Source organism: Balaenoptera physalus (assembly GCF_965194825.1).
Source record: "Balaenoptera physalus genome assembly, chromosome: 20".
NCBI classification, from domain to species: domain Eukaryota; kingdom Metazoa; phylum Chordata; class Mammalia; order Artiodactyla; family Balaenopteridae; genus Balaenoptera; species Balaenoptera physalus.
Genome location: NC_138901.1, coordinates 38,722,532 through 38,787,282, shown reverse-complemented (window position 1 = coordinate 38,787,282; position 64,751 = coordinate 38,722,532). Strand labels below are relative to the sequence as shown.

The 64,751-nt window shown below is 41.8% G+C and overlaps 2 protein-coding genes and 2 long non-coding RNA genes across 11 annotated transcripts; 2 read left to right on the top strand and 2 right to left on the bottom strand.

The window, feature by feature from the left end:
• Positions 1–12,203: 12,203 nt before the first annotated feature.
• On the bottom strand, positions 12,204–18,343 carry LOC309650105. Of its 3 annotated transcripts, XR_014257412.1 has the most exons (4): positions 18,201–18,343; positions 17,076–17,245; positions 16,658–16,761; positions 12,204–16,312 (listed from the first exon to the last, which is right to left on the bottom strand). It is a non-coding gene; the product is annotated as an uncharacterized lncRNA (long non-coding RNA). The 3 variants fall into 3 exon arrangements; XR_014257413.1 differs by lacking the exon at positions 17,076–17,245 and having other exon boundaries at positions 18,201–18,340; XR_014257414.1 differs by lacking the exons at positions 17,076–17,245; positions 18,201–18,343 and adding an exon at positions 17,806–17,886.
• SRSF1 (serine and arginine rich splicing factor 1) lies at positions 17,995–36,733 on the top strand. Of its 4 annotated transcripts, XR_014257410.1 has the most exons (6): positions 17,995–18,324; positions 18,742–18,926; positions 19,293–19,465; positions 19,665–21,624; positions 32,772–32,950; positions 36,023–36,733. XR_014257410.1 is itself a non-coding variant. In XM_082441004.1 (4 exons), exons 1-4 carry the CDS (start codon positions 18,131–18,133, stop codon positions 20,263–20,265), a joined length of 591 nt encoding a protein of 196 aa, XP_082297130.1. In that variant the 5' UTR covers positions 17,995–18,130; the 3' UTR covers positions 20,266–21,786. The 4 variants fall into 4 exon arrangements, 2 of the variants coding, with proteins under 2 accessions (XP_082297130.1, XP_082297129.1); XR_014257411.1 differs by lacking the exons at positions 32,772–32,950; positions 36,023–36,733 and adding an exon at positions 23,444–23,968; XM_082441004.1 differs by lacking the exons at positions 32,772–32,950; positions 36,023–36,733 and having other exon boundaries at positions 20,227–21,786.
• Positions 36,734–36,852: 119 nt separating this feature from the next.
• Positions 36,853–53,048, top strand: VEZF1 (vascular endothelial zinc finger 1). Of its 3 annotated transcripts, XM_082441002.1 has the most exons (7): positions 36,853–37,704; positions 39,644–39,769; positions 42,457–43,151; positions 43,909–43,972; positions 45,034–45,217; positions 46,476–46,604; positions 49,675–53,048. In XM_082441002.1, the coding sequence occupies exons 3-7, from the start codon at positions 42,892–42,894 to the stop codon at positions 50,100–50,102; spliced, it is 1,065 nt and encodes a 354-aa protein (XP_082297128.1). In that variant the 5' UTR covers positions 36,853–37,704; positions 39,644–39,769; positions 42,457–42,891; the 3' UTR covers positions 50,103–53,048. The 3 variants fall into 3 exon arrangements, with proteins under 3 accessions (XP_082297128.1, XP_082297127.1, XP_082297126.1); XM_082441001.1 differs by lacking the exon at positions 39,644–39,769; XM_082441000.1 differs by lacking the exon at positions 39,644–39,769 and having other exon boundaries at positions 45,016–45,217.
• Positions 50,828–64,273, bottom strand: LOC309650107. Its single transcript, XR_014257416.1, has 2 exons — positions 56,937–64,273; positions 50,828–53,154 (listed from the first exon to the last, which is right to left on the bottom strand). It is a non-coding gene; the product is annotated as an uncharacterized lncRNA (long non-coding RNA).
• Between the last annotated feature and the right edge of the window lie 478 nt (positions 64,274–64,751).

The following is a 64,751-nucleotide window of genomic DNA, read 5'->3' as shown; positions in this document are numbered from 1 at the left end:
GCTGCACCATTATACATTCCTACCAGCAGTATATGAGGGTGCTAATTTCTCCACATCCTTGCCAATACTTGTTACCTGACTTTTTGATTATAGCCACCCTAGCAAGTGTGAAGTGGTATCTCACGGTTTTAATTTGCATTGCCCTGATACTGATAATGTTGAGCATCTTCTCAGGTGCTTATTGGCAATTTGTATATCTTCTTTGGAGAAATGTCTATTCAGATCTTTTGTCCATTTTTAATTAGATTTTGTCGTTTTATTATTGATTTGTAAGAGTTCTTTCTATATTCTAGATACAAGTTCCCTTATCAGAGAAATGATTTGGAAATATTTTCTCCTATCTGTGGGTTTTTTTCACCTTCTTGATGTTATCCTTGGAAGCACAAGATGTTTCTACTTTTCATGAAGTCCAATTTATTTTTTTTCTCTTGTCACTTGAGCTTTTGGTGTCAACATCTAACAAACCATTGCCTAATCCAAGGGCATAAAGATAATTATTTGCTTCTCTGGGTGTTCTGCTGATGTGTGGCAATTTGGGATGAGCTATAAAATAAATATATTTAGTTAATAAATGATTATATCTTTATTCCATAAAACAATTCCAACCATTCCAATGAGAATTGAGCTCCCACCATCAGCCATCCATCTACTTAATTGTTCAATTCCAGTATACACATGTAGTGATTTCAGATTTGTTAAAATAAGAAGCAACTTTATTTTTTAAGATTTATTTATTTTTTTATTTTTATTTATTTATTTTTGGCTGCATTGGGTCTTAGTTGTGGCATGTGGGCTCTTCGTTGTGGCATGCAGGCTTCTCTGCAGTTGTGGCGCGCAGGCTCTAGGGCACGTGGGCTCTGTAGTTCATGGCACACAGCCTCTCTAGTTGAGGCCCGAGAGCTCAGTAGTTGTGGTGCGCAGGCTTAGTTGCCCCGTGGCATGTGGGATCTTAGTTCCCTGACCAGGGATTGAACCTGTGTTCCCTGCATTTGAAGGCAGATTCTTTACCACTGGACCACCAGGGAAGTCCCAGAAGCAACTTGTTTTTTGTTAACTAGTGTACAGTGCTTATGTAAGTTCCTTTTGCCTTTAGTTTTATAGACTCCACTCATTTCCTTTATTCCCCTACCTGCTTCAGAGAGGTTGCTTCATATATTTGCAATATATTTAGATTCTTTTATCACACTTTGTATTTCATGCTGGGTTCCCCAAACCTCCTGAATGATAATTAATACTTGTATACATTAGCACTATTTACAATAGCCAAGACATGGAAACAACCTAAATGTCCATCGACAGATGAATGGACAAAGATGATGTGGTATATATACACAATGGAATACTACTCAGCCATTAAAAAGAATGAAATAATGCCATTTGTAGCAACATGGACGTGACTAGAGATTATTATACTAAGTGAAGTAGGTCCAAAAGAGAAAGACAAATACCATATGATGTCACTTATATGTGGAATCTAAAATATGACACAAATGAATGAAATAGAAATAGACTCACAGACATAGAGAAGAGACTTGTGGTTGCCAAGGGGAAGGGAGGTGCGGGAGGGATGGATTGGGAGTTTGGGATGAGCAGATGAGAACTAGTATATACAGAATGGATAAACAACAAGATCCTGCTGTATAGCACAGGGAACTATATTCAGTATCCTGTGATAAACCGTAATGGAAACGAATACGAAAAAGAATATATATGTATAACAATCACTTTGCTGTATAGCCGAAATTAACACAACATTGTAAATCAACTATACTTCAATAAAATTTTTTAAAAACTTGTACGCATTAAACTTTATACTCTTTGTGCTGTAAAGTTTTACAGGTTTTAGGTCTTGTACTCATAGTATCATACAGAATAGTTTCACCACCCTAAAAAAAAATCCCATTTGTTTCATCTATTCTACTCCCCTCCTCCTGAGCCCCTGACAACCACTAATCTGTTAACCATCTCTATAGTTTTGTCTTTCCCAGAATGTCATATAATTGGAATATATACAGTATGTAATTTTTTCAGACTGGCTTCTTTTACTTAGCAACATGCATTTAAGATTCATCCATGTCTTTTTATAACTTATTTATTTTAATTGTTGAGTAATATTCCATTGTATGGATATACCAACCTCATTTTTTATGTACTTAAATTTCTTTGAACTTGAGTTAAATCTTTCAATACTCCCCAGTATGGAAATGTTTCATTACAAGCTTTAAATGATACATTTTTTCAATGATGTATTTGTTACTTTTTCCCCTGCTAGAGGCACCACACCTGTACTTTTTCATTGGCCAGCTCCAATCTAGAATAGCTGTCCTCTAAAGAAGCTACAGAATTATCCTCCTGGGTCTATCCTTTGACATCATGCTGGAAATTTCCTTTCCCTCTCTATATATAAACCTCTTGTTCCCTGCATCCAATGTCTTCCTTTTTTCTTGGTTTACTTCTTTTTTTTTTTTTAACATCTTTATTGTAGTATAATTGCTTTACAATGGTGTGTTAGTTTCTGCTTTACAACAAAGTGAATCAGTTATACATATACATATGTTCCCATATCTCTTCCCTCTTGCGTCTCCCTCCCTCCCACTCTCCCTATCCCACCGCTCTAGGTGGTCACAAACCACCAAGCTGATCTCCCTGTGCTATGCGGTTGCTTCCCACTAGCTATCTATTTTATGTTTGGTAGTGTATATATGTCCATGCCACTCTCTCACTTTGTCACAGCTTACCCTTCCCCCTCCCCATATCCTCAAGTCCATTCTCTAGTAGATCTGTGTCTTCATTCCTGTGTTACCCCTAGGTTCTTCATGACCTTTTTGTTACTTTTAAAAACTTTTTTCTTAATAATTATTTTTTATTTTAATAACTTTATTTTATCTTACTTTATTTTATTTTATCCTCTTTCTTTCCTGCTTTCTTTTTTTTTTCCCTTTTATTCTGAGCCGTGTGGATGAAAGGCCCTTGGTACTCCAGCCAGGAGTCAGTGCTGTGCCTCTGAGGTGGGAGAACCAACTTAAGGACACTGGTCCACAAGAGACCTCCCAGCTCCATGTAATATCAAATGGCAAAAATCTCCCAGATATCTCCATCTCAACACCAAGACCCAGCTTCACTCAACAACCAGCAAGCTACAGTGCTGGACATCCTATGCCAAACAACTAGCAAGACAGGAACACAGCCCCATCCATTAGCAGAGAGGCTGCCTAAAATCATAATAAGGCCACAGACACCCCAAAACACACCACCAGGCGTGGACCTGCCCACCAGAAAGACAAGATCCAGCCTCATCCACCAGAACACAGGCACTAGTCCCCTCCACCAGGAAGCCTACACAACCCACTGAACCAACCTTAGCCACTGGGCACAGACACCAAAAACAACGGGAACTACGAACCTGCAACCTGTGAAAAGGAGACCCCAAACACAGTAAGATAAGCAAAATGAGAAGACAGAAAAACACACAGCAGATGAAGGAGCAAGGTAAAAACCCACCAGACCTAACAAATGAAGAGGAAATAGGCAGTCTACCTGAAAAATAATTCAGAGTAATAATAGTAAAGATGATCCAAAATCTTGGAAATAGAATAGAGAAAATGCAAGAAACATTTAACAAGGACCTAGAAGAACTAAAGAGGAAACAAGCAATGGTGAACAACACAATAAATGAAATTGGTTTACTTCTTTCTTCTAGTTCCCCAGCAGCATCCTGAGAAATAGTGAATGGAAGATAACATCACTGAAAATTTTGGCTTCATTCATGATTGAGAGTTTGGCTCAGTATAGGGTTGAACACTGAAAATAAATTTTCACTCAGAAAATGTCAAGGGATTTGCTCCATTATTGTTATTGTTGTTGTTTTAGCTTCCAGTTTTGTTACTAAGAAATCTAACGATATTCTGATTTCGGGGGTGGGGGGGGGAGGTTTGTATATGATCTATTTTTTTTCTTTAGAAGCTCTTAGAATACTTTATCTACGGTATTCTAAATTTTTACAGTGATGTAATTTGGCGAGGGTATTCTTTTTGTTCATGGTGTTGGGCATTTTGGTGGTCTCTATCAATTTGAAGATTCATATCCTTTAGTTCTGGGAAATATGTCTCTTTGATGATATTCTTCTTACCATTCTGCCTTTTTGGAATGCTCACCAGTAGTTTTTAAACTTCTTGAATTAATCCTCTAATTTTCTTATCCTTTCTCTCCTTATTGTCATCTATTTGTTTTTCTGTTCTAATTTCTGAGAGGTCTCATTTATTTATTTATTTATTTATTTATGTTTTGAGGTCTCCTTGATTTTATCTTTTTACTCCTCTGTTTAGTTTTTTCTTTAATTTTTACTATCATATCTTGAATTTTCAAGAGTACGTCTTTCTTATTCCATGATTATTTTATATATACACCACGTGTACATGTCCAATCTCTTTTTCCTATTTATTCACTTAGAAGTCTCTCTCTCTTGTTAGATATTTTCTTTAAATGTCTGGCAGCCCTTGACTGGCCATTCATATACAGGAGTAAGGCACTAAAAACTTTTTATTTATTTATTTATTTATTTTTTTGGCTGTGTTGGGTCTTCGTTGCTGCATGCGGGCTTTCTCTAGTTGTGTTGAGCGGGGGCTGCTCTTCGTTGCAGTGCGTGGGCTTCTCAGTGTGGTGACTTCCCTTGTTGCAGAGCACGTGCTCTAGGCGTGCAGGCTTCAGTAGTTGTGGCGCAGGGGCTTAGTTGCTCCGTGGCATGTGGGATCTTCCCGGACCAGGGCTTGAACCCGTGTCCCCTGCATTGGCAGGCGGATTCTTAACCACTGCACCACCAGGGAAGCCCCAGCACTAAAAACTTAATTGGAAGCACCATTTATGGGCAGGACTTCACTGTAGGGAGAGCTGGCTACAATTCTTTTGCTTTTGGTCAAATTGAACTTTTCCAGAGAGTCTGTCTCCTGTGTCAGTCTCACCCACCCAGATACCTGGAACCCCTGTTTCTGAGCTTTTCATGGGTTTTGTGAGAATTCAGCTTATTGCTTAGGGTGTCCAGTTTTGCCCTTCTGTAACTCTGCCAATCTGCCAAGTCACCCATGTACTTTCTACTTCCACTTTCTACTTTCCTGTATGATTTAAGGCCTCAGATGTCTTCTAGTTTCGTCAAAGACTGGGTTTGCATTTCTGATTTCTGTACTTGTATTTTTTCAGTTGAGAATGGGACAGAAATGTCTATACTCTGCCATCTTAAAATAAGAAGTCTTCTAGAATCATGATTTGTTTGAAAAGTTTTGATTCATATTTGTGATTTTAATCTGAAAGTTGAAGAGAATTTGGTTAATTTTCTAAATAGAATTTTATAATTTAAAAAAATATTTATTTATTTATTTGGCTGCGCCAGGTCTTTAGTTGCAGCGTGCGGGATCTAGTTCCCTGACCAGGGATCGAGCCTGGGCCCCCTGCATTGGGAGCACGGAGTCTTAACTGCTGGACCACTAGGGAAATCCCAAATTTTATAATCATTGGGTTGGCTAGTAGTGTTACATTAGGAAATTTTTCTTTATATTAGATTCGCATGATGGCCATGAGTGTTATATACGGGTACCATTCCCAACATGTTTGTACAGTTAGGGCTCTGGGTATAAATGAAGTTAGATGTACTGGTGCCCTAATATAACAAACTATAAAACTTTCTTTTGTAGACAACCACTACGAAACATCTATTACCAGCAGATATGTTTTGGGGGGGGGGGTATTTATTTATTTGTTTGTTTATTTATTTTTAACATCTTTATTGGAGTATAATTGCTTTACAATGTTGTGTTAGTTTCTGCTGTATAACAAAGTGAATCAGCTATATGTATACATATATCCCCATATCCCCTCCGTCTTGTGTCTCCCTCCCACCCTCCCTATCTCACCCCTCTAGATGGTCACAAAGCACCAAGCTGATCTCCCTGAGCTATGCAGCTGTTAACCACTAACGATTTTACATTTGGTAGTGTATATATGTCAATGCTACTCTCTCACTTTATCTCAGCTTCCCCTTCCCCTTCCCCGTGTTCATCAGCAGATGTTTTTAACCACATAATAATGTCTACAATGGATGTCTCTGACCAATTGCCAATGGAAGTGATCCAGTTCTTCAACAGTACTTACTGTGCATGCTCAGTTGCTTATGGTTGGCACACTGGAAGTTGATCTGAAGGAGATGGGGGATTAGAATAATCAATCAAAACCAAGGCATCAAAATGACAGTATCAAATATCTTGAGTACTGAATACTCAAGCATCGATGTATGTTTACTGAACAAACTCTGTGTGCCTGTGCTACAGGCTGAAAAATAAAAAGAAATCATGACACCTTTCCTCATGGAGGTTTCAATTCACTTAGAGGAATCACATTATACACATGAGTAACAATGATCAAATAAGTCAGAAGATAGGAGTGTGGCAAGGTCCATCTTCCTGACACTTTGCTGTGCGTAGTGCTGGTAAAATTTGGAGTTGCCAGTGTCCAGTCCCCAGCCTCTTGGGTGTTGAGAAGCAATTGCAGCAGTGGCAGAAAGCACAATTCAGTGACGAGGCAATTGTGGTAGTGGCTACTGCAGCTCTGTGACCCCTGAATAGCGTTTTAGGCAGTGTGCCAATATATATATATATTTTTTTTTTGGTTCAACTGTTCAGGTTCTGGCCTCCTGATCTCCACTTTCCTGATTGTGGCAGAGGAAGCAGCATTCTTGAGAGGTCAGTTCTGCAATGTTCAGGGAGTCACACCTAGAGGTACGCCTTGAGCCCACTCCTCCATTTCTTCCAACAATTTTGTAAGTACCTAATCTCCTGTATTTAATCCCTTTCTGCTTAAAACACCTAGAGTGTTTCTGTTTCCTGCATTGAACCCTGACTAATGTAGAACTAATGTTAAGAATTCGAAGTGTTTGAGAGAATCAGATATATTAAATGTGTACTTCAAATGTTTAATAAAATTTGATGAACTACTTATATAATATGCTAAATGTTTGAGGATTTAATCTTTTAAATGTAGGTATTAATTGAATATTAATCATAGAATAAGTAAAAATAATGGATCTTACCTTTATACAACATATGATTAGATTAATAATTATCAAGATTTTTAAGTTTAAGAAAAACTAGATTTTAAAACTTAAGAATTTTAATATACAATTATCCCTCAGTATCTGCAGGGGATTGTTTCCAGGATTCCCTGTGGATACCAAAATCTGTGGATGCTCAATTCCTTATATAAAATGGCATAGTATTTGCATATAATCTAAACACATCCTCCCATATACTTTAAATCATCTCTGGATTGCTTATGTCAACAAAAAATTAATCAATAGTCAATCTAAGAGAGAAATGGAAAATTTTATTCAAGCCACCTGAGGATTATAACCTGGGAGACAGTCTTTCTGAAAGCTCTGAGGACTGTTCCACTTGTTGGAGGTCAAGGCACAGTTATATAAGTTTTTGAGACAAAGGGTTGTACATCAAAGTAACATATTGACAGTTTGCATAGTCCAACAAGGTGAGTAGTGGGTTATTGTGACACCTTACAGGGTTGAGACAGGAATGTTATCTCCTAAGTAGTTACCTTGAGGGCACCAGGAGGAAATTGCTTTTTTTGGTGAGTAGGCGTCTTCTAAGGGGATCTAGTTAATGTATAATGAAGATGCACAATGCATGCTAAAGGGGAGTGGGATAGTGGCTCAAACAGGCAGAGAGAGAATTTTATGTTTAATTTTTCTTGTACTGCCTTAAAATAATCTTATTCCCTCACTTATAATACCTAATACAATGTAAATACTATGTAAATAGTTGTAAACCCAATGTAAATGCTATGTAACTAGTTGTTAGCATACAGCAAATTCAAGTTTTGCTTTTTGAAACTTTCTGGGAATTTTTTTTTTCAAGTATTTTCAATCCACTGTTGGTTGAATGCGCAGATATGGAACCTGCAGATACAGAAGGCCAGCTGCATTGAATATCAATTAAAACATAAGTAAGTATAATAGTATCCCCCCCAATGGAAGTTTCCCCTTAGTAAAAAACACAATGGACAGTTAACACTCTATCTCCAGTCCCTCAGACAGAATCTAGCACTGGAGAGTGTTCAATGAAATTTGTCAAGTGAATGAATGAGCAACAATACCATGAAACAGATTTCATCATCACAATTTTAATGATGAGGAAAGTGAAGTTCAGATAAGCTTACCACTAGGCCAGTAGCCCCTAAAATTGGGTGTATGCACCCAGGTGGTATGTGATACAATACTATACATTTTAAAATCAAATGTCTTTTTATGTGCACGATTGTGTAGAAGTCACATACACAATACATTAAAATGTACATATATGAAGGGCTTGTGCTCAAAAATGTTTTATTGATGGTGTGAGTGGTCAGGAAAGTTTGTAGGCTACTGGGGTAGACCAAGGGCAAATTGTCCTCGGCAGGTGTCACGTGGCTTTATGTTTGTACCCGTGGCATAGTGAGAGTGCTCGAGAAACGTTCTGAATGAGAATGAATACACAAATAGACGAATCAGTGAATAAAAGAAGATGCCCCAGATAATACAACTAGTAAGTGGAGGTGTCCCAGATAACACAACTAGTAAGTAGAGATGTCAGGATTCAAATTCAGATCTGTTTAGCTCCAAAGTCTGTACTTTTCCAAGAACAAGCTCCTGCTCAGCACACCAGATTAGCAAGGGGGAACCTGAGATGTATTTCCAACTAGTTGGTTAAAAAAAGAACACATAGATAAACCCTGAGCAACAAAAAAAAGCATTACATTGATCAGGAGGTTTTTAATCATCCAGTCAGCTTTTCCACAAGGGAGACATCCTTCAGAAACATAGAAAGACAAAAGAGCTACATCACATTTCCTCTAGTTACATATTTGGATAGCACTAGAGGCTGCATCCTGTGTGGCCAGGGGCACTTTTGTTTCTCTATGTAATGCATGGAGAGGATTTCTCAACTTCTTTTCAGCATAGGTCATATCTTCCCTTTCAAAAACAAAAACAAACAAAATCAATTTAGGCAAGCCCTCCAACGTTCTTTTCTACTAAGCTGTCTATCCACAACATCAAATTAGTCACAAGACAGACTCACTTGAGTTTCACTTCTTCCTTCTTCCAAAGAGGAGTAAAGTGGACCAATATCTGAGCCAAAAACATTGAAAATCCAAGCACATAGTTGTTTAGAGCCTGAATAAGAATGACTGTTAATTACTGAAAACCTGTGTGCAGAGCACTCTACCGCCAGTTGATTTCCACGTTATTTCATTTAATCGTCACAACAACCCCAGAAGTATTATTATTATCCCCCATTTTATAGATGAAGAAACAGAGTCTTAAGTAGGTTAAGGGAGTTATGCAAGATCACACAGGTAGTAAATGGTATAGGAGATTTAAACAAAAACCCATCTTGTTCAAAGCACATCTTTCCACCATACCCATACCAGATTTCCGGATTCCAGAATAAGATACGCAGAGAAGTGCCTCTGCCTACCCCTAGTTGCCAATAAGTAACATAAGCAAGCAGTAAACCTTGGCTATTTTGCTAAGCCACTGAGATATGGGGGGTTGTTTTATTACTGAAGCATTACCTAACAGAAGTTTGTTGGTATAGGTGTCTTTAAATACAGTGTCGTAAACTTTGAAAACCACTTTAATAACATGGTACAGTGCAAATCATGCTTAGTGAGAGTCTCTATTACTTTATACCATCCCCGAACAAGTACTTACTTTTATTTAAGACAAAGGCTCAAAAGTGCTTGAAGCTCTGCAGGAAAGACAATGAGTTGGTCAGGGCATGGCTTTGGCATTCAAATAGTTGCATACAAATTGGTGCAAAAACGTCTAAAGAAATATTTTCTATTTTGTTGTTGTTCTTTTTTTAATTGAGAAAATCTTTTAAATCTCCTATTTAAATAATAGTTGAGAAGCTAAAGAATATCAGTTTGAAGGGACACCAAATTACAAGTCATCTTGGGGGGAGGGGGCAAATAGCTTGGTCTAGCCCTACTTATACAGCTCATATCAAAAGGGGGCTATTTTTGGTGGAATTTCAAAGTCACAGAGGTTGAGAGACAGTCTCCTTGACTGGGGAGAGACAATTATATTCTCTTAAGGGCAATTAGAGAACTTTAAGAGTACACTGTCAGGGAGCTTCCCTGGTGGCGCAGTGGTTAAGAATCCACCTGCCAGTGCAGGGGCACGGGTTCAAGCCCTGGTCCGGGAAGATCCCACGTGCCGCGGAGCAACTAAAACCGTGTGCCACAACTACTGGGCATGTACTTTAGAGCCGGTGCTCCGCAACAAGGGAAGTCATCGCAATGAGAGAAACCTGCGCACCGCAACGAAGTGTAGCCCCTGCTCGCCACAACTAGAGAAAGCCCGCGCGCAGCAACGAAGACCCAATGCAGTCAAAAATAAATAAATTAAAAAAAAAAAAAAAAAAGTATATTGTCAGATGGGAACTGTAACTAGAGTCCCAAATATTTATATATTTACTTGCAAACTAAGAATTTATAAGAAACGTTCTAGAATTGTGACTTGATAAAACATTAACAGAAATATCTATAGTTGTTTTTTAAACCTGGATTTAGTTGAAGCTAGGAAAACACATTTTAAGGTGATAAGCAGTTACTGTAGCTATAAAGGTGGAAGATATGAATAATCCTTTACACTGTTTCTTTTCTTCTGTGTTAGGAAGCCTACCTAATGGGGCTCTCCAGTTGCACAAATTTAAAATAACACCCACTTACCTTGGGAAAAATTATAAAGAAAGTTTTCTGACCGCAGATATTTTAGACTGAGAAGCTGAATATATTATCAATACTTGGGCATATAAATCATTGTTTCTGGCAAACACAGGCTATACCACTGCAAAATTATTATGGGGGATTAGGAATGTATAGACAGAAATACTTACCTCTATATGGATGTAGATATGTTTTTGTGGGGATGTGTGTTCCTGTTTAAGCTGTGTCTTGCAGTATATCAGAAACTGAGATCCAGAAGACCACATAAAGGATGTTCAAACTTGTTTTTCATCACTTACTAGAAGAACTGAAACTGGCAAAAAAAAAAATGTACTGGACCATGTTTGGCTGATGAGGTTCAACATTGACTATGCAGTAAGAAGGTCCTACATGTGGTATTAATTGTGAACAATCCAGACTTCGGAAAATATATCAATGTTGGCCCATAAGGAGGCAGAGGGAGAGGTTATATTCCTGCAGAAAAGAGAGGAAATTCCTTTAGAAGCAAATATTCTCATTCTCAATTGTCTTATATAAAGATAGATCCCAAGACAGGAAACGGAGACTCTAAATTAAGGGAAAGAACGTTTCCTCCCCTGGAGTCTGGATTCTACAAAGACTAGAAATTAACTTGGAAGGAATTGCAGCTGGTGAGCTCCTGACCACATGGAGGCAGGTGGGAGCCAGACAAGGAAGGATCCCATGGGCATGGGTCTAGATTGTAGACTACACAGGTACCCACATCTAGTAGTCCTCTGGGGCCAGAGTGGTGGTACTAGCACCAGCCTGAAAGCTGCTGGGCTCCCAGAACTGTGGAACACAATCTGCAAATTTCGGAAATTTATCTACAAATTCCACAGTGAGTGGACATTAACAGATACTTACTTAGAACAGAACCTGTATGGACTCTGCATACGACATTGCGTCAATGCAAGAACAATTACAGAAACCTGCACTCTTACGACGAGCAATTTTGAGTCAACGAGACTACAAAAAAATGCAACCGGTTGGAACAGAGCAGCACCTTCCCTTCTGGGCTGGGCAGGCTGGCAGATTACCTTAGCATTACACTGTAGTAATGGCTGCTGAAGCATGTGTAAGCAAAGTATCACTTGAAGAAGTGTATGACTTATGTTTACAACTATTAACAATATAAGATATTACCCATCAAAAACACCTACTAGAGAAAGAACATGACAAAACTGAATTTATAAATTAGGTTTAGGCAAAAATTACAAAAGCAGGTTTTTCCCTGTTGGCCAGAGGTTGGCAAACTTTTTCTGTAAAGGGCCAGATATTTTAGGCTTGTGGGCCATGTATTCTATGTTGCAACTACTCAACTCCGCAAGCAAATTTGGAAAAGTAATTCTGAGAGTTTTCAGTGAATCTAACTTTTAAAACAATAAAGGGGGAAAAAATCAGTCACACTCTCAAAATTTCAAATAAAAATGTTTTTATTGAAATTATTTCTAACATACTTGACAGCCGCATTAACATATAATACCATTATTACTACTACTACTAACAGGTAACACTTATATAGGACCATAGTATAAGATAAAATTGCCAAAAAAGGTAGCATTTTTAGCAAATAAAGGATATCTGCCATATTTTTATTATAATTCTTTAAACAGCCATTTACTCCAATTAAGAAATGTACAATATGATGATTTGGTGTTTTAATTTTTAAAAGAACTTAAGCAAGAAGAGGGAGAGAGGGAGTAATAATATTAATAGGGAGACATGGAAAAGATACATCTCTTTGTAATAGATCATTTTGAGAGCTGTTTTCTGGCAAAATCATATGTTATTGCTTTCCGTAATGGGACAGTAAAGATGGGCAGAATTAGCCAAAAACAAAACAAGAATCAAAGAATGAGGGAGGCCAGTCCTAAAATAAGATTACCAAGACTATATTATTAGATGATTTACTTGGGCTTGAAAAGTGGCTATCATTATTACACTGTGAAATGAAAAACAATCCTTGTACCCATTGTGTCTATCCACTGACAGAAACATGATACAATTTCCATAGAAACAACATTCTGCTCATCTAAAGTCCCATTATTTTCAAAGAGCACTCAGGAAATAGTCAATAATATTCATTTTAACAGAAAATGTACTGGTAATAAAGGGAGTTACAGCAAAAATCTGTCCTCAACCTAGTTTACTAGGGAAGATGAGACAAATATAAATGAAATAAAAAGATATACTATTAATATTTCTTCCTTTTTCAGAGAATATTAATCACTAAACAGGTGGAACAAGGGAATAGAGAACTATGCAAGTGAACTCTTTCTGGAAGTAACTGCTATTCACGGCTGAATTAAGTACTCCTAATCTTTGTGTCTCTTTACCTAGTAAAACTAACAGTTATCCCCAGAAATGACAGTAGGGATTGATACACAAATACTGAAAACAGAATTTCCAGATTAGGGAAGGCATATTTCAGTGCAAACTACTCTAGAACACCTCCAAGCCTTAATAACACCTTTAGAGGAATGGTACTGGAGAGTGATTTTGCTGATTGGGGAGATATATTTTTCCCCAGTCATTTAAAAACATTTTTATTGAGTTATAATTTACATACCATACAATTCACTTGCTTTACTTGTACAATTCAATGGTTTTTGGTACATTTACAGATTTGTGTAACCATCACCACAGGCATAGATTTAAGTGTTAGGAAAATCACTGAAAAACTGGGTCTTGTGATTTCAACCCTTACGGTAACTATCTCTTTGAATTTCCTTTTTTCCCCAAGTAATTATTTCCAGGGTACAGTATAGTGCTTACACTAGTTTATACTTACTGGATTGAATCGAAAGCATTTAAAGTTTCTTTTGGCGGAAGTAAGTTTACATACACAGCAAGTGTTGAAATAGGCAGCTTCTAAGAATTAAACTGGTAAAATCCATACTTAATGAATTAGCTGGTTGTGAGAGCAATCCATAAAACTGTCTGTGACTGTGTAACTGAGGAGTTTAGAAACACTCTAAAGCCCTAATTAAGATGAGGAGGTAATCTCAGGAGGCAAAACGAAGTGGCTGTAATCTGGTCAGCAAAGATCTAATCAATTGTATAGTACACTGTTCAGAGAAAAGGTTGCATGAAGATTAGCCTACAGAAAGAGAATTGCCAATCTTTACCCAGCACTATTCAGGGAACAGAGATGCAAAATCCAGAGGGTATGAATCTTCTTGTCTTTGAAGAGGTACACTCTGCTGTGGGGCAGGGATCATTTATCAGGTTTCACCAGGATCTGAATGAGACATCTCTCAAAGCAATTCACCTCATTTTGTTTTGATTCCTTATTTACTAAGAAACTGCTTGATTTGTTTTCCAGACCTGACAAAAAGTTTTCTTGGTGTGTACAATTTGAACATCACGGTTATCAAAAACGAATCTGCTTCACCCCCCAACAAATGAACAAATGGTTTGGTTTATTTGCTTTCTTCTTTTTCACTCTTGTGGACTAAAACATGCCAATCTACTCTGGGACACTGATAGTATAAGATCATACCCTTAAATGTAATAATTGCCAAGCTAATGCCACCCAAGGACACATTGATAAACAGCCATCCAGACTTTTCTTGCTACATCCTGACCTTGTCATAGGGAAACAGAGCAGGACCCTATGGTCCTTGCCCCTCCCGCACCCATGTCCTTAGCCTGCCTTTCTAAAAACTATTTATTTATTTATTTATTGGCTGCGTTGGGTCTTCATTGCTGCGTGCGGGCTTTCTCTACTTGCGGCGAGCGGGGGCTACTCTTCGTTGCGGCGCGCAGGTTTCTCTTATTGCGGTGGCTTCTGCTGCAGAGCACAGGCTATAGGCGTGCAGGCTTCAGTAGTTGTGGCATGCGGGCTCAGTAGTTGTGGCTCACAGGCTCTAGAGCACAAGCTCAGTAGTGGTGGCGCACAGGCTTAGTTGCTCCGCGGCATGTGGGATCTTCCCGGACCTGGGCTCAAACCCGTGTCCCCTGCATTGGCAGGCGGATTCTTAACCACTGCACCACCAAGGAAGTCCCAGCCTGCCTTTTGTCTGTGGAAAAACTTTAGCTGAAGGATAAGTTTAATCAGAGAAGTGAGAAAATGAAGAAACAAAGGAAAACAGAGGAGACCAAATAATACTAGTTTAGTCATTAAGCATAGTCAAGGACTTTTAGTTACTCCTTAAGGGCTATAGATAATATTCTGAGCCACATCCTGTGAGCTGTCTTATAGATACTGAAGCCCCCACCAGGTGGAAGAAGTTAACTACATGATGACCAGGCTGTAGCCGTGACATAAGCTTCCACAATTCCGAGAACTGGCCTCAAAGAAATGGAAACAAACCGAAACTGGAACTGAAGATTAACTGTACCTAAAACAATCACGATGACACTGGTAAGACCACTGATGACCAATTTCAAGATGACTGCCAGAGCTGACTGTATTATTTCTGCATGTAGCCCCCTCCCTCTGTCTGTAAAAGCTCTTGCCCCCATTGTCGGGGGGGGGGGGGCGGGGGGGGAGGAGTCGGCCTTTTGGACAGGCGTCTACCCTCCCCCACAGTCACTGGCACCCAAAATAAAGCGAACTTTCCTTTCCACCAAGCTGGCCTCTTTATTGGCTTTTGAGCGGTGAGCAGCCGAACCCCACTTTCGGTCACAAGAGACCCCAGAACCTACAATTTGGTTACACTCAAACACAGTAAAATAGGCCAAGAGAGAAACAAGAATGTCCTATTCACTCTCTATTAAATTTTACCCTGTATTCTTCTGAACTGAACAGAATCAGAAATGACTGCACTAAACTGGACAAGAATAAATCAAAGCAAATTCATGGTTTTCTTATTTTTCTGTAATGAAAATGCCTTGAAATTAAAAGCACCTATGTTTAAACCACCTCAGTTACTACTGACTTAACATTAATCAACAGAAGATGAATCTGAATAATCATAAATGGATGGATAAAGTTAGAGAGAAAATGTGCTCAGTAAATAAATATTGAATGTAAGAACCAATACATGATGTGCCTGGAATTCTTTAAAAACTCTCATTTCTTCTGCTGCTAACCAAGTAGGATAGTGCTAGAAACTGAATAAATCTGTTGAAATAGTGTCCCTTTTGGTCAGCTTCTCATTGAAAAATTATCAGGGTCTTCTCTTTTTTTTTTTCTTTTGGCCGCACCGCGCATGTGGGATTCCCTGACCAGGGATGCAACGATGGAACCCGTGCTCCCTGAAGTGGAAGGAAGAAGTCCTAACCACTGGACCTCCAGGAAATTCCCAGGGTCTTCTCTCTTTAAATTGAAAGCTCAGTTTAAAAATATGTCATTGAAGGATGAGCTAAAGCAGCGGTCCCCAACCTTTTTGGCACCAGGGACCAGTTTCGTGGAAGACAATTTTTCCGCGGACGGCGGGGCGAGTGGGAAGGTTCAGGCGGTAATGCGAGCGATGAGCCGCAGATGAAGCTTTGCTCACTCGCCTGCCGTTCATCTCCTGCTGTGTGGCCGGGCCACGAACAGTATCGGTCCTCAGCCCAGGGGTTGGGGACTCCTGAGCTAAAGGACAGACAAAAAAGTACATGCACATATACTCATAATTTTGGAAACCACCAAAGAGATTTCAAGGACTACCAAAGATCCTCTATGGATCTGTTGAGGAGCAAATTAAATTTGTATTTTGGGATTACTAGAAACATTTGTAAAATACATTCAATCAACTTTCAGAACTGAAAACATGCCCTTCTCCTAAACAATCTATTTTTTAAAATTTCAAAGGCACTTTGGATTTTGAACACACTGTGTTCCCTTCTTTACTGTGACTTTCGGGATGGCCACAGGCAAATTTGCAGTCCATCTCTAGGAACTCACCAAATTATTACTGCAGGCATTTTGTGTACTCACCTTATCGATGCCTTCATTTTAATCCTCCTCCTTTATTCTCCCCATGATTTCTCCATCCAGTTTTAGTAATGTTTTATAGTATCTCTGTAAACTGCCTCACATCCCTGGGGAGAGGGAGTTGCAAATAAATACGTAATACGAAAAAAATCATCCTTACACTTAGGGTGCAGATCTGTTTTAGCATATTTATGACTGCAGGGTTGTTGTTGTTGTTGTTGTTTAATTTGAATTCATCACTAATATTTAAAAACCCCAGCATTTCATATAAAAATCTAGATTTCAGATGTCTCTGAGGAAGAGATGTAAAAAGTTCTTATCTCCCTGGACCAGCATGCTACCACAATCAGTCCTGAGCAGCAACTGTGGTCTCCAGTGGTCACAGGAGTCCTCACACATTCATTGTGCTCATTCATATTACTTGAGAGGCCTGGTAATGACTTCAAAAAAAGGAAGGAACTTCAGGATTCTGCAATACACAGAGGCAGGAGCGCTTTTTCTCGTTCTTTGAAAGCGGTTGGAGAAATAACAGGCACAATTCATTCTGCAACCTTCACTGGACCTTTCCGCTGCGTTGGGCCTAGCGATACGCTGTTGAAGAGAGAAGCAGAGGTCTGGGTCCTGGGTGGCAGGTACCACCAATGACTGGTCAGAGCACGAATCACCGCCACTAGCAGAAGGAGTGTTCAATTGAGCTATATACAAAGCTCGGTTCTGAACCGAAGGTGGTACGGTACTTAGTGTATACTATTTACTAGGGAATCTAAGCTGGGTTCCCCTCCCTGAGACACTTAGGTAAGCAGCCCACGGCCAGTTCGCAGGAGATGGGGCGGTCAGACCAAGTCACGGCTTGGCTCTGCATTGAATCACAGACAACGCAACTCCTGAACTAGGCGCACTCTCCAAGGACGCCCCCGTTTCCGGAGCAACCGCCCGGTCCCGCCCCCTTAGACTCCGCCCCCGTGAGTCTTTCCCGCCAAAGACCGTTAACACCGCAGAGCATGGTGGGACAAAGCTCTCGGCTAGGTTTCACCGAATCCTTTCAGGGCGCCGTTGCTTTAAGAGACCCATTCCTGAGGAAACTGATTATTCTTTAGGACTCGACAGAGATTAATAACCCCTTTTATGAGGGCTCTGTATTTAATCTTTACCACTCAGCCGGTCACTTCATTCGCGAACCTCTCCACAAAATCGGGAACGCGGGAACTTTTTTTCCCTTCGCGCGGAGGGTGACGTCGCGCGTGCGCCAGCGTCCCTTTCGCAGCACCCGTTACGCTTCTGCGCGTGCGTAGTGAGATCGAATAGCTGCTTCCTCTCGCTTCTCTTCCTCCCTCCCCCCCATATCCGTGCGCCGAGCTGATAAAGGCGCCATTTTGGAGGGGCCGCGGGAGACGTGGTGTAGCTGTGGGTTAGCTCTGCTGTTGGCTAGGCTTGGTGGGAAGACCTGTTCTCGAGTCCGCGCCTTTCGTCGCCGCCATGTCGGGAGGTGGTGTGATTCGTGGGCCGGCAGGGAACAACGACTGCCGCATCTACGTGGGGAACTTACCTCCAGACATCCGAACCAAGGACATTGAGGACGTGTTCTACAAATACGGTGCTATCCGCGACATCGATCTGAAGAACCGCCGCGGAGGACCGCCCTTCGCCTTCGTTGAGTTCGAGGACCCGCGGTGAGGCGGTCAGGGTCTTCCTGCCTTGAGGAAATAGGTTGGAGTAGTTGGGGAAGGCTCCAAGGCCTTCACATAGAGAATGGGGAGGTGGGCTCCGAGGTTGGGAGCAAGACGAATCGCCCATGCCGGAGTGGAATGAGGAGCCGAGTCGGCGAGGCTTCTCTGGTGGCTGGGCCCTCCGGACGTCACCGGAGCCGACTCGCAGGCTCGGAGCGGGAAACTGAGGCGCCGAGGGCTGCCGTAGTGGTCGGCAGCCTGGCGTGCTTCTGGGTGGGGGAGGGGCCATTCCTATTATGCAGCGCATGTGGGCTCTTCCACCCCAGGTGCGCATGTGCGGGGGGCCGCTAGCTCTCCGACCGAGTTAGCCGCCCCTCCCGGTCCTTTTCCTTACGTCTTTGCTCTTCTGTGATCACGCAGGGATGCGGAAGACGCGGTGTATGGTCGCGACGGCTATGATTACGATGGATACCGTCTGCGGGTGGAGTTTCCTCGAAGCGGCCGTGGTACAGGCCGAGGCGGCGGCGGGGGTGGAGGTGGCGGGGCTCCTCGAGGCCGCTATGGCCCCCCGTCCAGGCGTTCTGAAAACAGAGTGGTTGTCTCCGGTGAGTTGACCGTTCCGTGCGAGTTGATGAAAGGGGGCAGAAACTATTTTAAAGTTTTCCTTGCATGACCAGTTTGACAAATGCAAGTTTTCATGCCAGGTCTTAAATTATTTTAGCGCCATGGGTGAATTTAGTAAACAAGAATTACTGTATTTGAGATTTACCAAATTAGGTTGCAGTACCTAGAATATGAAGACCCTTACTTTGCAAATAATTTTGGGCTCTTGATTCCAGAATCTTAACAGCTCCTTAACCTAGGATGTTAAAAATAATCGTTAATTTTAAAGTAATCTTTGTTGTAATGTAAATTTTAAGTTTAATGTGAAATTTAGGATAATTGGTATTGAAAAAAAATAACTTTTTCAGGACTGCCTCCAAGTGGAAGCTGGCAGGATTTGAAGGATCACATGCGTGAAGCAGGTGATGTATGTTATGCTGATGTTTACCGAGATGGCACTGGTGTCGTGGAGTTTGTACGGAAAGAAGATATGACCTATGCAGTTCGAAAACTGGATAACACTAAGTTTAGATCTCATGAGGTAGGTTATACACTTATTCTTTTGTTTGGCCAGAATTGGATACAGTGGTCTTAACAGTGGAATTTGAAGGTAAGATTCAGGCAAGGGTGTCCGAGTAAACCCAGTAAAGTGCCTCTGGTTTAAGTTACATTGTATTCAGCATGCCTGAAGACAGGTGAAAGCTTAGATCTTTCAATCGAAAGTTCTGTCTATTCAATAGGGAGAAACTGCCTACATCCGGGTTAAAGTTGATGGGCCCAGAAGTCCAAGTTATGGAAGATCTCGATCTCGAAGCCGTAGTCGTAGCAGAAGCCGTAGCAGAAGCAACAGCAGGAGTCGCAGTTATTCCCCAAGGAGAAGCAGAGGATCACCACGCTATTCTCCCCGTCATAGCAGATCTCGCTCTCGTACATAAGATGATTGGTGACACTTTTTGTAGAACCCATGTTGTATACAGTTTTCCTTTATTCAGTACAATCTTTTCATTTTTTAATTCAAACTGTTTTGTTCAGAATGGGCTAAAGTGTTGAATTGCATTCTTGTGTAATATCCCCTTGCTCCTAACATCTACATTCCCCTCATCTCTGGTAAATTGTATTTTAAGTGATGTCATAGACAGGATTGTTTAAATTTAGTTAACTCTCCATGCTCTTCAGACTGTGATATTATGTAAATGTCTATTCTGCTCTGGTTTGTGTGAACTGGGTTGTTGGGGGTGTTTGTGGTTATCTTACCTGGGGAAGTTCTTATGTTTATCTTGCTTTTCATGTGTCTTTCTGTAGACATATCTGAAGAGATGGATTAAGAATGCTTTGGATTAAGGATTGTGGAGCACATTTCAATCATTTTAGGATTGTCAAAAGGAGGATTGAGGAGGATCAGATCAATAATGGAGGCAATGGTATGACTCCAAGTGCTATTGTCACAGATGAAATTGGCAGTATTGACCTTATACTAAAAGGCAAGGGTTTAAAATGATTATACATCTACCTTAAAACACTTGCAAACATCTTATGCAGTTACCTTTAGCTACAATTGCTTTGCTCTTTAAACCTTGGCAATTGTGGCAAAATTACGTTGCCCATTTTGTAACAATTTATTTTGCTCCCTTCCCTTTTTTTGTTTTAATAGGGACTAATGTGGGAAGAACTGGCTAATTTGTCACAATGCTTAGTTACAACTGTTAATGTGTGACCTGCTGTTGGTGTACATGTGGGTACAGGGTGTCTTTAATTCCAACCGGATAGAGTATAATATCAATACTGCTAAATCTGCATGTCCTCTGTGTGACTGATATAGCGTTGCTACTTCATTTTTTTTAAGACAAAATGAAAGCAAAATATAGAGTTCCAACGTATTGGTGTAGATAATCTAGTTGGGAATACTTTTAAGTCTCACCTTCCCCTTTAAACTAATATTCATAATTGACTCATGTTTAAAACACTTTAATTTACAAATTAAATTACAGATGGGAGCATTAGATTTAGTTTAGACTTAGGTGGGTAGCAATACCAGTAAACTTCTCAACTACATAACTTTTTGCAACCACAAAACCTGTAATACGCTGTACAGTAACAAGTGTTGGCATTATCAGTTGAACTGTAAATATAAAATGCTTCTTCCAATTAGTCTCTATGATAATTAAGTTTCTAAAATTTATCTGAACACCATTCAGAAACTTGTTTTGGGGAATTTGATAGTTATTGATGTACATCTGTTAAACTGATGACAGACATAACTCATCATTCCCCAGAAACCTTTTTTGATTACAGTATCTAACATTTTGCCTCCTCTTTTTTGGTTTTGCTGGTTATAAAGGTTTGGATTGGAGAGGGCTCACTGGATCCCAATCCTTGGAGCTGGATCATTGGATTCAAATCATAATGTGGATAGGATAGGGAGGATGAATTACAAGGATTCATGGAGCGGGATCAGATTACCAGGAACATAGGAGTGGATTCCTGCCCCAACCAAACCGCATTCGTGTGGATTTTTTTTTTTTTTTTTATTCAACTTAATTGGCTATTCCAAAGATTTTTTTTTTTCCTATTTTTGACGATTGGAGCCCTTAAGATGCACGATGGAATTGTGTTTTGCATTTTTTGGTAAAAGGAGCAAAGCGAGGACCTGGAGATATACGCTGGAGCAATCTCCTTGGAAGGATTCAGCACGAGTAGATGGTAAACATTTAAAGGGGAAAGGGGGGGTTTGTTTAAAATAGTAAATCAGTAAGTCACTTCTAAATTTAAAGAAAACAAAATTGGAGTTGAAGACTAAGTAGGTTTCCAATTGGCTATTGCCGTTTTTCTTTGAAAAAAATAAACATTTTTTTAAAAAAACTATGCATGGTTGTCCTTTTTCCTCTTGTAAGATTTTTTACTGGTTGACTAGTCTCAGTTAATACTTTAAATTGATAAGATTCCAATTCTTGTGTTTATGTGTTAGTAAATTAAAGGTTCTTGAAAGGACTTTTCTAATAAATGGTATTAGCCATCTGTTAATTGTTGTAAAAAGTCTTCAGGGGAAGATAAAAAATGAGAATAAGGCAATTGTGTATGTAATATGGTAAGTGAGGGGGTGATCTAGTCTCTGAAGGATAAGCTTCAGAGCTTTGATTTTAAAATGATGAAAAGCTTATAGATGCTGCTTTATTTTTGGTGATCATCTAGAGAGCATAGGGTTTTGTGCAAAATCGGGTGAGGACTAGTAAATTAATGTTGGTGTTAGCCTTTGAGTTTCTCAATAAAAGTAAACTCATCTAAAAAATTGGTAAGTATTAAATTCACAGATTAGGATTTTTAACGTAAATTACATTTTCTGTTTGAAGTGTGAATAGCACACTAGAAGATTAACTGCTTATTTTAGTAAGTCATTGCTAATAAAAAGCTGGGCATTCTTTAGAATTTTGCCTTAGAAGTCTTCTCAACCATAAAGTTATGCTGTATCCAGAACATACCAAAGCAGTGATTACATCTTGTAGTCTACTGGTTTTTGTATCTTTACCTGATAGCCCCTTGGTGCTAAGTTTTCAGTTTAGAGTTGGGGAGGGGTTTTTACTTAGAATTCCTAATCTTCTGATTTCCTGATAGCTAGCCAGAACATCAAACCATTCTTTTTCTACACCCAAAAGATAGCTAAGTCGTAACATTTCCTTTGGGTGTTAATTATACTTGGGAGCAGAATTTAAGATTGCTATTCAGTTGACGTAATTTCAAACCTAGGAAACACTAGAAATAATCTTGGTAGTAGAGAAAATGGGCCCAAAGGGATTTGCATAAGGTCACCCAACCAATACATTTAAATGAACCTTATGGAATGTCAGGAGGAAGAGGAGGGATAGGAAGTTCAAAATTAGGATTCCATTTTAAGTATTTAAGCAAAACACTTGGTATAGATTCATTAAGGGAGTAACTCTAGTTATTATGTGAGAATTCAAAACAACTATTCAAGAGCAGACTTAGGGACGTAAAACAATTAAGTTCTGTTTCATCTGTAGAATATACAATTGGTATTTTTTAATGACTAACTTTGGAAAGATTAATGTGAGCTAGACTTAAGCAAGCCTGGGTTCATTTGTGTTCATTGAATATTTTGGAAACAGGACCAAAATGAAAATTGCCATCGCTCAAAGTTGGCAAAGTTAAGTTGCCATCACTTAAATTGCGTTTAAGCTACGCTGAAAGATGTGTTCTACTAAAAGTAGTTCCAACCCCTGACTGAAGTGAGATAGAAAATATTACTTCCCTAGTACATAGGCTGTTTAAGATTAGAGAGGACTTAACTGTGTATGAAAGGTAGGGGGACGCAGGTTTTCCAGTTCAGTAAGACCAGACAGCTAAATGCTGTAAGGGGAGAGGCAGACTTGCTGTTTTTCAGTCTTAGGAAATGGACCTTAAATCTCTACCTAGATTAGCAGCTATTAGAAGAAAGTCACACCCTTTTGGAACTAAAAAAGCTGTCTTGGATTTTCGCCTTTTCTCCCTATTTATGTCCCCTTAGATATTGTAGGGAGCCTATAATTAGTTTATTATTTTCTAACCAAGGAAAAACTTAAGTCTCTAAGAAGCAATTATTTTTCATAACGTCAGATTGAGTAACCCACCTTGCTGTTCAGCCCACATCCTTCTGGAAACAAAAGGTAAGAAACCCATTTTCTGATTCCTAATTGTTTGGGATCTGAATTTTATTAATTTAAAAAAGATACTCTTTGGAATATGAACAGATTTCCCTTATTTAAAATGTTTTTTCCCCTAAATTTTATAGTTTAATAATATGTTCCATTATTCGTGTATCCACTCGTAGTGCTTAAGTTCCATATGATTCTAGAATTTTAACTTTCTCAGTTTTGTCTTTGAAATATATTTGCTCATTAGGGCTGGTGTTCTTTTTTTCAAGTTTCTGTGAAGATGAATTTCTTGTGTGCCTTTTTGCTTACTTTGTACATGAAGTTGTAATGAAATTGCAAACAAAATAAGTTATATGTCTGTATTTACCATAAATGGTATTAAAAGGAGAGAAACTCTATTAGACTGAAGTTCTGTTATAACCATCCTTTGGTTTAGCTTATTTCTGTCATGGTATGAAGAATGCAGAGGCAGAAAACAGGTTCACAATCTCTTATCCCAAAACTCCAAAAACAAAGTTTTTTGTTGTGGAGCAAATTGAATATAAAATGTGACCGAAATCGATGCCTTTGTTTTGCACTTAACTGTGACTGAATTGTCTTCCTGCAGAAATATTGATGTGTCAGTTGCCATAGGTTTTGCTGAGAGTGTTATGTGATAAAGGGTCTATATATGATACCTTTATAAAGTGCAAAAAGCTCTGAATCTCAAATACATCTGCCCCAAAGAGTTCCGGATAAGGGATTGTAGAACTGTTACAGGATACACAGAGCGAAAGTTTCTGTGTAGTTTTGAGCATGTGAATGAAAACAAACCGGTTACTGTGGATCCTTTATTGATTGAGCTGTAAGTTCCCTGTCTTTTTAGACTGAAGCAGCCACAAGAAAAGGTATGACTCACATTTCTTTATGTTCTGTTGCTATGGTGGACTCTCATCAGTTGTACTCCATTGAAGGAAATATTCTGCCATCCCATCCTATATGGTGGAATACTCTTATTTGGGGGTAATTTTTTCCAGTACTTTTTTTTTTTACAGGAACATTGATCAATATGATCCTATAGGAAAAGGTGGGATTGGCATGAAGTAAAGAGATTATAAGGAAACATCTGTTCATTGTGTCTCTCGTGATTGTCTATTGAATAAATAGTAATCCTGGCAAAAACTTTTGCTTTAAATATAGATCCAAGAAGTTACGGTATACTTAAACCAGCTTATTCTTACGGTTGAGAACTTGGGGGGTGGGGGGCAGTGCTGCTTGCTAACTTTGAAAGCTATACCCAACAACCTTGAATGTGGTTGTGATTTTGTAGGGATAGAAGGAGAGAAGGATTTTTTTTTTATTACAAAAGTCGCTTGGTGCTTCTGTAGTCTCTATCAAATACAAGTTAATTTAGGCAGAAATAATCTCATAATAAACATTTCAAAATAGATGCCTCACTGGGTTATGGGAGAGAAAAATCAAGCATGCCTTTGCATAAGGACGTTCCCGGTTAGGTAGGTATGCAAAACACAAATGAAACAGAATAAACACTTAAGTAGTTAAGTAGATCCTGGGTGTTTCATCTTCATCTCTTAGAAAAAGTTCAAAGGAGTTAACATTCAACCATCAAGTTAAAGTATCTTTAACTCCTTTTACAATTAGTAATAGAATTATCAATGTGAAGATAGTAGAAACAGAGCTTTTCTAGAATGCTATATTCATCCTCACCAAATATACTTTGAACAAACATTAATTTTGTAGGGATGCCAAATGCCTAATGAGTTGTTTGGGTTTTTTTACAATGGTCTATTCCACTCCCTATTTGAGTAAACGCTAGGGAAATTCACTTAGCCACCAGAGGGAGCTATGATACAAAATCAACCAGGAAATACCCTAGAGTAAAGAATCCATACAGCAAGGGGGAAATTATATTAATCCTCTTTATCAGCGCCAAAGTTAAGTGTTTTTGGTCTAAGTTTTTTTCCTGAAACTTTACCTTTGCCTCCCCGTCTGTTGGGCAGAATTCTTTCCCTTTTCATTTAGGTTTTGAATAGTACTTGATGAGTAAATCTGTAAATCAGAAAACTGTCTAGGTTCTGGGACTTAGGAGAAAATGCTAAAGATGTGAATCTGCTTGTTTCTCTGCCTACCTTGTATATCTCCAGGTATGGAATAGTAAGACCAGAGTGTAAGAATTGGGTACAGGAGTAGATGTGTGTGCGCCTACCCCCCCCAATCTAGCCCAAAAATTGGTCATATGATATAAAAATGAAGTATGCTTTCAGAAACCTTTATCATTTGTTTTTATGGTGTGAAACACTTTGGGGAGTGATACCAATCTTTATTTCTTGGCATTACTGAGACTTTCAATGATTGTTAGTGTGCCTTAAAACCCTGTTCATTCATCAGGTTGGTTAGCCTTATTTTTTTGTTCTGCAGGCCTTGTTTCAGTAGGCAGAGTATCTTGTGATCACAGAGTCAGTACAGACGTCTCTTGACATGTTTATTTAATGCCATTTTATTTTAAGAAAGCCAAAAATTATTAGGAACTAACACTTAAGCTTTTGTCATTCCCACCCCCCCCTTCAACTTTACATTGCAAAAATGTAAAGGACACAGGCTTCCTGTTTATTGTCACTAAGAATATTGTATTAAAGTTTTTTAGGCCCACTTGATGATCCAATTTAGTCAGCACCAATATGGGAGCACTTGCCTTAAAACACAAATGTTAGGAACTTGTCTACTTTGAAGAATAAGATGCTAAAAGAGGACAAATAAAGGTATTTTAGAAGAGAAAATAGAATCAAGTTTACAAAGTAGAGATTACTTTGCCTGCTAAACTCACATTTTATGTAGCAAATGAGGCTACAGAAGGTAGTTGCTGCCTAGCAAGCAGCCTTGCTGCAAATTGGATTGAGAGTACTAAAAGTGCACTAGATTATGCCTTTCCTTAATTCTAAAAATGTTAGCTCTGATATCTTCCTAATTTAACTTGTGAAGAGAGACCATAAATCCTAAATTGCTCAAATGAAAATCTAGAATTCTCTTTGTAAAATAAAAAGACTAAACTTGGAGATTGTTTTAAGTGCCAGATGGCATGGCAGAATTGTACCCTGAAGTGCTGGGTATTAGGAGAGCCTTTGTAAGTTTGGGATAAGCTTTCAGGTTGTGGTGTTTATTAAGGTTTAATCCTTAGGAATGGGCTGCTACATCAGTTGAACAAAAGACAACCTACTGCCTTTAACTAGGACTTGGAAGTCCTGGACTGAATCTGAGGCCATTGGTAACCTGGCCTCTGGCCTACCTTTTAGTCTGATCTCTAGCCTTCCCCCTGATATACTCTAACCCAGGACTTGGCATTGTCCAACATTTCTTGTATTTGGTCCTTCTGGTTCTTCCTTCTGCAGTGCCGTCCATCTCTTCTTCATTCGGAGAAGTGCAACGTACCTTGAATAATCTCAAGAGTCACCTCTCTGAAAACTAACATCCATCATACTGTGTTGGCACAGACTTTGTGTATGTCTAGTATAGCATTTATCACCTACCTTGCTTGCTCTATCCACTTATCTACCTCATCTTACTTGATTGATGAGTTTTTACTTTCTAAGGAACCAAGACAGTGTCTGGCACATGATAGTCACTGAATAAACACTATTGGTCCTTCATCATTTTTCCTGAAGAGTATTGTTCTACTGTATCTTAAAACTTAAGCCAATCTGCCTTTATCAGTGAGTTGTTTATATATATCTCCTTTCTAACAGGCCATAACCTCATCCCCTTTCTTCCCAGGTACATAGCACAATGCTGTGCACTGAGGAGACACTCAGTTCAATTGCTTTTGAAGAGAAACCTAGAAATTCACATTACTTTACTTCCCTTTCTGAGTATCTTGAATAAGTAACCAGTTAATAGAGTCTCAGTTTCTTCTATTTCCAAGTTAGAAATAAGTCCTTATTCAGTTGATACTTATAGAAGAAGCTAAGTAGCATTAAGACATTTTCCATCCTTTTACCTCCTGGTATGTTTCTAACAATTTTTGGAGACTTTTTTTCTTAACTTGAATTACAAAATAAGAGTGACGTCCATAGCATAAGACTAGGAATGTAAAATGTTGGTTAGCAGTACAGCAAGCACACTACAAAAAAAATCTAAAATGACTCATTTGTCCTCTAAAACTACGTAGTAAACATGCAGCAAGGTGAGAGTCAAGTTCTGCAACTTAATATAACCAGTTCTCAGCCACAGTACTATTGTATCTACGACTTGAGCTAGATAAAGAGATTCTGTTTACTTGCCAGATAGAGTTATTCAAAATGCTGTTTGGATTTGTGTCCCATCTTCATTTGCCATACTGACATCCTTGTCTGTGCACCCAAATTCATTACTAAAGTAATGAAAAACTAGTTAACTGGTTTTGCCGACCCGTCTCCATCCTGGCGATCAAATCTGATCTTCCTAAAACAGTGTCACTCCCTAGTATGAAACAATGGGTTATAGTCTACAATTTATCACCATTTTCAATCACATCTTCCCCTGCTCTGGCTGATCTGGTAAATATTTTACTGACCATGCTTGTTTTTACTTCTGTATTTTATGTTTTCAGACTTTTCTCCTTCCCTCTTAGCAGTCACCCTGCAGCTTCAAATCCTTATCACTATCAAGTTAAATTTAATTTCTGAAACTATAAAAAAGCAAGCTTCTAAACCCATGTAATAGCTCTCTTCTCTGTGATGCATTTAGTCTTCTCCCCATTTTATCTTATTACTGTTGAAATTTTTGTGTTAACTTTTTCTACCCAGTGGAATTTTTGTCGTATTTGTTTTTCCCAGTGAGCCAAATGTTTACTTGCCAGATGGAGTTCTTCAAAATGCTGTTTGGATTTGTCTCCCACCTCCATTTGGCCAAGTTTAATAAACGTTGATTGACAAGAGAAAGAACTTAGTACTCCTTAAAAGCAAAGTGCTATAGAAACCTATTTTACGAACTGTTGGTTAACTGGGTAGATTACTGAAGAAAGTAATAATCCTAACATTGCATCAAATAATTCCTCAGATGTGAAGCTAGGAAATGCAAATTACTGTTGACCCTTAATGCCAGGGTTAGGGGTGCTGATCCCTCCACGCAGTGTAAAATTTCCAAATAACTACAGTCAGCCCTCTGTATGTGCAGTTACGCATCTGTAGATTCAAACAACCGCGGGTTGTGTAGTACTGTAATATGTACTGAAAAAAACAAACACGTATAAGTGGACCTGTGCAGTTCAAGCCTGTGTTCAAGGGTCAACTGTAACTTAAATGCGAGCCTAAGCCAAGTATAATTGGAAAAGTAAATGTTGCCCCCAAAATCAATCTTGCAAAGTCAAAAAGAAAGTTGTTCTGTTGCAAGATGTGCCACACTTCTCAGTACAGATCTCAAGAATTGATGCCATTGTCTCCTAAAAGAGCAGAGGAGTTCCCTCTCTTGCTGCTTTCTCCTGGGTCTCCTTTTTCCATCTTTCTTACTTAAGCGTGATTCTTAAAGAAGAAGCCTTAAATCCTCTCTGAATTTAGTGGTCCTGTATCAGTGAGAACTTCTACAGATTTCTTGTTGGGATTGAATTATTTTGGTTCTTTTTTATTAGTAGTTATCTATAAAGGCATTCACGTACAGAGTGAAAAAACTGGATAGCATTTCCTTGGTTTGGGAATCTTAACATTACTCCAGGACCCTGACCCTGGTCTTTAGGCTGATCGAGGATCAGCTAGCATAAGCAGTTCTCTCAAAGCCAAGAGACTCAGCAAACATTTAGCAGACACCCACAAGTCTTACAAGCACCCACATTCCTTGTGCCATTAAAAATTCTTCCACCCCTTCATGATCAGCTAAAGACAAAAGCATTCTTGGACTAATTGCATTGTATTTTTGCTTTGCTTTTCTTCAACATGCTAAGTGTCACATAATGCATACACTTGCATGTTGCCATTAAGTTGTTGTCTAGTTGTCTCATGTATGTTTTATTTCCCCCAGCTACATGGTAAACTCTTAGAGAGCGAAGACTATGATTATAACTTTTTGACACTTTTTCCAAGATACTCATTATGTTAGTACATACACACCTTAATAAATGTTTATGGATAAATAAGTACGTTCATGAAATCCTTGGCAGGTGGACTACATAGCTTAGATCTGATATGCAGTGTGGTCCTCCAATCAGATTGGGCTTATTTCCAAAGTAGTGACTTCAAGGGTTCATGCCCTTTCTACCTTCTTAATGGAAAATTTGGAGGGAAAAATGCAAGGACAAAGGACAAATACTTCATCATTCTTAATGGAAGTAGTTGTTTTATGAAGTGCTTTGACTCCTTTTAATTCTCAAATGTTATTAGCCTTATTTTGGGGTTTGAGGAAATAGGCTCAGAGATGTTAAAGTGACAGGCCCAGAAATTGAATCTGTTTTCTAGTGACAAACTCCTGTTTATTTTATTACTACGTTGCTTTTCTTTTTTTTTTAAAAGACAGCCTTTTTCCAGTGGGGAGGTTGTTGGGGGGAAGATAAGGCTTTGACCCAAGTGATCACCACCTGTAATGTCCACCTGATGCCACCAGGGTGTCCCATGGTGCTGTCTTTGATCCATGTTCTTATCCGAGTTGATGGGGGCTGTTTCAAAGCTGGTGTTAATCTTGTCAGAGTGGCCATGGCCCAGAGCCCAGCAGCAAGAAAGTGGGTCTTTCCAGTGTGCAGTGCACAGCTAGCATCAGAGAAACTTTTGACCCTCTCTGGTCAGGCTGGCCCCACAGATGGATAGCAGGTCAGACAGTGGCCAGAGCCTGGCCAGTCACTCTTACTAGGCTGCAGCCCCACAGACAGTAGCATAAAAAGATTCTGAGAATGGGTAAATGTTTATAAACATGCATTTGTTTTGTTAGCTGAGTATACACTTACACAAATTTGTATTAGCAAAATAAATGCGATACACAAAACTGGACTGATTACCAGTTTTAAAAGCCAGTGCATGGTGACTTCCCACTTTCCAGTTAGCAGTAACAGTCTAGATTATACTTAGCCCTGAGCATACAGCCTCTTAAGCATTAGTTTTGATATTCAGCAACCCTAGTTGACAATCTACAGTGTCAAAGCTATCACTTATGTGAGAACCAATGAGGTACAGTCTCATTTAGTATTAGAGCACGTAGCCCCTTTAAAATTTTCCTTCCCAGTGCTCTTATAAGCACTTTGTATAAAAGTCTTAACTGTTCTATAATTATTTCTTTTCAAATTTTGATTTTTCTACTGGAGGAGATTCTTAAAAGTATTCCAGTGACTGACTAGTACAGTTCCTGGCGTTTAATAGATGCTTGATAAATATTTGTTTACCGAAATAGGATAATAGTTATGGCACAGTTCTACTCATGAGCCATTTTTCTAAGGAGAGAATCCATATTAGGAGGTCTTTGTTTTGTCTTCAAATTGATTAGAATCCATTATGAACTAGGAAGTTAGTCCCTGGGGTGTCCCGGCTGGCCTTTCAAAACCTTGAATATGTCATTCTAGGTTGGAATTAGCACAGCCTGAATTTGGGCTGTATCTGCTGATTCTCTTTAGGTATCATCCGTGCAATATCTTTAGGACCAGGTGTTTACCAGGGCTCTTAGAGCCACCAGGAGAGACTAAATTAAACTTTACTGATTGGAGCTCTTGGACTTGGGGGTGCCCTTCTCCCTCTCCCTTCCCTGTTTCCCTAGGTAAGTTTCCATCCCAAAATTCCTGCAGTTTTAAGGTCACTGTGGAACAAATCCCAAACCTACCTCTAGTAGTCAAGGTTTCCTTTCAGTTTTTGCAGCTCTCCTCTGGGGAGATGGCTAAACACAGATTGTAGTACCAACTTGGATCCTTCCATATGCTTTGCTTAAGTGATCAGAGTAACTGATCTTTAGCGAAATGAACTTTTGTATAGGACATATATGGGGGATTCCTAAGGCTTCATGAGTTTTGCTAAAGGTACTATTTAGGTCCTGGACAAATTACTTTAGGAATAAAAGTTGTCAATTCTGATGCAAACAAAAAAAATCCTCTTGTCCCTGAGAAACATAACTAAGTATAACTAGTCATTTAAATAATAAACTAGTTATTTATTTAATAAATTTAGTTTTAATAAATTGGTCTGAAGATATTCTTCCATATGTGAAGAATAAGCATATTATGCCTTTTCCATCTAAAGTGTAAATCACTAAAAGGCAGAGATAGTGTGTATCACAACCCCCAGGATTCCTGTTTCTGGGATTGCCTTGTACCTGATGCTAAGGGAGCATTTTCACCGGTTTGAATTGAGTACTTGCCATCTGCTCTCTGAGCATTTGCTGCTGAATGAAAGGGGAGAGAAAGTGAAATGAGAGGTTGGGTGGGGGGGCAAGGAAGCTGGAAAAATAAGAGGTGGGAGCTGGGGAGTTGGGGGGCACTTATGTAAGGTCAGTAAAACAGAAAGCTAGCAGAGGACAGTGTCAGGCCTTGGGGGTAAAGGGCTAATTCTGTCAACTAATTGAGTAGAGCCATGTGTGCTTTGTTAAAGAGACTAAAATTACTTCAAAGAAAAATCTAAATTCTCTGAATCTGACCCATCTTCCTGTGTACCATAGTAAATTGTTCATCAAGTCAAAATCTAGGAATTGTGGTCCTCTTTCTTCAGGTCTAGCAAAGAGCTTACTGCCACTGCTCAGGCAACCAAGGGTGAAATGCTTCAAGTAGTATTTGTGGATAGCTGGTAAGCTTGATGTTTTATTCCCCAGCTTAAGGAGTAAATGCTGAGTACAGCTGTTGTCCCTGTGTAGAGCTTTAACAACCAGCTTGCCAGGTTCCCTGCACCTGCTTATATGCCTGGATCAGATAAGTGACTGTAGAACTTTAGGCAGCTTCTAGTTCAGAGACTTTGGAGTCAAGAAACATCCTTAAAGAAGCAAATCTCTCTCCTGGAGCCTTAGCCAGATCTTATGCTGTTCTGACCTTGTGTTGCCATCTCTTGGCATTGCTGCCTAGAATGGAGCAGCCTACCTAAAGCTTAGGCTAACTAGTCTCGTGATGTCACATCAGTGTCTTAGGTCACCACTGTTCATGTCCCTCACCCAAGGAACATACTACATAGGTTCCTCAACACTTGTTTCATTATTTCCTGTTTCCTTCACTACAAGGAATGGAGGGATCCTCAGTCGAAGATCATATTGACCCAATGAGGCTTTTTTTTTATCTAGGCCAATGAAAGGGCGAGGAAGGAGCACCAACTCAGAAAGAGGGAGCCATAAGATCTGCATGTATTAATATGGTAACTCTTTGGAGACTTCTGAGAAACAGAATCCTATTTGAACTCTGGACTATCCTCAAGTCTGATAATGAAGAAGAAATTGAAGAGATGTTTCTGTTGGGAGTTTGGGTAAAGAGTATTCACTTGATATATGTATGTTTTTGCCCTGCCCCACTCTTCACAAGAACATTTGGACAGGCATTAACAAGTACTAATTTTTATTTTTTTATTTTTTTTTGCAAATGAATCATTTTTCTGGTAGTGCAGATGGCTACTAGCACAATGCTGTTTAGTGTCATTACATCCCTCTTTTTAACCAGTGGAATATATTTGGGGTGGAGGCTATAACCACTGAAAAGAGCTTTTCCTTTGTACCAAAATAACTGCTTATGTAAGGACTTAATTTATGTTTTTGACTATTAGCATAATGTAACTGAACTAAGCTTTGTAGTTGTTGGTTCAGGCCCATGAAGTTTGCGTGACCTGTTAAGTGGCAACTTTTTTTCAAGCTCAGCCATTACCCTGGACTTGGGGCATCTGAGGGCAGGGAGGAACAGGTGTCCAAAGGAGAAATGTTGGTGCCTGAGAGTATGTTTTCCAGTTGTATTGAATTTCTTACTTGGTGTATTTTTGACCTATCTTAGTTTCTTTCCTTCTTGTGTCCTATGCTGTTTTGCTTGCTATTTGTTAGATGTCCTCTGTCAGCCATTCAGAAGTTGTAAAACGGAAGGTATTTCTACTCAGATGCTTTGTGGAAGAAACTGACAGGTTAAGCATTGATTTCTGGCAGCTTCTTTCAAAAAGAGTTAAGGTGATAAATGTGTTTCCATGGCTTTGGATATGTTTTGGGCATCTTGGGTATATGGCCCTTCTTACAAACAATAGAGTGTTTAAGGACCCTCAACTACCAGTTAAACTAAATGTCTACTAGGAAAATGGGTAGGTTTGTTCCCTGTCCCTTTGTTCTCTGTGACTATGTTCCAGCTGTCAAGGAACTTAAATAGGTATTTAGGAAAAAAAAAATTCTTCGTTGTTTCCCCTTCCTCACCTTACCAGTTAAAACAGAAATAAACTAGTGATGACACTTTAGGTGGTAGAATTGAAACACAAACCCAGCTTCTGACCACATGGGCCACAGGCAAGTGGCTTAAGCCCTTAGTGTGGGGAGGTGGGGTGGGGAGATTACTTCTGCTTTCCTCCCAGAGAGGCTTGTTTTTGTCTCTTTTTTGGGTGGGGGGGGTGGGGGGGTTGTTGCCTTTGGTCTGGTAGAGTGTGTGTCCATTCTCCCCCATTACACTGAGGCTGGTAATACAGGGTAACATTTCTCTCTGGCCAATGTTTTTGGTATTTCTAAATATTGCAGTCTTGCTTTTTACTAGTAGATCTGTTCATTGTCAGTTCCAGCTTTCTTGCATGAAGAGTTTGTTCATTAACTGCCAATTTGAAGCTGCTTCTAACTAGATAGTCTCTATGGACGGTTTTGGATTTGATTTGGTTTTGGTTTGTTGATTAGTCTTTCTTGGGAAGGGTAATTGACAATAGCAGAGATGGTTTCTATGCCTAGGATTCTGAGTCTAATCTTAATACTTAACGTACTCACAGGATTTTAAAATCCTTTCCAAAATGGGAAGGAAATATCCTGTTACTTTCTAATGTTTGCTAAAAGTTGTCCTTGTAAATGCTGATCTTGGTACGTTTCTTCCTTTGTCATGTGTCCTTAGCCTTTTGGCCGTTTACCTTAGGGCTCTTCAAAGGAGAGGGGGATGGGGCATGGGGAAAACCTGTTACTTTGAGAGAAAGTAAGAAGAACTGGCTCAGAGCTCTTATGCAGAGTTCCTAGCCCCAGAATTAATCTAGAACCTGACTTCAATAGCACCAATAAAAACATCTACTTAGCACCTGTTATATTCCAGGAAATGTTCTAAGCTTTTTATACACATTTCTCATTTAATCCACAGTCCTGTCTCTGTGAGAGAGGTATTTATTTTGTCCTCATTCTCCAGATGAGGAAACTGAGGCCCTAAAAGATTTAAGCGACAGGTTATACACACTGGGGCAGGGGAGATGGGAAAGAAGAAACTGAACCGGGTGGGGAGGGAATCTGAATTTTATTTGGATGGATGTAGGCACATACATTTTTTGGGTTAGACACCAGACATTTCAGTTATACATCATATCTGGAGGTAACACCATTGATTCATTCACTGAAAGTTGTTTACAATAATCAATATGAATTTATTGTCTTCAGACATTGCTAGTGTTTTGATTGGACCCCAGTGTAGTCTGTGGAAGCAGGCTTGAGGAGGGGTTCATTTTGTTTGTGGTTAAGGATTTTTTCTGTCCTAAGAATGGAATCTTTGATCTTCCTAATTTCATTGTATTCCTCAAAACAGTTGGAGCTGATTGTTTTTGAGTACTCATTCCAAACTTTTGGATATTTTCTCTGGAAAATATCCTAAGATTTAAAATTTCATCTGAATTTAAAAGGTTGTTAATTTTTCTTTTTAAGGGGAAAGAAAAATCGGAGCAATCAGGAATTCTGGTTTCATCTCATGGATAGAGATAAAAATTAGCCATTTACCTAAGAAAAGTGATACTTCTGAATCCCAGCTCTTCAGTAATGAGAACTGGCCTGTTTTTACTTGACCTCTACTTTGTGGTAGTGGGGAAACCCCTCTCCAGAGGTTGTGAGGAGGATTGCTAGAGAAAGGTTTTCTAGATCCCGGGAAAAGAAGTTCAAGAGAGTGCGGCAATATTGTCAGTAGAAAAATGGTCTTCATCAAGTACTAGTCTTACAATCCTGAAACTTCATTTTCACCACAGTTTGAAAGGCAGCAAAGTAGGAGAGGCTATACAGGGAAGGGGAAAGACTGAGGAGATGTATTACAGAGACCTGGAAGTGAATGCGTTAAAACAGGAAAGAAGCAGAGATGTGCATTCATTGAATGAAAACAAAAGAATACCCGGTGTCCGAGGTCAGAGCAAAAAGGTTTTAGTTTACCTAGTTGATTCCTTAGGTTTACATCTTAGTTCTCTCCTTATCTTGTATGTATATATAAACTTAGGCTTCCTGAACCATTTTATTTCTTTTTCCAAAAGAGACTAATGGACATTTATAGGAGACATAGGGGCCACTGTAGCAGTTTAGCTGAGGAATGTAATCAGAAACTATTCATAATTTTCTGTCCCCTCCTGTCTTAGGCTGACTGGTTCCCTGATGTGTTACCTGCTTCTGCCACTGATCCAAACTGCAGAACTTCTCATTCGTTCCCAAGGCCTCCAGGCAGTGTCCAGTAGGGAATCAACTCTAAAAGGAACCAGACCAACGTTTGCCAGCCCCTTCATTCTGGTGACTGAGGGAAGAAAAGTGTGGGAAGGGGGTATATATGTGTAGTCGATGGAAAGGAAACACAGACTGTCAAATTACTATACCTCTTCAGTTTCTTTTACCAATAGAATTCTTCAACCATATTATTTTTTATTGTGTATGTATGGGGGAAGTTGGAGATGGTGACCTTGATTAGAATGTGATTTAAGAGGAATAAATGGAGGGAATGAGATAAGAGACAGTCGGTTATGAAAGAGGTTGAAGTCTTGAAATAATGTGACCATCTGTGGAATTTTTTAAAGCCAGCGTTTGCAAAAATATCACTGATAGAGGCTGCCTCCTCATTTCCCGCCACAGGAGACTTCTTGGACTGGAGGCACTTGTTTAATAACAGCTTGTCTGTGATAGAAAATGTTCAGGGCATCATCATACAAAGTTCCAGTAGCAGTGACGCCTACACGGAAGACTTGGAACTGCAAACAGAGGCTGGGGTCACCTCAGTGACAACTGACGCTGTCCAACCAGAAGTTCGATTCTTGTTTTGGGGGGTGAGGAAGTAGACTATACTAAAGCACTAAAACAATTTTTTGTCTGTACTTTCTCTTTAATTAAAAAAAAATATTTTTTTTGGCGGGGAGGGGGGTGTTCGGTAGAATTTCACATCATATCTGGAGTTAAGAAGAGGATGGGGAAGCTCAGCCCTTCACCCAAGAATAACCCAGTAATGACACCTCTACGCGTGGGAAGTGTTTCCCTCCGCACAGGGAGGATCTGAGGCTGCACCCCAGTGGGATTCCCTGCTTGAGTTGGAAGGCCACTCAGAGGTAGATGCGTATCCAGCAAGAGTGCGGAAGGTTTCGCTGGGATGAAATACCAGAGGGGAAAGACACCAAGTCGAAGGGGTTTCCCCCAGTTTGGAGGTAGGGGCTGTGCTGCGCGAAAGGAACTGAAGAGCCCGGGCGCCACCGTGGCCTGTGCCTTCCGCTGAGGGCCTGAGAGGGACGCGATGCTGCCGGGCACCGGGTCTGAGTCACGGGAGCCGGCCCGGCCGTGCCCAGCGAGCCAGCGCCAGACCCTGGCGTCCTCCATCTTCTCTCCTGAGCTCCCCCTGTTCCAGCTGCCTGAGCCACGGACCGCAGCACCACACACCCCCGCGGGGGGGGACGCCGCGCCCCATCCCCGCCCCCGGCCCCACCCCAGCCCCCCCGCGGGGGCCCTGACCCCACCGCCCGCGGGCACTGGCTGAGCTCCGAGGCGGCGAGCGGGCCGCGGGGACGCTCGGGAGGGGTCTGGGCCACTGGGGGCGGCGGCGGCCGGGTCGGGGCTCCCCCCCCGCCCGCGCTCGCCGCGGCGGTGGTGCGTCCCGGAGGTTACCGGAAGTGGCCGCGCTCGGCGCTGCCATGTTGAGGAGCCGCCGCTGCCGCTGCCGCCGCCGCCGCCGCCGCTTTGTTGTCGCCTCCTCCGCCTGAGGAGGCTCCCCGAGCGGGGGGAGTGGGGAGGAGGGGGGTCGGCCGCTGCAGCCATGGAGGCCAACTGGACCGCGTTCCTGTTCCAGGTACGGGGGGCCCCCCCGGGGGGGACACGGGGGGGACAGGGGGGCCGGGCCCGGGGCTGGCGGGCGGGCGGGCGGGCGCTCCTCCTCCCCTCCCTCCCGGCTCCGCTCTCCGGCCCGGCCTTAATCCCCCTTTGTTTTTCCGCCCGCCCGCCTCGGCGGAGCGGGGCTGCTGAGGTGAAAGGAGGCGGCCTCACGGGGTGCGGGGAAGAGAGCAGGCCTCGGGGTGACCCCCGGGCCCCCCTAGCACACACACACACACACACACACACACACACACACACACACCCTTCCCTCCCGCCCTGAAGGGGAAGGGAGGAGGCCGGTCGCTGTCACCACCCGCGGCCCAGAGAAAGGAGGGCGCCGGGCCGCTGGATAGCGCGGTCCGCTCGGCCACGGCGCGCCGGGCCCGGGCCCGCACCGTGGGGTGAGGGGGTCCCCGGGTCCTGCTCACTTCCCCCCCCCACTTCATCCATCTTTTCGTTCGCTCTCCGTTCTTTTCACCTCCCTGTCCTCTTTTTGTGTGTGTGTGTTGACTTTATGACAAGCCCCCCCCCCCGAGTCCCCGCGAATAGCGGGTATCCTTGGGCTCCCCGCCACTCCCCCTTCCCGCCGCCCCCCTCATGTTTACCCAGTTGGGGGGTGTTGTAAACGTGTATCCCCTCCCCAAACTTTTTCGTTGGATTTACGTGTTTTCATTCCCAAGCCTGTGCCGAGCCTTGGCAGCTGACACCCTCTCCCTCTGTCCAGCTCTCCCGCCGTCCCATTCAGCCCGGGGAATCCCCCGGCCGGGGGTTGGGGGGGGTGGCGGGGGGGCCGGGACTCCGGGAGGCCCCACCTTCTCCTGGGGCGCGTTTCTCTCTCGTCCCACCTCTAGCGTTTCCTCCAACCAAGTGGGGGAGACGGCCAGTGGAGAGAGCAAACAAAGTCCGCTTACAGAGCCCCCAGATGAGTCATTCGTGGGGTGTTGGTCTTCACTTTTTGCAAGAAACTTGAAGGTGACTGTAGCCGATGCGTTGGCAGTCCTCTAGCCCGCCCATCTGAGGTGGGGACCCCTATTTGGAAGACCTAGAACTTATTTTTTCCCCACTTCGTTTCTGTTTGCAAACGAAGCACTTAGTGGGCAGTAGTAATGAGCTCACGGGGAAACTTAGGAACCGGAGGTTAGGAAGCTCGTCACTTTAAGTGCGTTCTTCCCGCCTCTCTGAGTTATTTTCCTTCTTTGAATAACTTCGTGAAATCCCAAATGCGTAGGTTGGGCGCTTGAGACCTTTTGGAACTAACCAGGAATGGATGCAGAATTTTCAAAAAAGATCCTCCCAGCCACTGGACCCATCCCAGTGGAGTTAATATAAGGAACTGGATAATTCAAACAGTGCCTACTGTTTAGAGATGGTTTATTGTTTTAAGACATATTCTTTCGAATGTGGTCATTTGATTTTTAAGTAATTGAAATATATTCGGGCTTCTGAAAATTGAACATACCCAAAATTACAGAATTCACTAACTTGGCCCTTATTGTGATCTAGTATTGTTTTAACAAGTGCTTTGATGAGCTTGATAATGTGATAAGTCAACTTAAAAATGCATTGGAAAAAAATGATATATAACTGGCTTGCATCCAGGTTGGTGTAAAGGTGGCAAATGCTCTCTCTATAAAAAGCTTTCAAATGGTCATTTTAAAATATAGGATTAATGGGCCACTGCAGTGATTTTTCACTTGAGGAATGATTTAGATTAACCATATTAAACGTGCTCTCAATGGAGATTGAAAAAAAAACGAGAGTTCTTTATGTAAAGGAAAACCCTGTAACTAATTTTTGGAAAACTAGTTGAAAAATCTTTTGGAATACTTTTATTATTCTTTTCCTGGGGAAAGCAAATGCCAAGCATTTAATGATCAACTGTTTAATTAGATTTTATATTATTTAATTTTTTTCAGCTATTAAAATCTTTTTTCCCACCTGATGGAGAAGTGTGAAAGCTAATATTTGATCCTGGGCTTGGCAATGTGTGCAGTGAAAATTGTTGGAAAACTTATAATTTAGAGCCGAGGACAGTTGAATGGGTAAAGAGAATATTTCAGTCTTTTCTCTGGAAAGGTATGAATAGACTTACTCAGTTCCAGTTTTAAGTAATTTTCACTGGGGAAATGGAGAGTTAAACTCTCTCATTTGTTTCCTGGATCATCCTGTTGAATTTATATTTTAAAACAATTTAATACCTGCTTGCTTTCCAAATAACCTGGTGGAAAGTGAAAGCCATATCTGTTAAAATGTTTGATGGATGATTCTCCTAACAGGACATTCAAGATATGACTCACTGATGCCAGTTTCCTTCAGTACAAAATCTTTTACCCTCTGGCACTGGAGATTTCATGGTGCCATATTCTACCACCCTGGGTGATGAAATAACATTTCTGTTTTGTTTTTTGCCAGCCCCAGAAGAGGAAAGCTTGGGCAGGGTTAAAAAAGCCTTGCAGTTGAAAGAGATGGGAGATAAAATTAAAACTTTGGTTTGGTGATGCTAGTCAAATAAAAGTCTACCCAGAAGTTATATATTTTTAAAAATCACTTAACTGAAGGCAGGCCATGGTTGTTATTTTACTCTGTCTCTCCCCCAGAGAACAAGTTGGGGAAACCCAGTTCCCCTCTTAGAAGGCTTCATATAGAAGTGTGGGGATCCTAGGAATCCTCAGAGAGTGATTCCCGTAGTGGGCGAGGCATTCTACAGCATTTCACCCGAGAAGCAGGGACCTGGTGTGACCCTCCTGTGACAGTGAGCTTCAGCAATGCTGTAAAAATACTTTATGTTGCCACAGACATCTGAATTGGTAAAATGGCAGTAAGTGCTTTTAGTACTCCATCGAACTAATGGTTGTTTAGAATTGAAAAATGCCTCTAAACACTATAAGTCTGAACTTTGTCCAGAAGATTTGCTTTCCCTATTATCTGATCTGTTAGCCTTTGAAATTGTATATCTTGAGCTATCTTCAGCTGTTAACCGTTTGTATACTATACGGAAGCTTGGGCATCCTACAGCCAGGTTGGAAAGGGGGTACGATTAGAGTCCAAATTCTATAAAGTTTTACTAAAGTCACTTGGGTAGACCCTGACAATTACAGGAGCTCCATAAATTAAATTAAAAGTGGACTGTAATTCAGTATGAGCCCTAAGTCCAGAAAGATACTCATAAGTAAGCACACAATTTCTATGAGTACTTCCAGGACTCAAAGGAAGATTCAGTCAAAATTATTAAATTGAAAGTGGTTAGTTAACTCTGGATATGACACCTCCTGATGATTTAGGGAAGTCTGGTTCTAGGCTTAGCTGTTGTGCTGCTATCAAGTTGTGCTGCTATCAAGTAAGCATGGAGCTGTGTGTGGTAATGTTCTTATTCATCAGGAGAGGAGCTCTGTGTTTGTCTGTCTCTGTATTTTTTTACTTAATGGAGTGTAATGTAGAACTTAGATTATAGAGTGAAAAGGGTAAGTAAGTGTCTAGAGTGTCTGAGATGATGGGATGGGCCATTCCTAGGACATTGTATGCTTAAAATATTTAGAACTCTTACCTCTGAGTGCATGTATCCTTTTAGGATGACAAAACTCAAGTATAGGGGCTCGAGCTCACTGTCAAGAGTTTCAAAAATAATGTTGATCAAATACAACATATTAGGAAGAACTATTTCAGGAATTTTTTTCCATCATTTTCTAAATGTTTATCAGTATAGAGGTATGGAGAATTTTGGAAGAATCAAAACCAAGTGAGTAACTATTCATAAATACCAAGAACCTGACCCACAATGAAATTTTGGTTTCAGTGCAGCTAAAGAAAATTTCCAAGCAGTGTCCAGCTCCCAGTTTTGGAGTGGAAAAGCACTTTATAACAGCAAATGTCCAATACTTTAACTAGCCCTACAACTGCTAGAAGAAGATGAAAATGAAAGGAATTTAAATTATTTATAGTTTGTTTTCTCTTATTAGTCTGAGTTTAGGGTTTGAACAACTAGCGTTGCTAAAGGATGCAGACTTCTAGTGTAAGATTAAGTGAACTGAGAAACAAGTGACAGGCGTTTGCTGGGGGCTGCCTTCACAGATGCCTTCCAGGATGCAGACTCCATTTCAACCAACTCTTTTAGTAGAGTTAAGTGAAAACTTTAAAAGTAAACTTCACCACTAGCATATGTATTCAGAGACCTAGATTCCTTGTATTACTTAGCAACAGCCTCTTTCCTCGGTCACTGAGAGTTTCTGATGGAAGGGGAGAGACATCTATTTTCCTAGGTAAAATAGACAAGTAGATGATTACATGTCTATATGTGTATGTGTGTGAGTGTGTGGCTTGTGCATTACTGCAGTAAGGTACTGTTAAATAGTTAAGTCTGGAGTGTAATTTTTTTGACAAGTTATTTAAACTTGGTTTCAGCACTGACAGACTAATGCAGACTCATTTCATCAGCTGGTATGTCCCTTATGAACCAGGGTGGTGTGTAGTTTAGTCAGCTGTTTGAAAGCAAGATCACTGTCAGCAACTTACTCGCAGAAGTTTTGTGTCTGTGCAGTGATTTTAATGCTTTGTATTGGGAGCTCTGAGAGTAGCTAGGTGGTTGCTGGATCTCTGCTGCAGAGAGTAGCTTACAGGCTCCTTGATTGTTTCTTCTGGTCTCTATTGTCTGGTCTCTATTGTCTGAAGCATGTTGAATTTTGAAGGTCATTGTGAGAGGCTGAATTTCTGAAGTGTAAATGTTTGGTTTTAGGCCCACGAAGCCTCCCATCACCAACAGCAGGCAGCACAGAACAGCTTGCTGCCCCTCCTGAGCTCTGCTGTGGAGCCCCCTGATCAGAAACCATTGCTTCCAATACCAATAACTCAGAAACCTCAGGCTGCTCCAGAAACATTAAAGGATGCCATTGGGATTAAAAAAGAAAAACCCAAAACTTCCTTTGTGTGCACTTACTGCAGTAAAGCTTTCAGGGACAGCTATCACCTGAGGCGCCACGAGTCCTGCCATACAGGCATCAAGTTGGTGTCCCGGCCAAAGAAAACCCCCACCACGGTGGTTCCCCTTATCTCCACCATCGCTGGGGACAGCAGCCGAACTTCGTTGGTCTCAACCATTGCAGGCATCTTGTCAACAGTCACTACATCTTCCTCGGGCACCAACCCCAGCAGCAGTGCCAGCACCACAGCTATGCCCGTGACGCAGTCTGTCAAGAAACCCAGTAAGCCTGTCAAGAAGAACCATGCTTGTGAGATGTGTGGGAAGGCCTTCCGAGATGTGTACCACCTCAATCGGCACAAGCTCTCCCATTCGGACGAAAAGCCCTTCGAGTGTCCTATTTGTAATCAGCGCTTCAAGAGGAAGGACCGGATGACTTACCATGTGAGGTCTCACGAAGGAGGCATCACCAAACCCTATACTTGCAGTGTTTGTGGGAAAGGCTTCTCGAGGTACTGCATTTTGCTTTGCTTTTTTTTCATTATGGTGTCAGTACAATCTCTGTGTGATCTGGAAGGTTTATGTGAGAATAGATATTTGCAGGCCTGTGTTATTAGAGGAGATTGGTGACAGATAAAGTATTACACCTCCAGGTCTAACTCTAGTTTGGTGTGGCTGACAAGTGGTGACATAGTGATTAACTTATTATTTCATTTAAGAAGTGCCTTGGTGGACTCAGGCCTTCTTTCGGCACATCAGTACTTCTTATCACTGCGAAACCATTAGTTTTCAATTCATTTGGGTGGCTGGACATGAGATTCACTGCACAAATCAAAGAAACATATTCTGGAAGTTGGGATGACCTTGGAATCTCTTAAAACTTTTAAGAGAACGTTTCTTTCCATTTTTCTGTGGTTACTAACATTTCACTAATTTTCATTTTTAAAGGCTTTTAAAGTTAATGTAGTAGCAGTTGTCTCTGGCAAGTGTTAGGACTAAACTTTGGGTATTTTGTAATTGTAAAGAATCAAGACCTAATATGATTTGATGTTGACTAGGAGAGAAAATTAACAGGTAAAGGACTAAGACTTTTGTTTATGGTAAGAGAGGTAAGGAGGCTTGCACTGGGGGGTGGGGGAGTTGGTAATTCTGCTAGCTTTCTTTAAAATGTCCCCCACCCATATCTGCCAAGCATGTAAACATCACAGTAAGTAGCATTTCTCTGTGTGTGTTCCATTACATCTTCTGTTGAAACTCTCTCTTTCACAGGCCTGACCACTTAAGCTGTCACGTAAAACATGTCCATTCAACAGAAAGACCCTTCAAATGCCAAGTAAGAGTTAAAATGACTTATCCTTAGTGTAGCACTTAATGCACATTATCCAGAAGGTCTGAGCCAGTCAAATCTCACCTTTCTTGAATAGTATTAAAATCACTGACTTGAGTAAATGTGGTCCATTTGAATTCTGGTTTTATAAAATATAAATGACAGCTTCTGTTTCTGTGAGGCAAGATCATTTAAAAATGTAAATGTTGTTTTTGTTAAGCTACATTTCATTTTCCTTGGGCAACAGTATTTATTGTTATACGAAAAAAAATTTATTGTCTTGCAAAGGTCGTTGTTTATTTGAAATGAATAAATGAATGAAGTGTTTTAAATTAACTTCTGGGCTGATGATTGAGGTTGTTCTAACCGTAATCGAAGAAAATATGAATTTTCTCCCAAATGTTACCCACTTACTGGATTTTTGTCTGCTATCGCCAGATTGGAGCATTCTCTAATGACATAAGTTGTGGTAATGAAAAGGTTAAGAATCTTGCTAAATGAAATGACCGTGTTAGGCGTCAGTAATTCTGGTTTTTTGCTGGAAGTCTTTTTGTGCTCCTTTCAGTTAAATTTGTTAATGACTGATTTTATTAAGTAAGTGATTTGAATTCTAAGAAAAATCCAATTGGAGGAAGGAAGCTAGTGTCATTGAGTGATTACCTGCCATGAGGCCTTGGGCCAGGCTCTTAATTCACCAGTAATTTTGTGAGGTAGGTATTATTTTCATTTTACAGATGAAATAAATTCAGATAGGTTAGCTAACTTGCTGAATATTACATTGTTTAGTGAGTCAGGGAGCTGGATTTAAATCTGGGTTTAACTGACTCTACAGCTCACATCTTTTCACTACTCTGTTGATATTTTTTTTCTTCCCCTCAAAATGTAAGCATCCAAAATTCACCAGGTGTTTTATTGTGAGTACAATTCTAGGTAACACATGCAATTAAAATTCAGTTAACTCAGTCTGCTTGCTGACATGAGTAGGGTAATACCTAGAATATAACGTACTTTAAAATGAGTAGAACAGGATAGTCTATATTTAAAAAAAGTTTTCCTCCCTCATGCAGACGTGCACTGCTGCCTTTGCCACCAAAGACAGACTGCGGACACACATGGTACGCCACGAAGGCAAGGTATCCTGTAACATCTGTGGGAAGCTCCTGAGCGCAGCATACATCACCAGCCACTTAAAGACACACGGGCAGAGCCAAAGTATCAACTGTAATACATGTAAACAAGGCATCAGTAAAAGTAGGTGACACTTCAAATTGTATTTCTTTTGCGTTTCAGATTGATGGAACCTAGATTTTTTTCTATAATATATTGAAGATATTTTCACATGTGTTCTCAGGACTATATTAATGTTCACCTTACTTGTTTCCTCCTGTTACTAAAGTATGCAAACACGCATCAATGGACGGTGTATATTAGTGTTGGAAATACATTTTATGTACATGTATACAAGCAACGGTGATAAACTCTCCACTAATTTTGCTTTTAATCCTGCACCGTCTACTAATAACGTCCATGTTAGAAGAGCACAGTTTCCCTGCAGCTGTTTTTCAGTGTGTCCCTTCTTCTATGGGGTTTGAATAAAAAGCTTTAGTGTGTTAGGATTGTGGCAGCAGAAGCCATACTAGGAAGCTGCATCTTATGCCAGGCAATTTTAACTGTTGTTATTTAATGTTAGGAAGATTCTCAGGCATGAGTGCCCCCTAACTCCGGATAGTATTAATAACATGTCCTTCATAACCTAAAGATAAAAGCAGTGTTACATAGTTTTACTTCTCAAACCCAAATCTATAGAGAAAAGGGATAACGTACCCATTTGAATGTTTAAATGCTTTGCTTACCTTAAATTCAGAGTTGAAAAGATAGAATATTCCAGGGACTTGTGGATAAAATTCAATACTTGCATTTACCCAGGCTTTTTTTCTAAGATCTCCCTAACCACCAGAAGAAAGTGTTTTCCTAATTCTGTATTCTATTATATATGTACTTCATGCAGCAGAAACATGAGATTCTCAGAATAGGTGGCCAAAAGTGAATGGGAAAGAACGGTTAATGTGTTTCAATCTCATTTGTTTTTGCTTCTTTGTAAGTACATTGGATTTATTATCTAGCATGTCAAACTTTGTTAACTTTACAGAAATTTACTTTTAATGTACATCGTTGTGGTCAGGTAACTAAGTATGTTACATATTTTGATGAGCATTAATTATTCCATGCTAATATTACCCAAGTTCCATTCTAAAAGATGCTTGCTTTTTAATGTAGCAAAGAATTCTTTTATGTTGGTTTTCCCTAACTCTCTGGATTTTTAAAATTTATCTATTTTGACCAGTAGAGACACAGCAGCACAAAAGATGTACTGTAGTAAAAAACTATCCGGTCAAATGATAAAGATCATAGAGGCATGAGGAGTCAAAGTATCTAAGTTCGGATTTTGAAAAAATAGCCACACTTTTTCCAGGTAAATCCAGCGTTTCTGTCTTTGTCTTTGGAGCAGCGTGCATGAGTGAAGAGACCAGCAGCCAGAAGCAGCAGCAGCAGCAGCAGCAGCATGTGACGAGCTGGCCAGGGAAGCAGGTAGAGACGCTGAGACTGTGGGAAGAAGCTGTCAAAGCGAGAAAGAAAGGTAAGACGAGGCGTCCAGTGCTCACAGCCTGGCTAGTGTCTTTACCTAGTGTGCAAGTAACAAAGTAAAAGAGCCACAGCTTAGAGAATTCAGCTTCGTGGAAACGCTTTTATGCTAGGAAATACCTGGTAAAGTTATTAGCAACAAAGCTTCCAAGCGTCCAAATAAGTTTTTTTTACTAGGAAATAAAAATTCTTAGTACTTCTTGTCAGGTTCTTTCTTCTGACTTAATTTTGTTACACATTTGTAGCCAAATTTGGTCCTTTGCTATGTATGCTCAGAGTTCCTTTTTATGTTCATTTTTATGTCAACCTCCGTGCATTAAAGGCTCCTTTTTGTGTTTCTACAATAGTCCCACTCTTAAAGGTAGATGAAATATCCTCATGTGTACATAAGTTCATTTTCTTACAACTGTGTTATTTTCTGCTCTTTAGTGTTCTTTCTGAATTGTATTATTTATTACATATTTCAGACTCTGTAATGCTGATGTCTTTTTTTTCTTGGTCTCACCCTTAATCTAATTCAGTCTGTCACTGGGGCTGGCATTAGCTTAACATGTATGTACTTCAGTTGTTAGTGACTTTACTGTAATTGTTACTAAAACTGGGAATGGTTTGCTTTTCTCTCATATATATCTTATAAAGAAGCAGTTGGAGTATCAGTTTTCAGCACCGTTTTTTAACTTAGTAGTTGTAGCTTTGGCTTCTGGACTACTGTGCAGCTATTTCAGTTAAATAATTTTGTCAGTGTATCATCAGCCACAGGACAGATTCCTAAATTCCGTTTTTCCTTCCCCACCCTTGTCATGTCTTACTGTTTTATTTTAAATTCATAAGGAATCCCCTGCATGTAGGCTCTGCTGTAATTCCTTTGCTGTGTAGTTTCTTCCATCCTTTGCGTTCATGTAGTGCAGCTATTCCCTTCCTCAGATCCCTTCTAAACATCCTGTACTTGGAAAAAGATAAAAGGAATAGCTTTTCCATGTATCTACTGGCATTGGAGGAAAAGAATGCAGCAGCTCAGATAGGCTTTCCACTTTGCCTCAGGTGCTGCTTATTCCTGTCTTCCAGATGAATATTTGTCATTATTTTGATAAAATGTTTTGTGATAAGAGAAGGGGTGGAGAATGGCGGGTAGGGGAGAAAAATTTATATGTGTGTATGTGCCGTGATAATTGCATAGTGGGTTGAAAGCATATTATGAAGGATGTTTTGCTCAGAGAAGAAGTAAAAGTGTTTAAGTTACAGAAAGGGATAGGGTTAGATTAAAAAGAAAACGAAGGGGAGGTGGGAAGATGGCACACCCACCAAGTAAGTGAAAGCTTACTTGGTGAAAACAGGAGGAGAATATTTTTAGCATGCTACCATCACCTCAGAAGTGAGTTGGTTTTCTCCCTCATTCTTTTCTTCTGCACTCTTCTGTTTGGTATTGTATTTCAGTGTGCTTGCACAATAAGACTCAGTTGTTTAGCTCATCTTCTGATCTGCATGAAACAAAATGCTATTGTATTCCCATTTGTTGCATGAATCTCTTTGGAAACGACCACTGTTGTTAGAAACTTCTGTGTTCATGTTAGTAAATGTCACGTCTGGGGGGAGGAGAGACTCTTGACCTGAAAACCTGAACTTGAATCAGCATGTCCCTTTTAAATATTGGTCTTAAATAAGGTAATATAAGTTTCCAAACCTGGATGACAATCAGATCATCATCTCAGGAGCTTTTTAGATAGATAAATTTTCCAGGTTCCATCTAAATCTCACAATTGAATTTCCTGGGAAGCAGTTTTTTTCAAAAAACCTCCCTAGATAAATGATTTTGATCATCAGCCAGGTTTGGGAATCCCTGATATAGAGTATGGAACAATGCCAAGGTTACATCATGGTGATCAAGGAAGGGCTGCTCATTGACTCAGGGGTCCACCTGAGGTGATTTGACCATGCGTGGCATGCGGGCAGACCTCCATCTTCAGTCTCAAATGCATTTCTCCGTTTTGACAGCCAAGTCACAGCCAGCACCCCCATCTGTCTTCTTACTGCACTTTTCTGACACACCAGCAGGTGGTGCTGAATTTTGTTGAGGGGTGGTGTAAGGGGTGTCACCTCTGAGGGAAGTTTTCCTTAAGAAGTGCCCAGGCTTTGCTGATAACAAGGACCACGGTCCCCCAACTCACTGCAGGGTCTCCTAGCCTGGCTAGTCCCCTTTGGTATGGCGGGTGGTGTGTGGAATACGTACAGTTAAATGACACCAGGCATAAAGTAGGTGATTATGTTAGCCTCAGAAAGAGAAGAAGAAACGGGAGTGGGGAGGACAACATAAACCTACTGAGGGATACTTGTTCATTCTAAACAGCGTTAAGAAACAACCAGAAACAACAGGATTATTTAACTAAAATGATTTTCCTAAGACCAAAATAAACAGATGATATTAAAACAGCTTGTTTATCCATCCCTACTTAATGGATTTTTAAAACCTTAACAGAATGTGGCTTTACCTGTGAGAAGGCTTTAGAGTACATAGCATCGAGGACACACACCTCTCTCTGCTAGTTACAGTGTGCCTTGTGAGAAGATTTTTCTGATGATCTGTTATTGTGTAACCATCTGCCCAACTCTGTGTAAACAAGCTCTTCTAGCCTGGCCTGTGGGTGCTTGCTTCTTCCCGGGAAAGTCTTTAGAATTCAGAGGAACTACATGGAAGTGGTAGTGAGAATACTTAGCCCTACTTGATATCTCTGCCCCCCAGAGTGCCTTGCAGAAATTACCTGATCTTCCAGCATCACTGTGAGGTTGGTAAGTAGATCTAAACTCCAAAGCAAAAGCACCAAGGCTAAGCCAGTTGCCTCAGTCTTGTGAAAGGCACAGCATCAGAAAAGAGATCTGCTCTCATGCTGGGATTCCTGGCCCCCAGTCTTGTGCCCAGAAGGATCCTCCCTTCCTGTTGACCACAGGGTAGAAAACTATAATTTATTTTATTAAATGTTTGTCCTTTTTAATTAAAAGAAGTTGATTCAGAAACTGAACTGTGTTCACTGTTTTGAGAATCTAAAGGCCATTTTGTCTTCTTATTTTAGAAGCTGCTAACCTGTGCCAAACCTCCACGGCTGCTACGACACCTGTGACTCTCACTACTCCATTCAATATAACGTCCTCTGTGTCGTCTGGGACTATGTCAAACCCAGTCACAGTGGCAGCTGCAATGAGCATGAGAAGTCCAGTAAATGTTTCAAGTGCAGTTAACATAACCAGCCCAATGAACATAGGGCACCCTGTGACTATAACCAGTCCATTATCCATGACCTCTCCTTTAACACTCACTACCCCAGTCAACCTCCCCACCCCCGTCACTGCCCCAGTGAATATAGCACACCCTGTCACCATCACGTCTCCAATGAACCTGCCCACGCCTATGACTTTAGCTGCCCCTCTCAATATAGCAATGAGGCCTGTAGAGAGCATGCCTTTCTTACCCCAAGCTTTGCCTACATCACCACCTTGGTAAACAGTATTATAAAATCAAAATATGGGTTAAAGTAAATATTTACCAGCAACTTTTAGTTTATTAAAGCAAAAAGTAAACCGTGACATTGGGAGATTTATTACATTAGTTAATAGTAGTGTAGTAGCATTATTCTCCAATTTGGCTGGGATTGTTCAAAGTAGGGTGTGTATGTCACTTATCACTGGACCACTTTAGTTTAATCAGAAATTCCTTTTAGCTGACAGCATTGCTTAAACAGGATAGTAGTTGGCAAGATGAAACGCCGGAATTAAAACCAATCATAATAAAACAAAACCCATTTCAAAATTAAAAAGCAGCATTACTGTTTCTGATCCCAAGAAATCATTTTATTCTGAACACTAGCAGAACTCTTCTCCCCATATATACAAGGTGGATGGCTGATCTTAACCTGTTCTAAATCCACGGATTGAGAGCTAGTGTAAAATTGTCTGTGTTTATTGTTTTTATGAGTAAATACATGCATTGTCATAATAAAATGCATTTCAGAGAATATGCATTTTACCTTTGGGAATATGTTAATTTCAGGCAGCATTCCCTATGGGAAAGGTGATACCAGCTCTGATATGCAAAGCATATGATAATTTATCATTCTATCTTCAACATATAATAGGGATTGTGACCTGATATTTGGAGATGTAAATATTGCTCAGCATACTAATCCTGATGGAATATAGCATTGTAGTTGACTTTTTTAAAAAATTAAAAAAAAAAAAACAAACAAAATATACACATTGTGTTTTGGTAAGAAAAGGCCGCAGCTGACAGAGGAGAAGTCAAGTGTGCGGACAGGCAGACTCCTAACAAACAGAGGCCAATGGGACTCCTATCCAGGGGTCAAGGAGTACTTTGGAACAGTTAAAATATATTGCTTTAATTGGAAGACGCTGGAGGCACTGGGATGTGATATGCCCCTCTCTCTCCCAATCAGAGTCTGTTGATATTTCAACAGGGAAAGGTGTGTTAGTTGCTCACTAGAGTTTATGTCTTATATTAAATTGTATACAGTTTTTATTCTAACCACTAACTAGGTAGTATGCCCCTTCAGAACAAGCAGAGTGTATCTTTTTTTAAATTTCTCCTTCTGTTTCTTAATCAAGTATTGTGCAGATTTGTTCAACTTTGTAAATATGGACATCACTTTTTTTTCTTTGAGAAAACACTTGTATCAGCTTTGTCGGGTTTTCAGGGAGACAGCTGTCTGCACTCCCTGCAGAAATCCAGCAATGATTGTGCACGTTAAGACATGTGCTTTTTATTTCTTAGCAGGATGTTTTATCTCTGTACATAAAGTAGAAACCAAAAGCTAGGGAGACAGATACTCTTTACACCATCATGCCACACATTAATGTTTTTAAAGCATTGTGTTTTGAAAAAAAGTTACTAAAACCAAGACGCTGTGATTTTTTTTTTTAAGTTGCAATATGTTTTTGGGTTTTTTTCCTTTTTTTAATCTTGCAGTTAAGAGAAATGGACATTAGTTGTGTTAATCTTGCAGAATGTTTGCAGGACTGACTATCAAACTGGATGACTTCCATTTATACCCCACTGTGTCAGTTCAAGCATCAAAATACCTTGCATCAGAGGCAGACTTCCTACATCAGGGACAGGTATCTGTGTGTCATTATACAAAACAGTTCGAGGGGGTTGAACTACGTAGTAAAAAAATGAAATAAATAGTACTTAGTGTAAAATAATTTTATAAATGATCTTTTGTACTTTAGGACATTAAATTGTACAACTTTTGTATATATAAAAGCTTAGGAACTTTCTGTTTAGCAGGAAGGCAACACATTCCTACACTTTTAATGTATATGTTTGTTATAATGTCCATGTAAACATGCCCTATGTTTGTGCCTTTTAATTAGTTTGTCTCAATAAACAAAATGTAGAGAAAAATATGTAGCTATGACTTTGTTACAACTGTTCCTATCCACAGTACCAAAATGGTTTGTTTTTAATATGTAGAGCATTATGTGTGGACTACTGGAAGGACTCGTGTAGGGAAGGCCCAGGCGTGGCCCTGCTGAGGCCTGGATTGGGCAGGTCGTGGCCACATTTGGAGGAAGCCAACGTTTCCTGGCATGCAGCCCCAGGACCGGGTTCTGGCTCTGCCTGCTGGGACCTGCCGTCTCTCTCTGGCTGGGCTGGCAATCACAATCCTCTATGATTGAGACGGCCCCGGCTTCCTCCACAATGGCCCAAGGAGCAGTCCTCAGTGGGGGCAGGTGTGGACCCTACCCCCAGGCTAGAGTGTGGTCGTCAGAACCCTGAAAGTATTAGTTCTTAAAAAAAAAAAAAGATATATACTAGGAATGATTGCTTTATCAATTCATTGTATAATAAACAGGAGTGAGACTTCATTGTATGACTTCAGTTAAAATGATATTTTGTATGCATTCTTTATTCACCTTAAGCTTGTCTGCAATAATAAACCCATGTCGTGTCTTCTTTTGGGAGGGAGAGAGTTGGCAGGCTGGGGGTGGCAGTGGGCCACTGAAAGCAGGGGCCGAGTAGGTTGTGTGGTGAAATTCTCCTGTCTTGGAACTGGAATTGAGTTTTGATGCTGATGAACTGATTCAACCAAGTGTTGAAGGCACGACGGCCACCGCTCACGAAAAAAGCAGAGAGTTTGTTTTTCTCTTCTGGTTGTAACCTGGTTGAGAGCTTCCCCTTTATCAGATTGGCAGCTAAACAGTTGTATTAGATCATCCTCAAATCTGACATCCAGCCTGTTACGCTCTAGGGCTCGCTGCTTGGCCTACATTTGCCTTTTATTGTGTATCCATTTCCCTCCTAAGGTGTGCTCCTAAACGAAGGTTTCTATGTAAGCAGATGGATGATTTTTCCTGTCAATACCAGCACTGTATTACTAACATGCAAAAACTGCAGATTTATTTTGACAAATTAAAGTTAACCGGTCACAAATGTTATGATGGATTGCTTAATACCTCAGAAGCTTCACCATTTCGCCATGATGATAGAGACATTTTTGAAGCACTGCTTCTCCAGGTGTACACATCTTGATATTGGGCTGGAGAGAGAGGGAAGGACTAACGTCAGGCCGGTTTGACCACTGAGAAGGGAGAGTGGAAATGCACCAGACTGGCTGCAGTAAGAGAAGTAACCTCCGCCAGTCAGCTTGAGTAAAGCCCAGAGCAGGTGGGTTTCAAACATTTCTTTGCATGCTCTAAATCCAGTTTCTTTACTTGAAAAGGGTTTTAGGCCGGGTTGCCTACCCATTTATGTTCAACTAGATTCATCAGATGTCTCCTGAGTACCAACAACGTGCCAGGCACTGTTAGGCACTGAAGGGCATACAAAGGTGATTAAGACATGGTTGCTGCCTCCAAGGAGGCTAAGAGAGAGAGGACAAGTACCCGAGTGACAGTACCACCAGACAGCACATCAAGATGGATCTGACACCAGTTTTAAAAAAGTTTTGGATACCTACATCTGTTTCATATATAATTGAGGCTTTCTAAACTTCCTCTGATAATTGCTTTCGTCTCTTTATTGACTCAGTGAAAACAGCTGGAGGAAGAGTTCCTTATGTTGCTTTTGTCTGGAATGGGAAGTGTTATTTCACTGAGTTGCTAGTTAACAGTCCTGGCTGTCCAGGTGTTTCCACTCTTCTCAAGGGGCCCTGCTGTTTGGTCCTCTCTGGAGAGACCTGGGTTCGGGATGTAGAGGGGATGGTGGAGGTTTTCCCTGTAGCATCCTCAAGTATCGTTGCATGGAATGGTAATCACTTTCCCCTCCCAGGCTTAATCTGGCCTTCAGTCCTGCACTCTTTCCTCTCTAAAGAGTCTTGTAGCCTGAAAGAATGCCATCTGTCCCCATTTGGGCCTATAAATCTCCCCCACAACTGATCTGACCCTGGCAGATTACTGGATAATCTCTCCCTGTCTTGTAAAAGTAGGGGCCAGGCAGATCAGTGCATTATGGTTCACGGCTGAATACTGACTGAGTTTGTGCATTGATCTAGACTCCAGCTTCTCTTGGCTGCTCACTTTTGGGCAATCAAAGGCCCATGTAGTTCCCAAGAAAGGAATGGAGGGAGGGTCAAGGGCTCTGCTTTGGATCTTTGTGTGATCTAGCCCTCCCCTTGGACCAGCCCATCAGGGGTTGACTAGTTAGCTCTCTTCTTCCCAAGACAGGCACTTGACCCAGATCTTGGCCTTGGACCATGAGGGTCAAGTATTCTTTCCTTTACAAAAACTGCCCTGTCATGGTAAGGGAATGGAGTTTCACACTTCAGATTCTGTATCACCACTGACTTGCATCATAGTTTCAGAAATTTTCTTCATCCCTGATGATCTTTAAGTTGACATCCCACCTCCTTCCCAACTGTTAAATATCTCTTTGAAGAGTACATAGAAGAAGAAGAACTTAAAGTCACTCTTCTTATTGGAGTAAATCCTTTCTGATGTATATAACTACCAACCATGCAAGAAGAATTCTCTTGGATGTTTTGGTAAATTTATATTGTTTATGGAGTTTTCTCAAAGTGAGGTCCACCTGCATTTGGCTGTGTCAGCCCTTTCACCTGAATGTCATTTTTTCCTAAATACACCTATAAAGAGCCTGGGCAAGAACTAATAGGCTAACAATGGACATTTGAGGACAACTTCTCATTCTGCCAGTGAGCGATTCCTTTGGCACAGCAGCTAGAGAGGACAAGGAGACCAAGGGAAATGGAAGGGACATGCCCTTCTAGTGACTGGTCCAGCAGCTCTGTCTGGCAGTCAGTGCCCAGGTTCAAGGCTGGGAGGAATAATGTGCCAATTCCAGAGGCTGCTCATGGAGAGGGGAGCCAGCCTCAGAGACTGGGACAGGAAGCTAAGTCTTTGTCAACCTCAGGGGCAATTGGGGGCCACCAAAGCCATGGTTCTTACAGAGTCAGCCTAAATCCACTCAGAGATCAGGCTTGAAGGAGCCTGGATCCCCAAGGCCCTTGGTCGTGAGCCAAGAAATTCCTAGCTTTGTTAATGGTGGGAAAGGAGCCAGAGAGAAATTAGCTTTGCTTATGAGGTGAGGGAGAGAAGGGAAAGGGGGAATTTGGAGGTTAGAAAGAGGCCCAGGGAAGGGGGAGCGAGAGAGACTTTGGAGAAATTGTCCTTGTGCTTCCTGTGGTGTCATCTCCACCCTGTCCCCCTCCCCTTTCCATGCATCTGCCCCGCGCTGGACATGATTACTCAGAGGACCCTGAGACAGGCTGCTAGTCTAAGCCAGCTGTGATGATTTCAGCTCCAGTCAATGGGCAGAAAAGAAGACATGCTCTTCTTAGCCAGAAAAAGAACAAAACCAGTAGCTGAAGAAACAGGCAAGATTCAGGTGATTAGTAGGGAATCCCCACCTGTGGTGGGGACCCAGGAGCCACTTCCAGCTGAGGAGGTAGGGGTTCCCCCTTCCTGAAATCCTAGAGCTTCATCCCAAGAGAGTAGGCCTAGACTCCAGGGTGGCCTGTCCCACACAACTGAAGTTCTGCCACTTTGCCAACACCAGAAAACTGTGACTGTCAAGGATGTCTGAGGGAGAAGACTGGGGAGAGGGTGGAGTTGTGGAAAGAGGAAGGAGATAGAACCTTTGTATATTCTGTCCCTTAGGCCTAGAATGTCCTCCCCCAAGCAACCCTCCAACACATTTTCTCTGTTGTGAACCACTAGATATCCTTCAAAGTCTAATTAAAATGTTGTTCCCCCCGAAGCCTTCCCTGTAACTTTTAGGCAGTTGGTTCATTCCTCCTTGGTATACAGGCAGAATTGGGAGATACCCAAATAAAGTGGAGGTAGTCCAGGGCCCCGCAGAAGGGAGGCTAGTTCCTAAGTCGGACTGTATATTCCAAATGTTTTGCCACATCCCCTAAATCTCTGGTTCCAAATTAGTGGGACCACTGCAACCTGCTGCTGACTTGCCCTTGTATCAATGAGTCCCAATGTTCAGGAAGCCCGAAACACAAGGCACCAAGTACCAAGGCCAGAAACAGCAGCAACAGGTAAGTGAGGACCCCAGAAGATCCAGAGCAGGGCAAGACCTGGCATAAGGGACAGCTGGGAGGTGCTGTAATACAGGGTTGCAATTAAGAGCAGGGGCTTGGAATCTGACAGGCTGGGGTGTAAATCCAGGCTATGCCAGTTGGAACTGTGTGTCCTCGGGCAAGATACGTAACCTCTCTGGCCTCAGTTTCCTCAGCTGTAAAGCAAGGATGATAATAGTTCCAACCTAGTAAAGTTTTTGAAGATCTAATTCATGTAAAGTGCTTAGTACAGAGCCTGATATAGAGGAAGGAGCCTCAGATTCAATATACCCACCCCCCTCCACCTGGTCCTCCTATACCCTATGTAGTAACAGCAACATCAGTTCCCTCAGAGGCACCAACTGAGTTCTCCAAAAGAGCAAAGGAGCTGATTGCCTTCCTTCATGGCTTCCCCATCTCAGACGCTGAGATTCTGAGGATCGGCATCCAGCATGGGAGCCAGAACCTCATCTCGGGAAGGAGAAATTCAGATGGGAGACACATCTGACCAGCAGCTAATTGAAGGCTGCCCAATATGTGGCAGGGAGGGCTCAAGTTACACCGAGGTAATAGTCACCAGGTTGGGAGACATGGAAAATGTCAGGATATGTGCCTATCAGAGAAGTCGTTCCATCTCACGGCATTCCCCAACATGCAATATATCCAGAGAAGTCGCCTGTACAGTTTCCCTCTGCAATCTCACCATCCTGACAGAGTTAGTTCTTATAGCTTGCTGCTAGCCTGGCACGGGCCTGACCTCCTTCCTTCCCAAGAGGAAAGGGAGCGCCACCACCTACCCAGGCAGGATGTCGGCGAGAAGCCTGACATACTTCTCAGACCTGCTCGCTCCGAAATCAGCCCTCATCAGCTCCACCTATTTTCCCGAAGGCGTCCTGGACTCGGCGCTCTGAGAGAGGAGCCCCGCAGAGCGCGCGACAAATGTGGGTTTTGTCAGGGCTGGGTCAGTCAACCTACTACGGTGCCCAAACTGCCAGGCCTAACATCCGATGCCCTCCACCGTTTGGCCAAATCTACCTCGCCTGCCTCGTCTCCGCGGTCCGCGCCCCCGACCCCGCCCAGGGTAGACTAGGGTTAGAGCGGAGGCAAACAAACAACTCTGGGCGTGTCAGCCCCGCCCCGACTAGAGCACTGCGGAGCCGAGATTGGTTGATGTCTCCTGCGTTCTGATTGGTCGGGTGCGGGTGCTCATTCACAGGGAGCATTGCTCCACTCCCGCTGAAGTTTACTCCGATGCTGCTTCACTTTCTACACTCTGCACAGTAGTCGTGCACATTCTATGTAAATAGATAAAATTAAGTTCTATGATGTGCCTCCCAATATAGTGTTGGCCCCCTAAAGGATGGCCGAATCTGTCAGTTTATTGTATTCCATTTCCAAATCACACACGTGCCGGTGAATGGACAGAAGCTGCAGGAGAGCTGTGTTTTGCCTCTCGGGGTGAGGCTACGGCTTATCGTGGGATGCGGCTTATCCCGGGATGCCGTTTGCTGGGTTAGCTTTACAGAAGAGCCATTTTCCCAGCACCGATCCTTTCTATCATCTACACTTATATTTCACATTTCCTTGCCTTCTGTCATGCTGTTCCATACGGTAGGAATGCTTTTCCTTCTCATTCACTTTTTTTTTTTTTTTTTTTTTTAATGTGGTTAAATATTCCTGCTCACTAGCTCCTCTGGAGAAAAAGCTGATTGCAGGGCTTGGGCAGGGAAAACAGGGAAAGTGAACCTGGAAGAGTTATGAAAAACTTTTTATTTGGAAATAATTTCAAACTTACAAAAAGTTGCAAAAATGAAAATAATGCAAGAGACATCCATATACTCTACCCACATTCACCTATTGCTAACATTTTATCCCTTGCTTAATCACATATGGGCTCTCTCTTTCTATACAATTTTTTTTTTCTGAACCATTCCATGGTTTTTTTATACATCATGGACCTTACCCCTAAGTACTTCTGTGTATATTTCCTAAAAATAAAGATAAGCTCTTACACCACAGTCGAGTTATTAACTTTCTACATTTACACTTATATAATACTTTTATTTAATTTACCATCCATATTCCAATTATGATCTGATTATGTCCTTGAGAGCATCTTCACGCCCAGGACAAGGCCTAGTCTAGGGTCAGGTGTTGCGTTTAGTTGCTGTATTTCTTTAGTCTCCCTAAATCTGGACCATTTATACAGCTGGCTATTTTTAAAAAATTACAGACCCCTGCTTTTTTTTTTTTGATATAACATTCTTCATTTTGTGTTTGTCTGATGTTCTCCGTGATTAAATTGAGATTATGCATTCTCAGCTGGAATACTGCTGAGGCAATGTGTCCTCAGGATGTCATATCTAGAGGCACATGACGGCCCTCTGTGCCTCATAGGTGATGTTACTTTAGATCACTCAGTCAAGACATTGCCTAGTTTCTCCATCATATAATTACTGTTTTCCCCCTTGCAACTAATAAGAAGTCTGTGGGGAAACACTTTAAGACCATTCAAATATCCTGCTCCTCATCAAAATTTCCCTCTAGATTTAGCATCTATTGAAGGTCTGATCCAGTCTTTATGGTGATGGTGGAAACATCTCTGCGCAAGAAAGTCAGGATGGGAATGTATCAAAGAAGATGGGAATGTATCAAAAGAACACAGGAGCCAGCAAATGGCCAAATCCGGAACAATCTAAGCATAAAAATAAATAATGATAATAATAAATTATAAGCTCTTGGGAATTCCCTGGTGGTCCAGTGGCTAGGACTTGGCGCTTTCACTGCCATGGCCCGGGTTCAACCCCTGGTCCGGGAACTAAGATCCTGCAAGCTGTGCAGTGCAGCCAACAACAACAACAAAAAAATTATAAGCTCTTGAAGGAAAGGAAGAATCCATGAAGACATAAGTAAATGAATTAGTGTATCCTGCTGCTCCTTTAATTCTCAGTTCCGCTTTCTGGGGAAGCAGCCCTGCAGTGGCAGCTGTGCCCCTTAATGCTGTCACACCAGCTGTGCTGCTCCTTTGACCAGCCACCACCAGGTGACAGTTCCCTGACTAGGGAATGGAGCTGAACTGAGCCCTGGGCTCTACCTCCCCCTACCCCAAAGGGAGCAGGCCTTGCAGCCTCAAGTGCGGGACCTGGGCTGAAGGTCTGGACCCCAGGAACCCAGTCCTGTTAGGGTTGTCTTGCCCTGAGGGGCTCAGTCCTGCTCCTTGGGGAGAGATTTCTATCTTCCTTTTTAAAGAGACACCTGGGGGCTTCCCTGGTGGCTTCCCTGGTGGCACAGTGGTTGAGAATCTGCCTGCCAATGCAGAGGACACAGGTTCGAGCCCTGGTCTGGGAAGATCCCACATGCCGCGGAGCAACTAGGCCCGTGAGCCACAATTACTGAGTTTGCGCATCTGGAGCCTGTGCTCCGCAACAAGAGAGGCCGCGATAGTGAGAGGCCCACGCACCGCGATGAAGAGTGGCCCCCGCTCGCCACAACTAGAGAAAGCCCTCGCACAGAAACGAAGACCCAACACAGCCATAAATAAATAAATTAATAAATAATAAAAATAAAGGAATTCCTTAAAAAAAAAAAAAAAAAAAGAGACACCTGGTGAGTGAAATCTCCCTCAAAGATGTCACTCAGCCCTTTAGGGTCCTCCACCCACCACCCCGGAACTAGCTGTGGTATAACCCCAGGGAGGCTCTTCCACTGAAGAATAAGACATTTTTGCCATTTCTCCTAGTGCCCAGAGCCTGGCTCAGGGGCTGAGGAAATAGTGCTAGCTCCCTCTCCTTCCTTTCCTGGCCATTTACTGGTGCAACAGAGGTTCCCTCGCCCGAAGCACGAAGGAGCCCTCCCCAGAACCGCAAGGTCCAAAGGCTCCTTCTCCACCTGTGGCCCTGCTTCCCAAGTCCCCCAGGAATATGCATCCTGCCCCACCCCCAGCCTCCTCCATGGATCTTCACCACTGGAGAGAATCAGATCTGAACATCTGGATGAAACTGATCGCAGGCAGACCTCCTTGGAATTAAAAGAATGACAATAAGTAAAATAGGCATCATTCATTAAGTGTATTAGAGTGACGAGGAACAGACTCTGCAGCCAGACCACCTGAGTTCCTCTCCTGCCTCTGCGAAGAAACTTGGGCAAGTTACTTAATCTCTCTGTGCCTCAGTTTCCTAGTCTGTAAACAGGGCCTAATGGTAGTACCTAGCACAGGGCCGTTGAGGAGTAAATGAGTTAACAATGTAAATGTTAACTGGTATTATGGGTTTAATTTATAATTATTATAATTGTTATCTCCAGGGGTATAGTGAAGTGCATGGGCTCTGGAGTCACAGGCTGGGTCTGTGTCTTGGTTCTATCACTTATTGCTGGACCTTGGGAACACTTTTGACCTCCCTGTGTCTCAGTTTCCACATCTGTAAAATAGAAATGGTAATAACGCCTGCCCCTTGGTGTTTTTCTGAAGGCTAAATGAGCTAAAATGTGCAAAAATACTTAAAACAGGGCTAGACATTGTAAACATTCAAGAAAATTTACCATTTATTATTATTATTTTTAACCTAGTGGGGAGAAAGGTGATATTCTTATCATCATTTTAGAGATGAGGGACTCAGAGAGGTTAAGTAATTCGCCCAAGGTCACCCAGCTTGTAAATGGATACAGCTGAGATTTATTTGTACCCTGGTCTGACTGGCACGAAGGTCTGGGCGCTTAGCCACGATGCTATACTTAGGGGGTTTAGAGGGAGTTTAGGAGGAAGAAGGAATCTGCTGCTTCAAGCTGGGATTGCACATTTAACCTCTGTGAATGTTTAACTCCAGGCTGGCTTTCCCCAGGAGCTGGTCTGGTGCAGGACCAGGGGACCTCACTGCCTCAAACTCTTGGCATTGTCAAGAAAATAAAAATAAATGTTAATATTCTATTTTTAAATTCAAGCTTGTGCCTGCTCCGCAGATTCTTTAGTGTGGTGTTCCGGACCATCCACTGTCACGCCCTCCTCACCTTTCCAGCTTCATTTTGCTATGTTACCCACCACCCACCCTGCACTCTGGCCACAGTGGATATTTACCCACATCCAAATATGCCTCAACATTCCCTCCTCCGTGCCTTTGCTTATGCTGTGCTCCCAGATGGGAATGCCTTTATCCCCAGTTAAAATCTTTTTCATCTCCTGCCTCTTTTGCACAGCGCAAAAACCAACTTTTCAAAGGTGCTCTCTCTGACCGGTCCTCCATGAGAATTAACCTTTTCCTTCCTGGGCATCCCCAGAGCCCTCTGCTTACACCTTGATTTTAGTAAGTGTCACACTCTGCCTTGTATTGTTTTGCTAGCTGCTCTGTATCCACCTTGCCCTTAGATCTGGAGGCGGGGTGAAGAGGGGCTACATATTGTTCATCTTTGGGGTCTCAGCATGAGTACACAGGAAGTCAACAAAAATGGTCATACAACTGGATTGAAATAATCTAAGTTAGACAAAGTTATGGAGGAAAGTTACTTATATTTAACTTTCCTCTTTGCAGTCATATATAATGATTTTTGTGGGGGGGGCCACACTGCTCAGCACGTGGGATCTGAGTTCCCCCACCAGGGTTCTGCCAGGGATCGAACCCGTGCCCGCTGCAGTTGGAAGCGTGGAGTCTTAACCACTGGACTGCCAGGGAAGTCCCCAGACATAATGATCTTGAAAGCTATATACATATATATATATATGTGTGTGTGTGTGTGTGTGTGTGTGTGTGTGTGTGTGTGTATGATTATAAAGGAATGTATGTTCAGTGTGTAGGAAGTTTGGAAAATCTGGGAAAATACGAAAAACACTAACAGTAAAAGTTATCTATAAAACCCTCATCCAACAGTTGTTAACATGTTGGCATGTTTTTTTCTATGTTTATAACTAACTAAATAAAAATTACTAAATTGCCTCACATGGCATATTCTGTCTTGTAGCCTTCCTTTCCCATAACATATTTTGAATATTTTAATAGACATTTAATATTCTTTAAAAACAACTTTAATGGTTGCACAGAGTTCCATTTATCTACACCTAATCTCCACCCCACCACCTTGTACAGGACAAGCTGACAGCCTCTGAACAGAAAGGCAGGACCCCTGGAGCCTTACAAACAGTTACCAATGAAGGGAAGACACATGGTTTTTGTAAGGGCAAACCAGGCATGTCTCACCACCTGTCAGAAGTCAGTTCTTTGGCAAATATTTACTCACTCATGGAGCCAGCCAGGCCTCGGGCTGGGAGGTGCGGGCACTGAGACAGAAGACACCCCCTACCTCCCAGGAGCTCGTTCAGAGACCAACTACAATACCATGCGCTTTATAGAGGCTGGCAGGATGGACAAAGGGACGGCATGGGAACAGTTTGTTACGCAAGGGCAAGAGGGTTCAAAGGAAGTGCCGCAGGCGTGACATTGGCAGGGGCACTCTGGGAAAGGGTAAGGGTCCCAGGGAATCCTCCTCTCAGGTGGGAGTCAGACTGGCAATCCCACAGGCCTCCATTTACTGTCCTAGAAGGGGGTCGTTTACTCATTTTGGGGGGCCACTGTTTCCACGCTTCACCCATGTGTTCTTTCAAAACCCCAAAGTGAAATTACCAGTTCTTTAAAAGTTTCCTCTGAGTTTCTTAGTCAAATCAGTGAAGATGGAGCAAGGGATAGGATGACGCAGATTATCTGGATGTTTACCCCACTTCCTTTCCCACTTTGGGCCTTGTTAAGCTGCCTTTGGTGGTTCGAGGAGGGGAGGGGGTCCCCTGATGGCTGGGACCATGTGGTTGCTTCCAAACCCTCAGCCACACGCTCTTGTCACCATTCAGGCCTGCCATTTGTCCTCGCTGGGGAACTCCCCAAGGGAAATGTCCTGTTGGGGGAAGGGCCTCCCTAAGGCATTTAAATTTCATTCTCCCAGCCCTGGGGAGTCACCCACATCTTTTCAACAAGGCAGAGACATCACCAGTCTATGCTTTAGAAAATAACTGCAAGCATTGAGGAGGACCGATTGAAAGGCAGGGGACCTGGTGGCCTGAGCACTGGGAATGCAGAGGGGAAAGAGTCCAGAGAAATTCAGTAGTAAGCCCAAGTTTACTTAGGGGTGTGAACGTGGGAGAGGAGAAAGGCAGTGTGTGAAGTTGGTGGCTTGAGTGAATGGGATGTACCCTCTCCCAGGACAGAGAATTCTGGCACAGGAGATGCAGAGATGAAGGGCTCCAGACCAGCCATGCTGAAGGCGAGGCAGTTGTGGTGCAGCTTGTCCAATCAGGAGTTCAAGAGAGGGGGCGGGTGCAGGAATGGGCCATCAACACACTATTATACCAATACCAGCACTTATTGAACATTTAAGGCGCTAGGCACTGTTCTGGGCACTTCACGTGTGAATTTGTTTAATTCTCAGCACAATCTTTTGAGGTAGGCACTGTTGTGAGCCCCAAATACAAATCAGGAAACAGGCACAGAGGGAGTTAAGTAACCTGCCCAGAGTCACACAGCAGCAGGTGGCGCGGTCAGGGCTTGGTACCCACTCTGCTCTCTTCCCTCCGTGAGAGCATCCTGGGAATTGCAGGATTTATGGAAAAGTGAAGAGGACTGTGCCCTGGCAAAGCCCCTGAGGCAGGCAGAGCTGAAGTAATGAAGGAGTTGGTGGGAATTCCCTGGCGGTCCAGTGGTTAGGACTCGGCGCTCTCACTGCCGAGGGCCCAGGTTCAATCCCTGGTCGGGGAACTAAAATCCCACAAACCATGTGGTGTGGCCAAAAGGAAAAAAAAATGAAGGCGTTTGTAGGAAAATCAAGAGGATAGGAGGCCTTGGGGGTGAGAGTCCCCTCAAGGAGGAGTTAACGGCATCCCAGGTGACAGGCGGGCCCAAGGGTGAGGTGGGGAGGAGGCCAGTGGGTTGAAATGACTGGGAGCCACTGGTGCCTCCTATGGAAAGGTGTCTCTGTTATGATGGGGAAGAAAGCTGGATTTCAAGGATTGAATGGGGACTGAAGAAGCAGAGAGATTATGTAAGGTTGGTTTCTTCTTAGAGGAAGCCTCCTGATGAGTGGGCAAGAGAGAAATAGGGCAATGGTCTGAGGGTAGGGCAGGGTTGGGGTAAGGGTGTCTTACCAGGGCACATTCTGTAGTGTTTGTGGGTATGAAGCGGGGCGGGCTGCGGGGCAGGGGGAGGAAAGAAAGAACTGGTAGAGTTTCCTGAGGCAGGCAGGAGCGTTGGGCTTGAAAGCAAAGGGACATCTCAAGCTCTGAGATGAGCAGAGACAAGAGGGGCCCGAACCAGGGTAGAGCCAGGGAAACAAAGGATGGGGAGAGTGAGGAGGAAGGAACAGGACTCCATAACCAATAGACTGCAGGGGAAGGAACACTTCGGACTGAGGTTTCCAGCTATGAACCCGGGGTTGGGGTGGGGGAGGCTTGGGAAGGAAATGCTCTGGACCTCTTGCCTCCTTGCATTTGGGGTGTCCAAGGGACCTGCAGGAGGAAAGCCTCTGTAGGCAGCTGGGTGTGAGGGGCTGGAGCCCAGGAGGGTGGGCTGGCCTGGGGTCCTGGGGAGCATTCAGCTCAGATGCAGTGGTGGGAGCAAGCGAGGTTACCCAGTGGGGTGTGA

Excerpts from the sequence above, each read along its gene's own strand:
- SRSF1 (XM_082441003.1), top strand. The coding sequence starts at position 18,131 with ATGTCGGGAGGTGGTGTGATTCGTGGGCCGGCAGGGAACAACGACTGC. Across the intron at positions 18,927-19,292 it reads AAACAGAGTGGTTGTCTCCG|GACTGCCTCCAAGTGGAAGC; the intron begins GTGAGTTGACCG and ends TAACTTTTTCAG. Across the intron at positions 19,466-19,664 it reads CTAAGTTTAGATCTCATGAG|GGAGAAACTGCCTACATCCG; the intron begins GTAGGTTATACA and ends TCTATTCAATAG.
- VEZF1 (XM_082441000.1), top strand. The coding sequence starts at position 37,672 with ATGGAGGCCAACTGGACCGCGTTCCTGTTCCAG. Across the intron at positions 43,152-43,908 it reads TGTGGGAAAGGCTTCTCGAG|GCCTGACCACTTAAGCTGTC; the intron begins GTACTGCATTTT and ends TCTCTTTCACAG. Across the intron at positions 45,218-46,475 it reads TAAACAAGGCATCAGTAAAA|CGTGCATGAGTGAAGAGACC; the intron begins GTAGGTGACACT and ends TCTTTGGAGCAG.